At 37.6% G+C, this 59,232-nt stretch overlaps 5 protein-coding genes across 6 annotated transcripts; 3 read left to right on the top strand and 2 right to left on the bottom strand.

Moving 5' to 3' along the window:
- The first annotated feature begins 5,803 nt into the window (after positions 1-5,803).
- On the top strand, positions 5,804-14,812 carry TAF7 (TBP-associated factor 7). Its single transcript, XM_089168644.1, has 6 exons — positions 5,804-6,141; positions 12,044-12,195; positions 12,728-12,861; positions 12,941-13,060; positions 13,146-13,224; positions 13,853-14,812. The coding sequence occupies exons 2-6, from the start codon at positions 12,081-12,083 to the stop codon at positions 14,032-14,034; spliced, it is 630 nt and encodes a 209-aa protein (XP_089024770.1). The 5' UTR covers positions 5,804-6,141; positions 12,044-12,080; the 3' UTR covers positions 14,035-14,812.
- Positions 14,813-14,930: 118 nt separating this feature from the next.
- Positions 14,931-19,285, bottom strand: LOC149006108 (uncharacterized). Of its 2 annotated transcripts, XM_089167835.1 has the most exons (3): positions 19,061-19,285; positions 16,338-16,487; positions 14,931-15,957 (listed from the first exon to the last, which is right to left on the bottom strand). In XM_089167835.1, the coding sequence occupies exon 3, from the start codon at positions 15,904-15,906 to the stop codon at positions 15,151-15,153; it is 756 nt and encodes a 251-aa protein (XP_089023961.1). In that variant the 5' UTR covers positions 15,907-15,957; positions 16,338-16,487; positions 19,061-19,285; the 3' UTR covers positions 14,931-15,150. The 2 variants fall into 2 exon arrangements, with proteins under 2 accessions (XP_089023961.1, XP_089023960.1); XM_089167834.1 differs by lacking the exon at positions 16,338-16,487.
- Positions 19,286-19,337: 52 nt separating this feature from the next.
- On the top strand, positions 19,338-30,860 carry LOC149006107 (NADH dehydrogenase [ubiquinone] 1 alpha subcomplex subunit 13-B). Its single transcript, XM_089167836.1, has 3 exons — positions 19,338-19,662; positions 30,243-30,314; positions 30,498-30,860. The coding sequence occupies exons 1-3, from the start codon at positions 19,448-19,450 to the stop codon at positions 30,640-30,642; spliced, it is 432 nt and encodes a 143-aa protein (XP_089023962.1). The 5' UTR covers positions 19,338-19,447; the 3' UTR covers positions 30,643-30,860.
- A 2,409-nt stretch (positions 30,861-33,269) lies between these two features.
- On the top strand, positions 33,270-48,060 carry LOC149006106 (nucleotide/nucleic acid binding protein). The gene is made up of 16 exons (XM_089169538.1): positions 33,270-33,660; positions 34,112-34,579; positions 34,676-34,783; positions 34,879-34,993; positions 35,147-35,856; positions 35,985-36,116; positions 36,524-36,613; positions 36,749-36,872; positions 38,876-39,199; positions 40,598-40,662; positions 42,771-42,945; positions 45,126-45,230; positions 45,314-45,415; positions 45,505-45,678; positions 47,481-47,612; positions 47,699-48,060. Coding segments are annotated over exons 2-16 (2,532 nt in total). The 5' UTR covers positions 33,270-33,660; positions 34,112-34,577; the 3' UTR covers positions 47,873-48,060.
- Positions 48,061-49,885: 1,825 nt separating this feature from the next.
- Positions 49,886-55,831, bottom strand: LOC149006105 (vacuolar-sorting receptor 6-like). The gene is made up of 12 exons (XM_089169539.1): positions 55,190-55,831; positions 53,914-54,606; positions 53,709-53,797; positions 53,464-53,533; positions 52,706-52,789; positions 52,532-52,608; positions 52,138-52,219; positions 50,902-50,984; positions 50,672-50,735; positions 50,453-50,581; positions 50,102-50,205; positions 49,886-49,997 (listed from the first exon to the last, which is right to left on the bottom strand). Exons 1-12 carry the CDS (start codon positions 55,515-55,517, stop codon positions 49,890-49,892), a joined length of 1,911 nt encoding a protein of 636 aa, XP_089025665.1. The 5' UTR covers positions 55,518-55,831; the 3' UTR covers positions 49,886-49,889.
- Between the last annotated feature and the right edge of the window lie 3,401 nt (positions 55,832-59,232).

Genomic DNA, 59,232 nt, shown 5'->3' with positions numbered 1-59,232 from the left:
AAAACCCAAAAACACGGAAAATACGAAATATCCCACATGAAAGTTGGATTCCTAATTAAGAATGGGAATCTCCTTTCAAACAATAACGCGTAAACAGAGAGATAGAACTGTGAATTTCAAGAACGGTGGAAGATTAATAAAGGAATTAAAATGGGAAGAAGCAAGAACTCAGGTTAAACACGTTCCAAATCTCATATGATCTCGGCTTCTTCTACTACCTGAAAACATAAATGAATAGATCAATCAGAGAAAAGGAAGGGAGGAAGAAGAAGGCGGGATCGAAAAGCCCTAAATTGAGTGTATTTCAGTCAGGTGAACACGAGGGAGTTGTTTTTGTAAATTTCAAATATATATATATATATATATATATATGGGTATCATCGTCAATGTCCATGGGTTCGGGTCAAACATCATGTCTTCAACCAAAAGGGTCCACAAGTCTCATTTCCCCCACTTCGGGTTTTCGGACCTACAAACATAACAGGTCCCGGGCCGGGTCAAGGTTAGGATAAAGCCAAACATTACAGATCTACCCTAAGGGAAAGGTCTGACATGGTTTCCTAAGGTTTTCAAAGATAATAATATTGAAATTAAAGTCCAACTTTTAAGGTCTAACATTGAACAAGTCTTTCTTTATCCCCAAAATAAATAAGGTGTCCGGGCTAGATTTGGGCTGAATGTTACATTCTCCCCCCCTTAAAATAATTTCGTCCTCGAAATTGGGAGAGTACTAGAGGCTTCTAAAAAGATGGAGGTGTATCACTTTTACCTTGACCTTTCTTCTCCCAAAATCAATGGAAAACAAATAACGATAAGTCTTTTGTAAGAAAACAAAGACTAAATCACATGCTTTGAAATCAAATCTAGAGTATGATAATGGCTTCATGAAGACTTCACAAGGATCATGGCAAAGACCAATATGAAGATCATAAAACCATAAGAATGAAAGGAGATTGTAGAAGAAATGGTTGCAAGAATGCAGCATCTTCTTCTAAGTCTCAATCACAAAGGATAAAACATAGTAAGAGTAGATTAATACAACACATGAGAGATTATTAACCTTTGATCGAGGAACAAGAGATGAAAAGCTTAAAGTCTTGAAACAATTAGAGGGAATAACAAATCATGAAGATCACACTTGATTTTTCTTCGAAATCATCATGTGGAGAGTTCACAAGGTTATAGGGTGTATGGAGATCCTCTTTAGAACAGCAGGGCTAGAAGGATCAGTCATGGGAATGACTTAAGATCACCCGCTCATCAAAGGGAAGAAATAGAAGGGGAAAAAATATCAGCTTCGAGTTAAACTTCCACCAAATGAAACTAGGTAACTCATACAACAGAGAATAAATCGAATAATGCATATGGTATGGATTTGGCACAGTAGCAAGGTTAGGATTAGGCGGGATTTCACATTCTCCCCCTTTAAAATAATTTCGTCCTCAAAATTGAAAGCATACCTGGACTTCCAATAAGATGAGGAAACTTCTTTAGGGGTGTGATTGTTCCACCAAATCTTTACCAAGGGAAAGGAAAGTACAACGAGAAATAGGTCTAATAGGTAAAGAAGCATGGACTCTTGGCTGACTTCTTAAATAGTTAAGAGGAATTCAAACACTACTCACAGGTATTTCATACGGACTAGGCAAATTCATATAGCAAGAATAAATCAAAATAATGCATATGGCCTTTATGCAATGAATCAGTAAGGATTAAATCAAGCAACACATATGATATGTACATAATGCATAAGTGAAGAATAAATCGGGACAATGCCCGTGGTATTCATAAAATGCACAGGCAACTATAAATCGAAACAACGCATATAGTATTTATGCAAATGCAAAAATTAGAGAATAGGTCAATAACAAGAGTTGGGGTTAAGAGTAACGTACTGGTGATGAGATCCTGATCTGGTTCCGATTCACTTTCAACAATGCTAATTACTTCATTGGCAGGAGGGGCTTGAACTAGTTTTGCAGCCAAGGCAACTTGACAACTTAGCTTGTGAGGGCAGCGGTGGGCGAAGTGTCCTTTTTTACGGCAGTAGAAACAAGTGAGTTCCCTCTGTCCTACAGGTTGTACCGGCTCTATAGGTCTTTGATGCACTGGCCTCGGGTCTGCAGCAGTTTGATTGAGGTTTGCATCCCCAACACCTTGTCCCACAGTTCGGGGCTGATAAGTCGAAGTGGGATACGGTGCAGGCCTAGTGAACTTTTTATCGGTCCTTTTAGCGTGGCTGGAACTTCCATTTGGGTAGGGACTTCGGTGGTCTAACTTCACTTCTCCAACATTAACAAGGTCAGGGTCTGCCTGGGTAGCAGCACGGGTCTTGCGGTGCATGGCCATTAACCCAGTCAAAATTTGGTTGAACTGCACATTCTGCTGTTGCAACATATCCCCCATGAGATTAATGATTTCTTGGTAGTTGACCATTGGAGGAGCACCGGATAAGTTGCTAGTTGCTTGACCCTTCGGAGGGTTCTGGACTTCAACATTTCCAGAGGACACTTCAGCTTTAGGAACAACTCTCTTCCCATCCCGACTTGAGAAAGCACCGCAGTTCCTTCTTCTGGTCATTCTAACAACCAAATGAAAATTAAAAATCTATAGGAAAAAATGTCCAAATTCAAAGATCACACTTTCAAAATCACAAACATACTTGCCTTCAACTGTACAAGTCATCAAAAAAAAAAAACCAAACAAAGTAATAAAAATCAATTTTTCTCAAAACTGGCCAAAGCAGCAAATTTTCACTTTCTTAGTCGATGCACTTTGGTCGATGCCATCGACCAAAAAAAAATCTGCTCGAAAATCAAATTTAAAGGGCCCACTTCTCTTTTCATTTTCATTTCTCACATTACCATTTCGAATTTAGCTCTGGGGAAAATGACTTCCTAGGGTTTCGAAGGGTTTTCCAATCTTGATTCAAGGCTCCAACAACACTTGCAACCCTCTCTTGATCATCAACACAAGTAGGTTCTCTTTCTTTTTCTCTTTTCTTGAAAACTTCATTTATCATTGATGTGTTCTTCATTAAAACAGAATAATACTTGTTGCTATAGGTTAGGATCATGCATGTAGGTGATTAGAAACATGTTTCCATCAATTTTAAAGCAAGACTGAGCTTCAAACATAAGATTACACTCATTTTGGTTATCAAATCACTATTCATTTCATAAAAACCCAACTTTACAAAAACTTGTCTCATCTTCAAACAAAAATAAATTTTAGCATGAAATAAATTTCTACAATACTGATTCACCATAGGGGAGGTGTTTCCACTCTCCATTCGGTTAAATTCCAAATTTTCAAAAAATCACAAATGCAAGCCAAAAGAGGGGTTTTCTCTCTCTTACTTGCTGAATTTTCACCTTGAGGATGTCAAAAAGATGAATTTTCACCAAACAAAGTATTCCCGCATGTTTGTACAAGTCTTATGCACATGTTAGAATAATCAAATCAAAATTTTACCAAAAATGAAATTTTCTGAAAATTTACAAAAATGCCCTTCATCTAATAATCACACACTAGGACTAATTCAAATGAATTTCTTTATTTGTTTCAACAGATTCACCATGCCTAGAGGAGGGCGACAGGTGGATAGAGGTCGAGAACATGTTCCCCGATCGGAGGTTACGGACGAGGAGCATTTTACTACTCCTACGGCCGAGTTTCTATATGAGTACTATTTTCATGACATACCGATCAAGCATGGATGGTTGGTTGATGTGGATGATTTAGAGGTGTTTCGTATTCGAGAGAGATTGGAGGCTATGGATTGGCTTCACTTATACACCACGGCACAACCAGTCTACCAAGGTCTTGTCAGATACTTCTATAGTAACCTGACTTACCGTATAGAGGATGATCCGCGGGATGGTTCCAGGATTGTCATGGACTCTATGGTTGGGGGCAAGGAAATCAGTTTCACTACTAGGACACGCTCGCATCTTAGATGTCCCGATTGTACGAGATTCTCGTTGGTGGATTCCGGCCGGTACAAACATCACATAGGCTCTTCTTCCATACGAGGCACACGAGGTATGCATGACTCTATGGGATGACATTGACTGCTATATGCCCCGGTGTGGTACCGCGATGCGTCCTTCAGCTCGGGTTATCGCTCGCATTGTCAAGCGAAAAATCCTTCCGAAGGCAGGGCACCATAGCAAGGTGTCGGCGATGGAGGCATTGGTTATCTATAGCATGTACACTGAAGTACAGATCGATTTAGCATACATCATGCAGAATGTTATGATTGATCGGATTGAGTTTCCTGGGGATAGGAACTTGGCTTTCGGTCTACTCTTGACTCGTATTTTTGAGTACTTCGATGTGGACTTGGAGCATACACCCACATAGGTGACAAAATCGGCTCATGGTCGGTTAGGAAGATGGGGCTCCATGATGCCGTCAGATTAGAGGATGAGGATGACATCGATGATGCATCAGGAGATGATGACTCAGAGGATGATAGTACTGATGATGATGATGGTGGTGATGGTGACGACGATGATGAGCACGGAGAGGATGATGATCAGGGTCATGATGAGGTTCCGAGACATGAGGAGGTTCCCACTCCACGATTCACTGAGGTCGGAGGTCCATCTCACACGACTTCTGAGGCTCCAGATGTGGCTTCTCATCAGTCATCGATTTACTCTATACTTGAGAGGATCGAGGCTCGACAAGAGAGGATGGAATTACACATGTGCACCCTCGGTGAGAGGTTTGCACGACTGGAAGAGGAGTTCAGATCTAGGAGGGATTAGACAGATCGTCAGAGTCGATCACCTAGATAGATAGTACTAGGAGTTTCCTTTTATGCTTTCTTGGATGTATTTTTTTTTTCAGACTTGTAAAACTCTCTTATGTGATTAATGAAATTAAGTTGGTTTCACTTATGTTATTGTACATTATGCATTTCTTTTATTGCATTAGAAATTGTTAATGTTTAATTATGACTTATGACTCATGACGACTACTCGCACCCATTACTCCCAACTACAACACCCGACCAGACTCATACGACAACACAAAACGACAATACGACTTAGACTCATAACAACACATAATGACAACACGGCTCACCACAAAGACTTACTCACAAGGGCGACTCTTGGCGACAAATTTTCAACTCAATACTCAACACACATACTCAATAACTCAAAGTTGACAACTTAACTCTAACCATGACTACAACCCAAGTACAAGTCATAAACTTTTAATTATTGTGTATTATTCGACCATGATGTATTATTCTTCATTTATTCAAGTTCCTAGTCCAAGTTTTCCTATTATTCCATTCTAAGAAAGTCTGAGTCACTTCTAGATCTATGATTCAATGATGCTTTATTACTGTGTTCCATGATTATGATTGTTTGAAAACTTGGGCTCTGATACCATAAATATATTGGATTGGAGACTTAAACTTAAATATATTAACGCAAATAAATATATTGGATTGGAGACTTTTTATATGGGGATGGGATATACACTAATGCCGCCACATAGGTGCGAACCCAAGACCTCCCCATGGAAAGTTGAGCCCTTAACCACTTTACTAACCGACAATTGGTAAAAAAATTATATTTACACTTACATCCACGCACTTTTATTAACAACTGTTAGATTTTTATTTGTACACGTGGCTTGATCTCAGCCGCTGGGATTTTTATTTGCGGCAGCAGCTGCCGACGGCCATGATTTGGCCACGTCACCAACATTTAAATGAAAGTTTGAGATTTAAATGTTGGTTTTCGTTTTTGCATTTTAAGTTCTTAAACTTTATTAATTTACAACCTCAAGTCCTTCATCTACCCGATGCCCAAAATCCTCTCTCTTTCATTATCTTCTCACACCGACGCTGCTATTTGGGAGCATGATTCCGAGAAATAGGGCACGGTGACAATAACCCGTCGTCGTTTGCCGTTGAAGCTGTATTTGCAAGAAATTCATTCGGTTTTTTTTTGAGTTTCGTGGTATTTCGAATCCTCTCGTCTGTTAAATCTCGATTCGGTTTGTGGCCATCTTCATTTATCCTATCTGGAGTTCGACCCGTCAGAATCGACGATTCTCCCACCTACTCGAAGGTCAGCAGTCCTCGGCGTTCATCGTCTTCAAGAATCGTTGGATTTGGTAAGTTTCGATTGCATCTCTACATTTTCTTTCTTCATTTTCCTGTTTAGGTTTAGGTTCAACGCTGATTGTTGTTTCAGACCTTTTTAGTCTTTTGATTATTGTCCATATTGAAATTTGGTTGAAATTTAATTTCGATTGTTGTTCGTTATAGGGGTTGATCGAAATTTTAACTAAGTTTTAATCTTTACTGTTGGCTAGAAAAACTGAAACAATTGGCAGATAGGGTTGGAATATATATGTATAATGAATATATCAAGAGGTACCAAGCCTTTTTATTGGTGCATTTGGGAAATGAATTCCATCCAATCCATTTTGAATTGATATAGTTGATGGGATACTGCATGATGCACTCAGAAGAGTCAACTGAGGAATCCAATTCCTTTTGCATGTTGTGTGGTTCCATGTTGGTATGATGGATCAAGCATGACTTTTAAAGTTAACTATTCTTCACTCTTCAGTTTCAATTATGACGTTTGTTTGTTAGTTGACATACTTATTTATTTAATTCCAGCCTAACAATAATATGCACAACAATCTAATCCTGGCTCCTCCTCGCTACTTTCCTTCTCTTGTTTATTTTGTTGTGTGCTGGTCTGCAGAAAATGCACGGTTGTTTCTACCATGTCTATCGGCCTTGATTTGCAAAGCATTGAAGTTAAAAAAACTGGCTGTAGTGGTGGGATTTTCTCTTGGCCTAATTATACCTTGTATTTATTTTGTAGACTCCGTTGTATATAGAGATCTGAGTTTGGGAGTATGGTATATCAAAAACTCTGAGGATATAACAACTTGTTGATGAAAAGTTGGTGCCATAGGGTAAATGGGGCTTCATATGCTATCAGGGCTTCTTGTATTGACTTTTTAAAAGAAATTTTAGTTTTTTCAGTAATGTCTTTCTTTGGAAATTCATGACTCCATAAGTATGAAATTATTATAAATCTTTTGTACTAAATAGTTGAGGGAGTGGTTTTAATCAGACGTCAAAGGAGTGATGAATGGATATGTTAATCTTTAGGCACCAGTTTGTTAGAAATCTTGATAATAATATTACTACATTGAGTAGAATGTTAACTTGTGCATGGATTCCTTGCAAAAGTAAAGAAAGATAGCTTCAGGTGCTCGGGTTGTTAAAAATTGTGAATTGTGTTCTATGAATAAAATTTTGTCCAGATGACCTGCACCCTTCCATAATGCAAAGAGACAGAATGAGCTTTTATCATCAAAAGTTATTGATTTTATTATGCTGGAAAGTGACAGGACTGCAATAACTGGATTATGTTTGATGGAGATATCTCTTTACATTGTATGAAGAGAACTGATTGAGAAGAATTTGGATACAGGATGTGAAATCAGCTGGGGGTTGACGATTTAGTAGGTTTAAATTGCCTGTTATAGGTGGTAACAATAAGGGTGTAAAAAGTGCATGAGGTTCTTGCAGCTGTGGAGTCTGGGGAGCGTCATAAACTCATAATATGCACAACCTTACCGCTGCTTTCACGGAGGGCTATTTTCAAGACTGAAACTGTGACCACTTGTAGGAGCAATAAGTCTTCTTGGTCAAACTTTTTTTGTTACAGTTTAATAATAAGTGCTGCTGGCATATATGTTGCCTGGAGAATACTCAAAAGATGCAGCAAGTAGATATAAATTTCCATCCATATTTTTCAATTTGAAATATGTTTTGTCTTGGTATGGAAAGTAGTTAATGAATGGGTTGCTGGTTGCAAATGGAGGTCTAACTTATTAGTAAAAACATTATTGGACCACACAATTTCTCTGTTGTCTAAAAACCTAAGATCAACTATAGTGTATGATGTTCTTGTTGTTTCAGGTTTAGTTTGTCTATGTCAAGGTCTTTATTGAATCCCATATTCATAGTGCATTTGGAGAAGAGATACAAAATTCTGTTTGTTAGGTTGGGTATTAGATGGATGTCAATGTGTACACCCATGAGATAGTCCACAGCTCAGATTTAAATACACTGGGCTCTACCACTTGCTGTCTTTTGATATATACAAACTAGGCTTGTTCAAAGATGAACTAATACTGCTGGAATTGGCCCTTTGTATACCCTCAATTTCAGGGTCCTGACATGTTGGCATGCATACATCTCGCATGAGGATGTATATAATTATAACACACATTTTCCCCTTAATTATTGTAAACCCTAACCTAAGTACAAATTGAGATGAATTTCTGATTTGAAATAGCTCGAAAACCCTAAAACACGGGAAATACGAAATATCCCACATGAAAGTTGGATTCCTAATTAAGAATGGGAATCTTCTTTCAAACAATAACGTGTAAACAGAGAGATAGAACTGTGAATTTCGAGAAAGACGGTGGAAGATTAATAAAGGAATTAAAATGGGAAGAAGCAAGAACTCAGGTTAAACATGTTCCAAATCTCATATGATCTTGGCTTCTTCTACTACCTGAAAACATGAATGAATATATCAATTAGAGAAAAGGAAGGGAGGAAGAAGAAAGCGGGATCTAAAAGCCCTAAATCGAGTGTATTTCAGTCGGGTGAACACGAGGGAGTTGTTTTTGTTAATTTCAAAAAATTAGTTGAGATTTTGTAAAAATAAAAAAAAATTATATTTACACTTACATCCTCGCACTTTTATTAACAACCGTTAGATTTTTATTTGTACACGTGGCTTGATCTTGGCCGCTGGCTGCTGGCAGCAGCGGCAGCCGCAAATAAAAATCCATTGAAAAGGAGGGTGGGGAAGAAAGGTTTTATAGTTTTGTGTCTCGCGACGAGTTGCAGAAGAGGGAAGAAAGGGTTTCTCGTTTCACATTTGTTGTTCACTACTCTTCTACTGTTTTCGCATTACTTGGGCTCATATCAATCCCAAGGTTAAGGCCAACTCTGATCCTCTTTCCTCTGCTTCTCGCTGTTCCTTCCCATTTCGGTGTGGTTGTATATTTGTTTGCTTGTCTGGTGCTTGTTTCTGTTATTGCTTTTCCTCCCGTTTTCTTTTATGTTTAATCCTGCTAAATTTTTTGTAATTCCAAGAGTAACGGATCTCAGGGTGCAAACTTTTCCTATATCGTCCTGACTTTTTTATTGGGTTCTTCTCTGGTCTTTTCAATTGAATCAATGCATCAAAAAAGGTTAAGCCTGCACGATTTCTTTGAAAAGATGAACTGAAATTACATGCTGACTAAACTTCCACTCTTGTGAGCTGGTGTGTACGATTCAATTTAAACGAATATGATTGTCAGTTTAGGGAAATTATTATGTCAAACTTGTTTGTTGCTGGGTTTCATATTGTCTATGTTCAATGATGAGAAGCTTATTAGTGAATACACGTTTCGATGAGTGTTCGTTTCTTCCACTATCAACTACTGAAGAGAGAGAAAATTTTGTAATTTCCATTTTCCAGGCAAGTTCTGAAGACAAGAATGTTTCGTTCTGCAAAATTTAGAGGAAGATGGCCGACAATAATCCATTTTCTTGAAGTCAGATTTTCGTTTGTTTCTCTCCAATCTACATGCCAAATCTACATGAGTTCCTGATGTACATAAATTTCAAATTTCTATTAAGGGAGGAAGGAACCAGGCCATAGGTAGTACATGGTTCCCCCTTTTGGAACCTTATGATGCAACTGACTGTTGCACTGGGTTTTTACCGGTCACTTGAGCCAAAACTGTGGGGATTACTTAACCTATCCATAAGTGTAAGGCTAAAAGCTCTTCCCATGATTTATGATTAAAAAATGTTATTTTTCTTTAGCATCTGATAGTAGTCAATGCATTCTCTCATTTGTTCTGTTTTTTTCTAGCTTGCCATGGTGTGAAACTGATTGTGTTCTCTCTCTCTCATTCCATTAACTGGTATTTGAGTCACCTGTCTAAGTTACATATTCAGCTGCTGATACATTTTCCTAAAATTACAATATTTTGAATCCCATGGACTGTGGTACATCTTTCATATTATTATTTGTTTCAGCAGATCATTAGTTTGTGGTTTGGTCATTTAATTATTTTAGTCATAGTTCTGAAGTGTGCTCTGTATTAATTATTTATTAAATTCTTTTCAGTAAAATCCTTTACCAAATTCAGAACCGTAGTTTTGTGCACCCTAGGCTACCGTTTTATCTTAGTTTATTTGAATCTTACTATTTTGGTTTAGTAGTTCAATTAATTTGTCTCTATAGGTTGTTATATTCTACTGTTTATTTTAGTTTAGACCTCACCATAGTAGTCTATGTTTATGTTTATTTGCAGAGTATATCCATCCGGATGCTTGATCTTATCTGTTCTAGTGTAAAACTTTTTCTCATATACCTGAGTTACTTGTCTATCTCATCATTAGTGTTAAACTTGTGTGCATTATACTATACTACTTACCTTTCATATTGATGCCCTATTCATTGATGTTATTCTGATTCACTAAATCCTCACTATTTGTTTAGTCTATGCTGTATGCTTCCATATTTGTGCCCTGCATTTTTGATGATTCAAATTTTCTCTATCTAGTTGAAATTATCGTCTTTTAAAGCATTAAGAGTCCCATCCTTACATTTTTGTTTATTCTTTTTCTTCTAAGTATATCTATTCTTTTATTCTGGTGGTGCATCAGGTCTGCAGCCAGCATTGTGTTTCATCCAGCCACTCACTTTTTTGTGGATCCTTTTTATTATCGTGGGTTTCTTTCTTATATCATGCCGTTTAATACTCCTCTTGTCATATGGCTTATATTAGATTTGCATCTGGAACATCAGATCTTTTACCAGTAAAAGTGTGGACCTGGTGGGAGTTATGTGCAGCAGGAGGATAAAGTTGCATGTATTTAAGAAACAAAATTGGAAAGCTATATATCCAAGGTGTTTGATTAATTCAAAGTTTGGTACTTGGGAGACAAAAGTTGAGAGGTGGATGGGCATAGTTGTGGATGAAGACCTTAAGAATTAAGTAATGAATGTTAGTAAAGTTGGAGGTAGGATCTACTCTATCAAGCTGGTGATAGACAGTGAAGTTGTCAGTACAGTTGGTTCCTATGCACCCTAGACATGATTGGATGAGGAGCATTGAAGTATAATTCTAGTAACACATAGATGGATAATGCGAGGGTTTGGTAGAAGAGAACTTATTGTTGGAGGTGACCTTAACAGACTTGTGGCAGTGATCATAGAGGTTATGAAGAGGTTCTCAAAGGATAAAGATTTGGGGAGATGAATGAAGAGGAGACTTTTAGCTTTTGATATGTGCATTACAAATAGTTTTTTAGAAAGAGAGCAAAGCACTTAGTTACTTACAAGAGTGGACAGCATGCAAACCAAATTGATTTTTTCCTTTGTACATAATTTTTGATTGGGAATCCAGCACCTTGACCCCACAAAGTTCTTGCACAAGTTAATCACACATTCACACCGTTATACATATCTTTAGTTGTATTCGCATATTCACTTGAAACACCTCCCTTGTCTAGTACTTGCTAGATTAACTCTCTGGTGGCTATCTCATCAACTTTTCTAGCTCAATAAAGACCATATGGAGATCCTTGTTGCAATCACTAAAACAAAAATGACCATGTTTTCCTTTTATGTCAAACTATTCAGTCATTGGTTCTATCTAGAACTCACACTTAATCTGCTCTCCAACATTTGAAATTATCTACATCTCAATCCTCTCCCTCTCCTGTTGAATTGAGCCAGCTACATCTGATCTAGGCCTTTTTAGTTACTGAATAAATCTAGCTTGGTTTCTCATACTTTCAGTGCTTATTTATTTCTTTTAAACCAAGTGTCTTTTTTCCTTTCCCCACCACCCCCAAAACAGCGTATTTGAAAATTTAGATTGCGTTTATTCTTAAGCCAGGGTTTGTCTCTTCATTTCTTTTTGTGATAGTAATGGTTTATTTACTTAACTTTTTAAATTCTTCCAGGTTGTCTGTTTGCTTGGTGCATTAGATTCGTCTGGAAATGGAAGAGCAATTTATACTCCGGGTTCCACCATCTGTTGCTGAGCGAATAGACCGCCTTTTGAACGAAAATGCATCGTCCTCTGAGGATAATTCATTGGATTTGTCCTTCTCTGGTGAGATCCTTGCCCCTCTGACTTGCAATTAACTTTCTTTACTTTAATGGGTGGATTTAAACCTTTTTGTTAGTTCAAATTTCAAAAATAACCAAAAGGAGAACTGTAGTTCTAATGTAGTATTGTGTGAGGTTGCTAAATGCTGGTTAAATAAGCTTCTTTGTGACACAATTTCTCCAATTCAAGGGGTGTGAGTATAGGAGATTTTGTAAGGGCATAATTCCTTGTTAATGCCATGAGTCTAGGTAAAAAGTTGGCTCACTTTCTGTCATCAAATGTGGCTAGTGTATGTATTCAGTTTTTTATGGTCTTTTTGTAATCAAACATGTCTGTTTTTATCATAAATACACAACAAGAGGAAGTTCACAATGGACATTGCTGCTAATTGTGTCCACTAATTTGTTACATATTGCTGATATAATTTTCCTAAGCATGTTGGAGTTAAATAATGTCTCCTAAAGAAGATGAAGGCTTAAATGTTCTGGTTGGTGAGTCTAACATAAAGAGCATTTTGAACTATTGTAATTTGCAGAGGATGGAAGGAGTGGAACTTTTGTCATAGGCAATGACCATTTCCCTGCCTCTCTCTTGGATCTTCCTACTGTTGTGGAATCATATAAAACTTATGATGATAGTGTCCTAATCAAAACAGCAGACATTGGTCAGGTTGGTATATTTTGCCCAGAGTTGTGGGGCATATGTCCCAATTCTAGTGCTTAAGTGTTGGCTACCCGATTTGCAACAGATAATTATGGTAAGAGAAGATGGTGATACTGCGCTAGATGATGTGGAGTACAGGCATGGCCTCACTCCTCCAATGAGAGATGCTCGACGGCGGCGCTTTCGTAGGGAACCAGATCTAAATGTATACTATGTCTCCAAATTTGCACTTGTTTGTCTCTGTTAAGCAGTATATGTGCCAGATAATAACTTCAGTTTGCTTACTGCAGCCAGAGCTGGTTCAACGGGTTGAGAAGGATCTGGTGAACATCATGGCTGGTGGAACAGCAGAAAATGTAGATATCCTTTGTTGTCATTCTCTAATTTCATTTTGTTTATTGATATCATCTGGTCACACCTATTACATCATGTCCCTGATTTCCATATATCATCTGCCCACACCTATCACGTCATGTCCACAATTTCTATAAACTGTTTGAGGTAGAATGGAGGGGCCCCCCGGGGGGGGGCGGGGGGGCCCCCGGCGGGGGCGCCCCCCCACACGGGGGGCGCGCGGGGAAAAATTTGGGTTTTTCAAGGCCCCCGGGGGCCCCCCCGCGGGGGGGGGGGGGGACCCGGGGGGGGGGGCCCGGGGCCCCCCGCGGGGGGGGGGGCGCCGCCCCCAGAAGGGGGGGGAATTGCTTTTGAATTCTATATTAAAGTAAATGGATGCATGATATATTCTGGACTTTCTGATCCGCGGGAGGCTATGTCAAGGGTACATGATGTGAGTAGTTACCATGCCATCTTATAAATCCCTGTTCATTATATTTTCTTTTCCCATCGCTTTCCATATTTTGGATCCAGTAGCTTTGGGTGCTGGTCCTCCAATGCTATGATTGTGTCGTGCAATTCACATGCCTGTCATTGAGCAACCTGGCGCTCACATATTCATGTTGTTGCAAATATGTTTGTGCGACTGATCCTTGACTTTTAGTAGTTAGTTTACATACTGGAGCGGTAGAGCATGAAGATGCTGTTGACAATGCCAGGAATACAGCCAAGAAAATTGCACCTGCTCCTGCTCCAAAGCCAGATGTCCCTGGGACTGGAAACAATGCTGCTGGGGAGCCGGAGAGAAGTGAATCTGATGATTCTGACGAATCTGATGAAAACTGAGCAGAAGCTTTGCATTATGTGTATTTACATCAGCAATTACTGGTCATCTGTTTTCTGGGACAAGCCAAGACTAGGAGATTGGCTTTGACAGCTAGGCTCGGTTTATATAAGAATGATACACTTACATGTAGTACAAAATGTCAGCAAATTCAAGATATTGTGTAGAAATTTTCCTATTCTAACTGTTTTGAGGCAATAGTTTTGGTGTCAAATTACTCTGGGTAAATTGAAGGCCTGTATGTGTAACTTCACTGTATTTTTGGATCTGTTCCTAATGACTGCTTGAACTGCTTGACGCCATATCATGCATTCTGATTCGTTGATCTCTGTGGGGTTTGAATGTTCAAGGGAGCAGTGAAAATTCCCCTTCTAAATTGCTTAGATCACATTTTGAAGGGTTAAAGCCTCGGACTATTCGAAATACCATCAGCATTGTGGAGCTTCTACTTTATGAAAGTGTACTTTTACTTCGCCATTGAGTGCTCAGATTCTGTTGAGATACCACTGTAGGACGGACCCCTTTCTGCTGATGTTTTCGAAGCTGTTCTTATCTATTTACCACAAGCTTGTAGTTTTGCTGATCTTTCCATCTAGTGGTCAAGTTTGGCCGTATGGTCCTAGCATTCTTCAAGCCTGAATGAACGACGCTTATCTTTCAGGGCCAGTTTTTAGCCATCTCTGTTAATGCTTCTAACATTTTAGCATCGGACTACAGGACTCGCATTTGTTATCTGAAATTCATTTCCAGACGAGGGAAAACAAACAGCCATTTACTCTTCGCTCTTCGTTCTAAGTAGGGCAGTATTCCTGGTTCTTGGTTGAGTTTTATTTGGCCGCCAGGGAAAAAGAAAGAGAGAGAGAGAGAAGAGAGAATGGATGCAAATTAAAGAACCACATCAACTTTCCTTCAGAAATAAGCTACGCTAATCGTTGAAAAAAGATGCAAACAATGTTAATTCAGGGAAGTAAATTGAACTACTGTCACACAATTCCAGGCATGAAGCACAAGTAAATCAGATTGAAACTAACGTATCCATTTCCAGAGGAGAAAGCAAAACAAAGAAAAATCATCCAGATCCTGAAACCAAATGAGAAGAAAAATAGTATTGTTTAGCATCATCTGAGTTTCTCCTTCCCGATGTTCTTCTTAGCTGCTTCATTGATCTTCTCAATATATCCTTCAATTGGAGGTGTTAATGTTGCCATAAACCGATTTGCAGGAAACGGTGTCAGATCAGGAACTAGTGCAGCTTCTCTGAGATTTTCTGGAAGAGCTTCAATTGCCTCTTTCTTCAGTCTTAGCAGTGTTGATTCTGCCGCCTGTTGGGCTCGGTGCCGCCTCATTAGAACCCGACTATACTCCTTTGCAAGGCGCCGACCGTCTTCAACAGTCAATTCATACTTAGGGATCTTCTCTGCATCAACCAGACCTAATGAAATCAGATCTAACCCTGGAGTCCCCATAATAACTGGAGATTCCTCCTCGCTTTTTCCCTTCTTAGCCTTCTTCAAAGCATCAATCTCTCGTTGCCGATCTCTGCTTATGAGACCCAGTTTCTCACGCTCAGCTTCTCGCTCCCTCTGTTTTGGTGTCAGATAACGGATGGGTGTTGGAGCATCCAGGCATGAATCAACCATCTTGTTAAGGTGTTCAGCAGCTTCACGCATTCTGCCACCTCCAGATCCTCCAGATCCAGAAGATGCACCTTTTTTCTTGGGGATGACAGATCGTTTCAGTGGTGCAGCCGTCTTGAGCTTTCCTTTACCTTTGGCTGTTCCACTGACAGAACATCGTTGTAGAAACTGATGATCAAGTGATTCTAAGGATGAAGTCAGAAGTTTCAACCTTGAGATATTCATGTTTCTAATCATCCTTCAGCAACAAGTGCAATTAGGATTTAATACAGAACCTGAGATTGGTACCTGTTCAAGGGAAGAAAGGTTTATAAGAATTGTTCCAAAAGTTGTATTTTGATATCTCAAGATTGTTAAAAAATAAAAGAAATTACTAAAAAAATAGAAACTCCCCCAAAAAAAAAATCGTAACACAATAGATCTCCCTCTGCCATCATCAAAAATTGTACGCCTGAGGGGGGTAGTTCTATAGAAACCTGAACACTCAAATCCTTGGGTAGGGGAATGTCAATGTGTAATGACTAACACCTCACAATTAAGAGGTAACAGGTTTTGAACTCTTTGGTGGTCTGCGCATTGAAAAGAAAAGGATGTTGACTCTCAATCTTACTAGGACAAGAAATAGGATTCCTACCATGACACAATTAGGATAAGAAAAAAGGGCGAACCTGGTGCCAAAGGCTTCCGTACAAGCAGAGTACAGGAGAGCAATTTCCCTACACAATCTTACCCAAACAATTTTTGTTGGGAGACTGTTTCAATGCCTTGACCTCAGGGCTACAACTGTAGTTGACCAACTGTTGTGCCAACGCCCGTCCCTTACATGCACAGGATAGTAATGTTAAATAAACAAAAATAGAATAAAGAAGTTGACAGAAGCCTATGAATTTATCCAAACCATAATAAGGTCTTTAAAGAGAAATTTGAATAGTTTGAAAACAATCAGTCCATTTATGCTGAACCACAAGTCAAGTGCTCATTATGTCCCACTCTAACATGCAGTAACCGAAGGAGGGATTTTTCTCTCAGTTAACATGATCCCAGCTCAGACTTCTAGCATTGGGTTTGTAAACAAACTATAGCAATGAGGAAACTCTAAACTAGATCCAAGCGGAAGAGACAACTTCCTGAATCACTGTGACCTAGCAGAGAACTGCTATAGACAACTCAAAAGGCTCCAAAACTTCAAATACTGCTGCTTAAAAGTGAGGAATAGAATAGCTAATTAGTCATCTCTCTATGGAAAGGAGTCATCTACGTTAGGGCAGAGAAATCCATATCTGAAACACTATCACTCCATAGAGCTGGAAAAACCAGAATTTTTTTTTTTTTTTTGGGTTGGGGGGTGTTATGATTTCACTAGAAAATTCTATTATGGGTATAAACTTATAACTCATAATGCAATATAAATTCCTACCACCTAGATAATATTAAAACTGTCACAAAGGAATATCATTCCAATGCATAGCCTTGGACAAGGTACCCTTTGTTTTCCATATAAAAAATTATCCTTTGTTTGGCCAAGCCATTGATCATGTAATGAACACTCACTCAGAGGATTTCTTTCAAAAGCAGTCCACATTTGAGAAGCAAGGTACCAAATGGTCTTATGTGAGGAATAATGCACCAACGATCCTCCACCAGACTGTACATCACTATACAACCTTTTCTGATCTCCTCCAGGACGACAAAACTAAACAGTTCTGATTAACAAACCCACCTCAAGTTTTGGCGGCAGCATTGCCATTGTTGAGCTCCCTCCCAGCGGTCTCAAAAGCCCTATAGTAATGTCATGTCATCTCATTACACCTCAGTACTTGATGGGGCCTAGGTTTCATAAAGACATCCATAAAATTCAGCTTAACCATAACTTTTGGAGGCTGCCACAGCTTTTGCAACCTTTCCAACATTTCCATTATGAGAAGGAAGATAAACTAATGTCTTAATAGTGGATAAGGTGGACTGTTCTTAAGAATTATCTGGTGCTACTTGGCAACCTTGTTTTTTACTTTTGCAAATTATCAACAGACTAGCCTTGCCTCCTAACCTACTAAGGAAGGAGAGTATAGACTAACTGCTCTATATGATGGATTTCCCATCCTTATGCCATGCATGATACTGGAGCTATGGTTCTCTGTACTCTCTTGCAAAAGGAAAGAACCATAGTGGTAATTTCTCTGACTGATAAATTGGGTAACTCAGGCGATGACATTAATATTGAAAGTTTCCCAATAAGATAATCATTGCACCATCAATTAGGTGATCTAATTCAAACCATCCAATATCAAGTCCATGAACAACTTTTCTATTATCTAGAAACCCGAGTCTATTACATGGCCCTTTAGCATTATTTCATATAAACACATTTGATATATGGCCTAACACTCTCTCCTTAGAGAAAACAATCCAGAAGCATTTTGAGAAATCAATGCAGTCCACTCAGTAACATCTCAGGTGGAGTTTTGTAAACATATACAAGATATCCTTCATTAGACTAGATTAAAAGTAACCCACACATCAAATAAAAGGCTGGCATCTTCATTTCAGAACAATAAGCATAAAACATACAACAAAGAGCTCAACAAATGTAATAAATTCTTTGATCCAGAATGCAGAATCAACATGTGAATCTCTTTCCATACTTTGATGACTTTAAACAAGCTTCAACACCCTTTTATTGTTTTTATTTTTTGGTGGGGGGGGGGGGGTTGCATTGAGGTGGGGAAGTTTCCAAGGATGTTAATGGAGAGGGGGGAATGGGTCCCCTTCAGCTTCACCCAAGAAATGACTGAACTCAGCTTCCAGAAACCATAGTATTTCAGAAGACATTGTTTATATAGGCATCTCATCAAGAAGCTTTCTAGTAATATTGAAGATGGTGTTTTCATACAAAGGAATATACTCTATTCAACAAGGTCAACAAATCCATTTATAAGACTAAAATACATCTCTTCAACTACTAAGAAACGAGAGAACATAGATGAATGTTCCCATTGGCATTTCATCATACAACTTTTTAGCAATCTCTAATGTTGGAACAAAGACACATGCTGTTATGAGTATGATCTTGGTGGGAGGGTAATTTGCGAGGATTAGTTGGGATAACAATGTCAGGTAATCCAATTCAGTTAAGAAATCCTTCTGAATTGCAACATTTCAAAGAAAAAGAGAATAAGAGAGAGAAGAGCTTCGGAAGAAGGATATCATCAAGCTGAAAAATCGTTGTACTATTGCGAAGAATAAATTCTATGTACGAAGGCCCAACCCAATCTTACAATAAAATCAGAACAGCAGATAAAAGCTTCCCCAAACTACATACTCAACAAAGTTTTCGACAGGAAGAAAAACAAAAGCAATAAGACCTCAATCAAATATTCAACGGGAAATCTACCTCTTGTAACGAAGCAAAGACTGAAAATCCAGTCCTGGAACACCCGTGCTGGGTACAATCCGATAGTTTCAATTGAAAGAGGAGCTCACAGGAGGAGGGAAAACCTGTCTCTGTGTGTGTTGAGAATGGAGAGTAGTCTCGACTAACGTAACGCTGATTTGAAGGGTATTTTTGTCAATGACAGGGATCGTCTGAATTCTAATTACTAAAACACCCTCCACCAGGACCACCACCATTCTCCCCACTGCCTCGGATCATTTTCAATATCTTCTCCCCTAAAACAAAAGTCGCTGCAAATGCGGTCGGTCGATTAGATCAGAGCGAGAGAGAGAGAAGAGTTATACGATTAAAGCAAAAGTCGCTGCAATCGATCGTTGAAACGAGAAGATGACGGAGGCAATGGTGAGGAATAAGCCAGGAATGGCTAGCGTGAAGGATATGCCACTCCTCCAGGACGGACCTCCGCCTGGCGGTTTTGCACCAGTTCGCTACGCTCGCCGCATTCCTAATACGGGACCAAGCGCTGTTGCCATCTTCATGACCGCCTTCGGTGCTTTCTGCTGGGGCATGTATGAGGTTGGGAAAGGCAACAAGATCAGGAGGTCTACTGTTTAACCTACCTTTCTCTCTCTCTCTCCATCTCTCCTTTTCCTTCTTGTATATGTATATGTACTGTTGTTATACATCCTGAATTTGATTTGGATGGTAGGCTCTTAAACACATTATATGATTAGTCTTTTAGATTCCGGATAATATGCAACCTAGATGTTAGTCCTTCGCTGGAGTCTGATTAGATGGAATGTTATATCAGTTTAAGTTAGTATTTCTTTGGTTCTATATGCTTCTTCTGTGTCTTTTTAGTAGGATTTATTGTGTTTGTCATTCAGGGTACGTTTTTGTTGGTTTGGTAGATTTGTTGGCTTGACTAGACCAATTACACTACCAACTACTGTTTCTGTAGTAATGAATTCTCGTTGTGATTTTCTTTCCCAAAAAAGAAATTTCTCGTTGTGCTTAATGTGTTGTTTTGAATTCGGTTGAGTTGATTAAATCACATGAGCCTTAGCAGTTAGGCAACTTACTACTGCTATCTCGTGCCTTTAATTTGATATTATTACACGTCCCTGATCGACCTGGTTCCATTCTTTGTATTGAACTGGGCAGATGTTGAAGAACCTTCTTTGTGTTTATGTGTTCCATTTCTAGGTCTCTAATGTTGTTAGTCTGTCTGGGCAGCTGGGACGTGGAAAGGGTTTGAACTGCCTAGTTGTTGCCGGCAGAGTGGTCCATCCGAGCATCTTTAGCCATTATGTTGAGCTTTTGTTGAAATATTTGGGCCTTGGGATAATTACAACTCTAATAGAAATTTTTAATTACAGTAAGTTCCTATTTTTGTCATTGCTGAGAATATTAGTTAACTCAGCAAAATCTAGTAGTTTCTATTTCTTTGTAACTTGGGAACAAGTATTAGCACTCTATAGATATATAATATGCTGTTCTCACCCAAATTGATTGATGAAGTTTGCTTTGTGTTATTCTGTAGTCTTTTCCTTGAGTGATAAGAACGGTGAGGACCTTGCTGTTGAGAGATAAATACCTAGGGTTGAGGAACATAGCTGAGAGAGCTGAGCCTCCTTTATCCCTTTATTTTCTATTTTTTCTATTTCTTCTCTTGTTCGAACTCAACCTGATTTCAAGACCAGCATCAGCTGCTGCTGCTGCTGCTACTTTGAGAGTTATCCACTTGTTTAGGCCTACAATTCAAACTAGTCCACATTCATGACTATGAGTTATCTTGAGTTACTAATTTCTATCTTAATTTTATTTCTTTGTTTGTGGGTTATTTGAGGTTAAGTTACCCTTGATCCTAGCCTGACGTAAAACTGGTTTCTAGATGTTCCAAACACTGTTGAAAGAGTTCCCAGCTTCAATTCATGGACTTCCTATTTACTGCCCTAGGCTGCTTTTAGTTGGTTAAAAAGTGTGTGTGTGTCAACGTAAAGAGTGTATGGAAGTGAAATTAAATTAAAAAAAAATTAACTTCATATAATTTTTGTTCATGAGAAACTTAATAGAAGAATCATCCACAATGATCATCCCTGTTTCACTCGCTATTTTCCTTCTAAGAACAGGGACTCTATCTGAATCTTATACAACAACTTGGATCTTCATACTGCAGAAGCATGGTCACTACCACTGGATGCAGTTTAAACTTTTATTTTTAGACCAATTTTGATGGTGCATGGTTATTTTAGAACCTTGTTCTGACTAGATAAGGTCAGTTTTGAGTGATGTAGACCAGATTCACGGCCGAAATAGGGCCTAGGGTTGTTTGCCCAAACCCTATGGCCCCTAGTACCAGCAGCGGTGTTTTGGTAATTTTGCAATTTTTCAATGAGTCCAAACTCCAAATTAGGGTCTAGTTGGGTCCTCTTTTTTTTTGGGACTGTGGACCTACTTTTGTTTTTGAATTTGAGACCCTGTTTGTCAAATTATTAAAGAGTCCTGATTAGGGTAGGATTCCTAAGTTGTGATGGACTCCTCTAGAGTTGTCCTACTTCTTGCAAGGATCATGTTTCTACTAGTAGAATTCAAATTGGATTCCTCTAGAATGGGATTTGAAGGTTCCCTGTGTGAGTTAAAGTCTGAATTGTCTTGCTAGTTAGAGGCCAAGTAAGATTTCCTTCAAAAGGCTATAAATAAGCCTCCTGAGATTGTAATCAGCAAGTTTGAATGATTAATAAAATTTGTTGGGTGTTGAAAGCATCCAGAGAAGTTGTGGGTTCCTTATAGGGGGCTTGTGCGGCAGCTTCAAGTAGAAGATTTGGCAGAATTCCAGGTTTTCCAGCATCCAACCTTCCATTCCAAGTGAGTACTAAAGCCCCAATCCCAAGCCCAATCCCAGCCCCCTTCCCTCTTCTTCTCTCCTTCCCGCACCCCTCCCCATACCCTTCAGCAGCCATGGGACCCCTCCCCCATCCCTGAACCTTAATCTCCTACCTTAATCTCCTACCTTCCCCTAACCCTAGACTACAATCCTAACCCTTCCCTCTTACATTTCCTTTTTCTTTTCTTCTTTTACTGCCTACAGCACTTCTGGAATTTCCAGAAAATTAAAGTCAGAAGTGCAGCAGCCTTCTAGTATTAATTGAACTCTATTCCTTGGCCTAAACCCCTTCTCTTTAGGAACTCCCTTCACAATCCCCTACCTTTGACCCAAAACTCCAGCCCTATCTTCTCCCTTTAAACCCTAGAATTTCCTATGACTTACCTTCTTCATTAGGAACCCTAACCTTTATCTCATAAAATTCTAAATTCCCCAAACCCTAACTTGAAAACTCAGTTCTGAAACTAATCTAATAAAACAGCAAGGACCCCTTATGGAATCTTGCTTTCAGAAACTGATCTCAGAGTTTGAACAATGGGTGGGTGAACAGAAGACCCCTTATGTCTTCATTAGAGAACCACCTGTAGAGGCAACATGAATTTGTTAGCTTTTGATTGAAGCAGTTGAATTTGTGCTTCCACATTGTAACTTAAACAATGGATTCCTTACTGCAAATTTTGTATCATTAGACTGGTACAATCAATGAATTTATAGGGTTAAGGATGGGTGTTTATTGTGTGTTGAAGACCATCCTATTATATGAAAATTGAGGGTGTATCTCTTTTAAGGGTAGAACAATGCTGAGCATGATCACCACCATTGGATGTAGTGATACTTTGATCATTATGTGGGCCTTTTTTGGTAGTATATGACTATGGGCTTTCATTCAAGTGTTTTTACTTGTAACAGGTTCAATTATAAGGGCCAAATTATAGGTCTGTAGGGGTTCATGAAATTGATATTTTAGTTTGATCATTAATTTTAACAGTGGGGCCCATGAACCATTATTGTTTTGGTAGATACCAGCTACTGTGGCCATAAGGCATTCTAGTGGTTTTTTTCTTTTTGTTTAACCATTTTATGTGGCACAAATAACATATTAAGATAATTTATACTTTGTGCTAAATATACATATGAAAGAATCACAAATGCAAGTTATTCATCAGAAAACAAATCAACCAACATCATTTATCCTACTATCTTAGCACTATAGAAATTTGATTCCATCTCTAAGAAGTGTCTGATTCAAGCAATTTTATTTTTCCTTGAGACTTAATAGAGCCCCCCCCCCCAACCAAAAAAAAAAAAGAAAAAGAAAAGAGAAATCCAAGATTGCTTGGATCTGATTGATGTTGAAGGAGCTATGTTCCGGTCAACCTTATGTGTTATGTGTGAATGTTGTCGAAATCGCTCTGAGTGAAAATGTTTTTTAGATATCAATTTGAGTATTGTGCGGAACTTTTTTTAGCAATGCTTTGTTGTCGAAATCTCTATGAGTGAAAATGTTTTTTAGATATCAATTTGAGTATTGTGCGGAACTTTTTTTAGCAATGCTTTAACATATCAAGATTTATGGAAGTTTTTGGTTTGAGAAAAACCCCAAGCATTAGAAACTTGAAAGTTTCACCCACCTCTGAAATCCAATTGTTGTTCTTGAATTGGGCAGCTAACTTTATTCTTATAGGAATTGATTTGTTAACTATTTTTGTTGAATAGGGGGTATGTCTATTTATGAATCATACTTGAGATACTTAATTGATATTCATGCACACGAAAATCCGTGCACACACTCATGCAGCAGTCACCCAGGCCCCAATAGAACTGCCTGAATGCCAAGACGACACACTAAAGTACTTTCGCTTTGAAGAGTGAGTTGCTTGATTTCTCTTCCCAATGATCTGCTCTTTCTTCTCTTTTTGTTTTCTTCCATTCATTGCCCATTACAGCAAAATACATTCTCTGAGCTGCAATGTCTCATGATCTCCCCCTCCCCCCTCCCCAAAAAAAAAAAAAAGAACCAAAATTTCCGTACTTCCTATTTTTCTCACTCTATTGATATCAATAATTTACTACTGACATGAATCCCGGATTAAACATGACAATTGGACTTCATACTTACAATTTGGACTTTTTTATGAGAAAATTGGTTGATCTGACCAATTGATTGAAACCTAGAATGGCCTATTTTTTTGGAGGGTATAAAAATAAGTCCCAAACAGGTTTTTTTTGTGCAATCCCACTATTACACCAACCAAACACATCATTGATTTTTTCTTCTTGTGCTAATGTTGTATTTTCTGGTTTATTGTATGACTATTTCCTCTTGTGCTGGTGTTCTGCACTTGTTTTATTGAGCCTGTCTATGGCTTGCATTACTTCTGTTGAGATTTGTGCAAGTTATGGATCTGCTGCCTTGGTGCGCAAGTTATGGAACAACAGCCTTAGTGCACAATTTTATACTTTATAGAGTTTCTATTTTGGAGAGCAAGCATGATGCAAGTCTTGGAGAATCAAAGTTTCCTTTTCTAGAGAGCAAGATTACTTGTCTCTCAAGTTGTAACTTGGAAGTTTGAAGGCTATTAAGTAAACAAGCTTGCGGTTCTAGGAAATTAATCCAGAATCTCAAGGTGTTGTTCTTACCTGCTGGTTCTTCTCCTTCTTTTATTCTTCTTCTTTCTAAATCTCCTTTCAATCTCTAGGCTGATTACAGGTGCTTCTAACATGGTATCAGAGTAGGTTTAATTAGCCTAGGGACTGCTTCTTCTTTCTCAATATTCTCATTTTTTTTGTCGTTTCTACCTGGTGTGCAATCACCCCTTGCTGCATTAATGATATATTAGATCCTTCTTCACAACTCATGAAGTGGTCTACATATCTGCTATTACTACCACTGCAAAATCCAGAAATTAGTGAAGTTTTTTAGGACACAGGAGGACCTGTTAACCTGCTACAGCTCTTCGCCAGCTTGAACATCTATTTTGCTTCTCTGGACTGCATCCATTGTTTGGACGAAATTTGTTTCATGTGATTTCTTCAACTGCTCTTCAATTGGTTTTATGTTCTGAAAAATATTGCCGATGTCATATTTGATTCTACTGCAAGATATACCATTGGTTCCCCTGTTTTATTGATTTACTCTAAAAAATTCTGTTGATGCTATATTAAATTCTGCTGTAAGTTATACCACTGCTGCCCATGTTTTGTTGAATTTTTCTGCTTTGAAAAATTCTGTTGATGCCATATTGCTTTCCTATTGCTTCTATCACTGGTTTTGAGTACTAAAATTGTTTGGAAATTTTTTTTTGGGGGGAATAACACGGCTACTCTATTACCAGAATCAACCTCAATTGTGTTATTTTTCTGGTAGATGGAATATTATATGGATCATTAGTTCTGGAGCCTATTTACCCAGAATCAACATCAATCTTTGTTCATTTGGTAAATAAGGGAGGTTGCTTTGTGATTACTATTACTTGGATCTTCTTGTGAACTAGAGAGTGCTACTAGAACGTGGATTACTTGCTGTTCTATGTCATTAGGTAAATAGGACCTTGTCTTACTGCTGCTACAACATTTGTGTTGCTGGTTCAGTAATTTTCTGTGAGTTAATTTGCTATTTTTTGGATGTCTGGGACATACTACTGGTTGCCAGCTCTTCTTCTAGTGCATTTCCTACCTTAACATTGGTTGGTGCTTCCCGTAGTGCTACATGGTTTACTACTGTTATGAATGCTACTTTTGCTACTATCCCATTTGGGTTGATGCTGGTGATTCAGAATGTTCTACTATAATGGCTAGAAGTTCTTGTACTTGGTATAACACATTTCCTCAGTACCAACTTTGAGATGCTGGCAGTTGGTTGTCATCATATTTATCCACATGTAATACCACATGTGAGGAGGAGATTGGAGACTTATTCAGTATCTACTCAGAATTTGTTGAAGAATATTATTGGTGAAGATCTTTGTCCTCCTAAGATGGTATTCTATAGCAATGCCTAACTATCTACTTCGTCTGTAGTGACCTATACCCACTTACTTGGCCTGTAGTAACATATACTATCTTTACCTACTTAGTCCATAGTAACCCATACTACCTTATCTACTTGGTCCCGCAATAGCCTATACTTGCCTTTTTACCTACCTTAACCTACCTGCTTGGTCAAATAGTAACCCATACTACCTTCCGCACTTGGTCTGCAATAACCTATACTGCCTTTTACGTACCTATTTGGTCCACAGTAACCAATACTACCTTTTACCCACCCATACCTTTGCCTACTACTTTTTCTTCTTGCAAGAGGTTATTTGTGGACATTGGAGCTACAATTTTATTTGTTAGTGTGGAGATTCCTCCCTGCTACTAGCATTATTTGGATAGTACCTTTGATGCTACTATACTTATGGATTTTGTTTGTCTTCAATGTCGCCAATTGTTCTCATTATTGAATGGTTCGTTTGACATAAATAATTTAAGCCTTTTTTTTTTTTTTTTCAGAAGTTGATGTTGATTATCTTTTGGGTGAAGTTCTCTCAGTGTTTGTTGGTGTCTGCTATTGCTACTTGTGTTCAAGATACTAGAGCTTTACTATATGTTCCTATTATTCTCCAAGCTAGAGTCTTTGATTTGTATGCTCCAGCTTGAGAGAGTGTTGAGATTTGTGCAAGTTATAGATTTGCTACCTTAGTGCACAAGCTTCTACTTATCAAAGTTTCCTTTTCTACTTAGTTTCTATTTAATAATTTAGGATATTACTTTCTATTTTTATATAGTTTGACTAGCAAGCAGTAGTTAGGGAGATTTGTTTCCTTTCCTTCATGTTACTTGGGTATCAACTAAGTTTATTTTAGGATAGTAATGTTTGAAGATCTTGTAAGCAGATTTAGGGATATTTGAAGCTCTCTCTAATCTGGGAACTTTTCAATAATAAATCCACTACTAAGGGGGAGAGCTACATCAGGCACAACTCTCCATTCCTCCTTCTCCGCTGCATCTTCACTTTTCCTTTTGCTCTCTATTATTTCTAGTTGGTTTAATTTAAATTCTGCTACACGGTATCAAAGCACCATAAGGTTGCTAGTAGAAACTTGTGCACTAAGGTTGCTGCTCCATAACTTGTGCACCAAGCTAGCAGATCCATAACTCGCACAAATCTCAACAATTTCCCTTCTCCTTTTCTCCCGTTTGATTATTGGACTTATTTATTCATCCAAAAAAGCCAAAAAAAAAAAAAAAAAAAACAGCATTGGTTTTCAAATTGTCTAGGAATTGTGAGTTTTGTTGCTTGGTCCAAAGTTTTAAGCTCTGTTCTAGTCTTTTAACAGAGGACAACTCCTCCATTGTAGTCCTTGATTTTGCATATAAAATAGAGAGCATGATAGTGTTCAGAGTTGTGAGTTCTTGGTTTGTCTGTAAAAATCCCCAGAATCATTGTCTGGTTGATTGGAGGTGTACTGTTCTCCTATTATGGCATAGACTATGGTCAGATGATGGAGAATCTGATGAAAACAAAGAAAGGGGAGAGAGAGAGAGAGAGAGAGAGAGTACGCTCACTTTTCAAATCACAACCACCCAATTCCATAATTCCAGATTATGGGTGTTAAGGTGCCAACAATTAAATTATCAAAAATAATGACTTGAAGTCTTGAATGGATAAAGAACCTCTTCCATTCTTAGTTTCATTACAAGGAGTCCTAAGCTAACATAAAACTTAATCTTATCTCGTCTAAACTAAGTATCACTTGCAGGATAGGCTTTATCTAACAAGATAGTGGGGCATACTATTGGTATGCTGATGATATGTGTCTCATTTGGATCTACGATTGAGGGTTTATAATGGTACCCATTGCGTAAACACACTTAAAACAAAAGTCCATTATCATATACTATCATATGAATTCTTCTCATCAGCTCTTTCAATCTCATTAGGGTTGTTCCTATTGTTTGTTAACAGTTCTGGCATACCTGTTTTGGGTCCTTTTTTTAATTAATTTCTGCGTCTGCTTATAGATCTCTATTCATTCTGGTCTGGTATTTGATATTCAACGATTCAGCCTTCTGCTATAGTTTGTCATTGTCTAGTCAGTACAGTTAAACCTATCTCTTTCACCCTCTCTTTTGGGTTTGCCTAGCCCTGTTGCTTCATTGGGAACTCTGATTTCTAGATATTTATCAGACTGTCTGGAGCTTTTTGGAGGTCTACTCACTCCAGGTCTATAGGTTATGTGATCAGTTTCCTCTGAATTATAAGTTTGCTCCCAAAATATGCCCACTTTTCCCTAAGATCAATTTCTATTCTGGTTGTCAATTTTGACAATCAGTTTCTTTGTTCAGTGGTCTGAAATTGGACAACAACAACAACAGCAAGCCTTGTCCCATCTAAATGGGATCGGCTATATGAATCTTTGCCTTCCAAGTAGCACTATTTGAGGCCATACTAGATACAAGGCCTAAGCTATGCATATCTTGTCTCACCACTTCTCTTAAGGTTATCTTAGGTCTACCCCTAGTTCTTCTGATTCCTTCACTCTGTATTAAATTACTTCTTTGTACATTGGTAATTTAAGGGACTCCGTTGAATATGGCCATGCCACCTCATTTGACTTTCTCGTAGCTTATCATTTATCAGAGCTACTCCCATACCAGCTGTACCTTGCTAATTTGGCCACTCAACCATCTTAGCATCCACATTTTTGCTACACTAAATTTATCTATATGATGTTTCTTAATAATCCAACCCTTTGCACCATAAATGTAGTTAGTCGTACAACGGTCCTATAGAATTTTTCTTTGAGCTTTAAAGGGATGCGTTGATCAGACAAAACCCTGAATGCACCTCTCCATTTTAATTGCTTGGGAAATGTATTTCTCTATGTCACCATTTTATTTACTTTTAGTTCTTTGTCCGACATTCTAATATTGTAGTTCTATTTTTATTAAACTATTGCTGTCTTTAATTTTCAGTCAGTCTTCTACTTTCTGTTACCAGCAAGTCCACCTCTTGTCTTCACTAAATTAGGGTTTCCTTTTCCCTCTTTTGTATCATCAATGTAAGACTAGAACTAGAATTGGTTTAATTCCAGGTTGCATTGAATAGTTAACCGAAAAAGATTACGAAAGTGAAAAATGGGATCTGAAAAGTAACCTTTACTTTTATCTTGAAAACTGATGGTAGCATTCTCTTGGCTGATTCAGTTGATGTAGAATCTTCAAGAAATTGATCTGACAATCTATTGACAAGAAATTGCTGAAATCAGATGTTAGGGACAATAAATGATGGAACGGGACTGGGAAGGGAATGGGGGAAAACTGGGATTGACTATCTCAGCCTGGGCATGTCACCCGTCCTATCCATACTACAAAGACTCACTGAGGTGGGGAAATTGCAGAAATTTCTTGTTTTATTGACTGTCTGGGCTGAGATTGCAATGTACTCCTGTAACATGTGAGTGTGGATGGTGAAGATATATTTGCAGGAAGAATGGTGAGGAAAGTGGGATCTGGATGTAGTGGAATTCATGGTAAACACAGTTTAATCATTTTAACTTTCCTATTTGCTGCCATCACTGTCATCTATTCTCAGGGATGCAAAATGCTTGATCTGTAATGGTATATCAGTTTGAAGACGCTCCCTATTCAGGGGACCCAGAATGTAATTTACCCTCTTTGAAAGGAGGTTCTTTTGCATTCTTGTATGTTTTATTGTTCACCAGCATACTCTGTATTAGTGCTCAACTGTGGTCTAACTCTATACACAGTATTAAATAATTTCCAACCTTAAGTTGCTACTTGTTGAATTAGTGTCTTCTTTCTGTCCGTTTGAGGATTGGGCAGGAGCTCAGCCTGGGTGGTTTGGATTCATTTTATTGATCTTGTTATGGTACTTAAGAACATGTTCTAGGAGGTTGCCTTGCATTACTTGTTGCTTCATTAGCTGTTTTGCAATTTTTATGGCAAAAAATACTTAGTCCGGGAATGGCTGATGCCTCTCTCTCTGTGTTCTCCTTATGAATAGATTCGTCTGTCCCCTTGTTTTGCGAGGGGAGACAGAGAGACACATTGGACTTCCAGTGAAGATCACACTCCCAGACGAAACTCGCTTCCATTCTATACATATATTCCTGAGGGTTATTACCAGAAATGCAGATATGGGTTATGGTTTCCTTGTGAACTAGTTAGTGTTTGTATTTGCATTAGAAAGAAGCTAAAATGAAGCTGTCTGTATTCAATAATTTAATCATTTGATGGTTCTTTAATATCTGAATATGCTTATGTTTTTGCTTTCTGTCCCCACAGGGTAATCAAGGAAGAGAAATATGCTGCTCGTCGAGCAATACTCCCCATGCTTCAAGCAGAAGAGGATGAAAGGTATAAATCCCTTTTTAGGTACCTTTGCGAGATTCTTAATTCTCACTTCGTATGTAGGAGAAAGTTTGTAGATGTAGGATTTGGATCCAAGAGTATTTCACTTCCTCAAGTCTCCCTTCCTATAAAATCTCATATTCATTCTATAACCTGTACAAAATCTGTTGCTTCTTGTCTCCATTTCAGATTTGTCAAGGAGTGGAAAAAATATCTAGAGGAGGAAGCCCGGATAATGAAGGATGTGCCTGGTTGGAAAGTTGGTCAAAACGTCTACAATTCCGGGAGATGGATGCCACCTGCAACTGGTGAGCTCCGACCTGATGTATGGTGAAAAGTGGGCATGTCTAATCTTTGCCTGTTTCATCATAGAAAACTTGGTGTATGTTGGGGATAAGTCACTAAACTGTTGACAATTTAATGTTGCTCTTTTACAGCAAATTGCTTGCATTTTATGCTTGCTCCTCTCTCTTGTTTTGGGATCTAAAATCTCCTGAGATTATAAATAAATATTTGGACTCTTTCAGTTTTCGAGTTTCATAGTTATTCTTATATGGATCTGTTTGGCCGATAGAAATCTTTGTGCTTAAATAATGTGGTAACAGTCCAACATTATTGGTGAAAGTCATCAGTCCAATATAGGAGGAAAAAAGATCAGACTAAAGAAGAGAACTCACAAAGGTAAAGCATGATATGTGAACAGAAGAAGCAAAATTAGTAGCTAATCGTACGAGTAAATCCCTTATACGTCGCGCTGAAACTAAAGTAGAGACGTGATTGTCTATGTAATGGGAAATGATTATTTTGACTCCGAAAATTTTCGAACTCGCATATGCAAATCAGCAGTGGGGTTGATGCAAATATGCAATCAGCTTGTTCATGCATACATATATTTTTTAGTAAATTGCACTTGCACCACAAAATAGAGGCTTTAAAGCACTGACACCCCACTTTATGTTTGAAAAACACAGAAACTCTGAAGTTGAATTTTTATTAAATATATTTGTCCAATTTATCATTGAAAATCTTTCAAACACTCCTTATTATAGGGAATAAACAGTAAGTTAATTATTTTTAGTAATAAATTTGATAAATATATCCAATGAAAATCTAATTTTGGGGTTATTTATGTTTTTTAAACATAAAGTAGGGAATCAATGCTTTAAGGCCTCTATTTTGAGGATGCCAGTGCAATTTGCTCTATATTTATTGGTAGGATGCTGATTTATATCAATATTGGTTGGTTATTGATTGATGCGATTTAATGAACACGGTTTTGATGCGATTTTTATTTTGCAACAATATTGGACTTAACCCAACTCAATGGGGTTCAACAATATTAGACTTAACCCAACTCAATGGGGTTGGTTACAGGTAGAGAAAAGAAAGTACAAAGAATGGAATGGAAAGAAATAATTATAATGGATTGCGTGGGTTTTTTCCCCTTTTTTTTTATTTATTTTTTTTTAATTTAATTTTTTAATCACTCAATTTGAGGGCGTAATAGAGGTGAGCTTTTAAGTTAAGCATGTCTTTCTTCATCACTTCTTTTATGGTTGTCTAAGGTTAGCAGATGATATTCCTCACAGGAGTGTCCAGTGAACGAAAATTTTGATATAAGATCAGGCTAACATGGTTATATGTATTAATATTGTCAATGACTATACCATGAGCAAAAAAAAATGTCACTAAGTATAACTTTAGACAAACATGAACCATTGAAAATACAACGATTGGTGTGATACAAATAATTTATTTTTGCCCCAAATTTTACATCCACGTTCCAACCATGCTTCATTGTGAGTTTTACTTTTTTTCATTATGACTGTGATCTGCCTAATTGACAATTAATATCACACATGAAATATTTGAATTTGCAGCTGTAGGGATAGGGTTAGGTTAGAGCTTGCTAGGATGTTTAGGGTCAAGATTTGGATTAAAAAAAAATAAAACAAAACAAAAACGTCAGCCTAATTGAGCCTTGTTACAATTGTAGTTTTGGCATGTTTGTTACAATTAGGGTCCTAATAAAAACATGGCTTTGACACTAAATTACCCATTGTGGCTCTACTTATCATTGTCGTTGACTCTATAGGGTCAATTAGGTCAAGTTAGACACTAAATTTTGACTGTAACCTTAATCCTAAGTGCAAAACAATTGAACAATGCATAGTTCCATATGAAAGCCCTACTTTTACCAAAATAATCTATAGGAAGGTAGAGATGGATTGAAAGAGGCCGAGCCACCTTTAGTCAAATACTTAACTTTGACCCAATCATTTTTTTTAACCCTGAGTAGGGGCCATTTTTAGTTAGCCACACTTACCCCCAGGGTTAGAATGCTCAAACCTTGTTTAGGCTTAAGGAAGACTAAGGTGGGTTTGGGGTTAGACAAAGTTGCATTCGTTATGAATTTTTGATTAAGGGGAGTTTAGGTCCTTTAGGAGAGGGAGGCATGCATAATTTTCTAAAATCGACATATATAAGCTGTTGGGCCTTGAAGATAACTAATACAGGGCGCATTATCAGAAGGGTCAAGGCTGGAGAATAACGAATTCGAAGAAGCTCCAAAGAGATCATCGCAAGGAAAGACGACTTCGAAGTCTAGGGTTTCGTTTGATCGATTGACTTCTGTGTGTATTTTGTGAATTTGACAAATTTTAGGGGTTTCGTTTGAGTTGAAAAACCATCAGATATATCTCAACCGTTGGTTATTTTTGAGGACATAGAGTTTAGTGCTTGCGCGGTGCATATCCGCGCAATCGCGAATAAAAATCCGCCAAAGGCTTCACCGAGTTGGATTTTTATTTGCAGCAGCAGCTGCTGCTGCCAGCAACTAGTGGCTGTGATCGTGCCACATGTGCAAATGTGAATCCAACGGTTGTGAATAAAAGCGAAGATATAAGTGTAAATATAGATTTTTGATTTTACAAAATCCCAACTAATTGTTTGAAATTTACAAAAAAACTCTCGGCTGTTCACCCGATTGAGATAACGATTTAGGGCTTTTCAATTCTCCCTCTTTCTTCTTCCTCTCTTCCTTTCTTCTGGTCCACTTGCTGTTTACGAGAAACACATTGAAAAAAATGAAGATTCTAAATGAATAATAAAGGACGTTTTTTATTAATTTCGCTTTGAAGATGATTTCCCTGGCTCTAGCTTTGAGAGCATCTGTGAGTGGCAAATCTTTCAGCTGAAACAGAGACAAGAAGAAACGCACGAAAGGAAATTTGAGTGATCGAGCGCACATTTGGGTCAGTTCAAGAATAGCAGTTTCAGTTTCAGATTTGAGCTCGTTGAATATCAAAGATTTCGTGACAAGGATAACCTAGAAAATCAGGTTTCAAATAAGGTACTTTTTCTTTTTCTATTTCTCTGTGATTTCACTGGATTTGGCTTATATCTTTGCAAAAAATGTTACTTGACGTCCATAAACTCCCAATTAGATCTTTCTAAAGCTACAGGGAATCAACTGGTGGAGAGAAATGAAAATCTGTTCCATGAAAATGGTTGTTCAGATGGAAGCTTGGAATGCAAACAAGCACAAACCCATGATTTTATATCTTACATTTATCCATTCTTGTTTTTCGATGTCATTCTGAGAAATTGAGTAAAAGAGGAAAGGTTGAGAGAGAAATATAATCAAGCAGAGCTTGAGTGAACGTAACTGATCTTTTCATTTCAGACCTTTCAGTCCGGTGAACAGCAGGAATTTGTTTTTGTAAATTTCATAAAATTAGTTGTGATTTTGTAAAATTAAAAAATTTATATTTACACTTACATCCCCGCATTTTTATTTCCAGCCGTTGGATTCATGTTTGCGCATGTGGCGCAATCGCAGCCGCTAGCTGCTGGCAGCAGCGGCTGCTGCAAATAAAAATCCCACCGAGTTGGCTTGAGGAGAAAGCGTAGGCGATGAGTAAGCACAAGAAGAAGAGCTCCATCTGGCAACATGATTAGATAACACAATCCACCGTTAGGGTTGTTCAGAAGGAAGCAGCAGGGCTGATTGCCGGTGGCTTTGGTTGCAGAAGATTTTCTTTCTTTTGGGGGTAAAAGCAAAAGCTGCAGAAGATTTGAATCCTAGCAAAACCACGAGTATACGGGCTCTCTATAGGGCTTTAGAGCAACATTAAGTGCTATTCAAATATTTTTACCTCTTGTGCCGCCTTTTGAACTCTGCTCGGTTGAGGTGTCTGTATCTACTTACAACGTACCATCATCTCAAAATTTGATCTTCCGCAGTTCCGCCATTGAACCTGAGGGAGTATGTGAGTGTCCTAGCATCCTTAACTGTTAAGAATCTCTTTTCATTGGGATTCGTTTGACTGTTTCTCTTTATTTAATCTGATGGATTTATTTTTTAGGTCACGTATTTGTGTCAAGAATTTACCCAAATATGTTGCAGAGGATCGTCTCAGAGAGTTCTTTTCTGAGAAGGGAGAAGTAACCGATGCCAAACTTATGCGAACCAAGTAAAACATCTAAACTCCGGTTATGGTACTTTTTGGTTGGTTTCTATTTGGTCTTTAAGTTAATTTTCTTCACCCTGTTTTGTGGGTACTCTCAGAGATGGTAAGAGCAGGCAGTTCGCTTTCATCGGGTTCCGAACTGAAGGAGAAGCTGAAGCAGCTCTCAAGTTCTTTAATAACTCATTCCTGGATAACAGCAGACTTACATGTGAGGTGTGTGAATTTATTAATTTAGTATCTATTCCTTAACTGGTTTAAGCGTTAAATTGGATAAAAAAGAATTTTCGTAGCCTCTTCGACACTGCATGACTTTAGTAGGAATGGTCACTTAATTGAGCTGAAAGTACCTGCCATTTGTTACTTCAGCTTGCTCGTAAAGTTGGGGATCCAAATATGCCTCGACCATGGAGTCAGCATTCTGCAATGAAGCGAGAGAAAGTGGCCGAAGAGAACAAAAAAAACGTTGGTTCCAAAATCTCAAGCCATGTGGATGCCAAGGCGATTGTTCATAATTCTAAAAGTAGTAGCAAAATTGATGACCCACAACTTCAGGAGTTTCTTCAGGTTATGCAGCCTCGAATTAAGTCAAAGTTGTGGGCAAATGATTCTGTGGGAGCTCCCCATCTTGAACCAGGTGGTAAAGATGGTACGACACAGGAACGGCTCATTGAGGCAGAAGGACAACAATCTGGTTCTGATCAAGTTGAATATGAAGAAACTGATAAAACGGAAAATGGGTCATTGAATGCTCATGCAACAAAGAAGTCCGGTGATGCACTCAATGATGATGTTGTCTCAGACATGGATTATTTCAGGAGCAGAGTTAAGAGACAGTGGTCAGATTCAGAAGGTGATGATGATTCACCTGTTGAAAAAAATGATCAGGAGAGTGAGTTAGATATGAAGGAGCAGTATGATGCCAATGAAAATGAACTTCAAAAAGATAAGATTAAAGAGGGGGCTTCTTCTGAAAAATTTGACAGTGAAGGAGACCTGTCTTCTGGTCTGAAAGATGCAAGAGAAGAAGTTCTAGAGACTGGCCGTCTCTTTGTTCGCAATCTTCCATATAGTGCAACGTATGTTCTATTTCAAGCAAGTCTTCTCTTGATATACTAGAATAAAACTTTAAGTATAGTCTAGTTGGGGAGTCAAGAACTTCAATTGGCTGTTCTGATTTGTCTGTTATGTTTGTGTTGGAATTCAGTGAGGATGATCTGGCAGAGTTCTTCAGCGAATTTGGCAATATCTCGCAGGTCCATCTAGTAGTTGATAAGGACACCAAGCGGTCAAAAGGATTTGCGTACATTCTATATACACTTCCAGAATCTGCTCTTAGGTAGCTATTCCTCATAAATATATGTAATGCATTCATCATGCTTTATAGAATGGCTTTTGGTGCAGTTAAGAAAGCTTTGATATAAAATTGTGGTTATCTAACTAGTATTTGGATTTCATCTTTCCTTTTTCGCTTCCCCCTTAATTGTCGAGGTTTCTGTGACTCCCGTCAACCTTAAGTCTTGTGAATCATTTGATGTGGGTAAATGGGCCAAGATGCAAATGTAAATGCAGCTTTTCTTTTTCCCCTACCCTCTATGGTCTGAACTCTAGATCACTCCTGTTTCTTGTTTCCCAATGATGGTGATTTTTTCATGCATATCTTGGATATGTATCACCTATCAACATGAAAGCACTTTCACTGATGTCATTCTATAATCATCGTTGATTTAATTTCCTTTTTTTCAGGGCAATGGAAGAATTAGACAATTCTTTCTTCCAAGGCAGATTGCTGCACATTATACCGGCAAAACAACAAAATCCTTCTGAGAAGCAAGAGTCAGTAGTGATAAGCTCTAACGACTGATTTTTCCCCTTCAAGTTTTGCTTGTTCATGGATTTTAAAATCATTATTGAAATCCTTTATGTTTTACTTAATCGAGACCAGTATCTTTTGGGTATGCTGTTTTTCAGGTTTACTGGTGCTGCTACTCAAGCTTCAAAATCTTTTAAGCAACAGCGGGAAGAACAGAGGAAAGCATCTGAAGCTAGTGGAGATACCCAAGCATGGAATAGCTTGTTCATGCGCCCTGATACGGTTTGCCCCAGTTAATTTTTTTTTAATTATATGTTTTTGTTTATTATCACTGAGATTGTCGTGGCTAAGGAGGCTAAACTGTTGATAAAATGATAAAATGTCTATATGCACTTGGACTACATATTAATTCCATTGCGTCTCCCTTCCTGTCTTCTTTTTTCTTTGGTAAAATGTAATTCAGTTGATGTATGTATTGGCTATTAGGCTGTAACATTATGGTGATTAACTCAGAAACTGGTGATTGTATTCAGTGAGTGGCAGATTTTCCCTTGCAAGTTTGCTGGAAATGAAGAAATTTTTTAATGAGGTTTCATAAGGAGTTCAGTAAGAATAGTAGACATTCCCCTACAATAGAAATTTCATTACTAGTCTGTCTGATTTTTGTCAAAATGTAATGTGCTGGTTTTGGAATGAGAACTGTTATAACAAAGGCAGATACAAAAGGTGTTTGTTCTAGCTTTGTATTTTAGTCCTGAAAAAACACAACATTACACTGACAGCTGCAATGGGATGTTAGCATTAGGCTATTTTTCAGGAGGGAGTCGAGTGACTTGTTAGGCCTTTTGAAGAGCAAAGAATCAAGTCACTTGAAGCTCTTCTGATTTGTTTGGGAGTTAAATGAGCTGGAAAATTTTCTGCAGGCTATCTACAGCATTTCTTTGGTTGTGTCATCATGTAATCAAAGATTGTGGAATAATGATGCTAAAGGTTCCTGATTGAACTATATTTTTAGAGGCCTGATAATATGTATAGGACTCTCATGTTTAGTTGTCAAGCTCTCGTTTCTCGAAAGTGTTGTTGTGTGAACAACAATTGTTAGGTGATGCTAAAGGTTCTTGGTTGAAGTGCATTTTCCTAAGCCTGATCATAAGAATAGAAGTCTCATGTGGAGTTGTCAAGTTCCACCCACAGATTGGGTATTTGTTGGAGGATATTTCATCTGTGCAGTTCTTACTTTTGAGTTGCTGCAAAACAGAGGATCCAAATTAGACAGCAAGATTAAGTTGGCAATTGCGGAACCTTTATTTCTACATTCTAATCTGACTCTGAGTTTTGGGATATTTTGAGGGGATAATTACTTCTGAATGGCTTCTAATTCCCAATAGAAGATTGATTTATACCACAGATCAAAAACTCAGGTTTGATCTCGTTTTGCCCTGATTTAAATAACTGAAATTGTGCAAAAGCTGTACATTTTTTACGTGGCCTGTAAATTTTGGTTGGCCATTTGAGATGGGAAACAATCGAAATGACTGAAAATTTGCTCATTTTTGTCATTTCGGTGGAACACTGAGAATTTCGCTGAGATATTGTTGATTCCTTAATTCTCCTATTATTTTGTTTTGGTATTGATGCAATCACTGAAACTTAATGTTTTTGAACTATATGTAATCTGTAATACTTCTTGGATACAGCCAGATCTATATAGTTACAATTTTATAGGGTTGATTCCCTATGGCATCTCATGAAGTTCTTCCTTGAGTTTCTTTAGAAGAAAAAAAATGACCATATATTTGAACTTTTGAAATAAATCTGGAGGCTGGCTCAAGCTGATGGGGAGGGCACTGGGTTGTGCCCATCAAATAATTCAGGGATTAGCCTTTTTGAATGGGTATCCAGTAGTTTGAAATCATTCATACCTATTCATCAGAGAGATAAGTCTTTTCTTTTTCAATATTGATTTACGAGATGGTTGGGTGTGTGTGGTTATCACCTTGTTAAGTTGCAATCTGGTTGTCTTTTTGTACATCCTTACATATTTAATGTATCTTGACATTATTGGTGTAATTTGTTGTGCATACTCTTGATTATTTGAATTTGGACTCTTGAATGAGTTCTCAAAGTTATCTCCGTAGAAATTTATGTTGATTCGGTCTTGGTTATCTGATTTGTCACTTCTTAATCTGCTTTTATAACCTTACAAGGGCATATGCTTAAGCTCAAATTTCTTAATTGGCCTACTGTTAGAACCTATTCTAATTTGTCCTTATTTGTTTGAATAGGTTGTTGAAAACATTGCCAGGACACTTGGTGTCAATAAAAGTGATCTGCTTGACCGTGAAGCAGATGATCTTGCTGTACGTATTGCTTTGGGAGAAACCCAAGTGATTGCAGAGACCAAGAATGCTTTGAATAGTGCAGGAATAAACGTTTCTGCATTGGAAGCATTAGCTGTTGGCAAAACTGTCAGCACTAAAAGAAGCAACCATGTTCTATTAGTGAAGAATTTGCCATATGGTTCTTCTGAAGGAGATCTTGCCAAGATGTTTGGGAAGTTTGGGAGTTTAGATAAAATAATTCTTCCCCCGACAAAAACATTGGCTGTGGTATGTGCGTCTCAGTTTCTTTATTTTGTGGAAGTGATGTTTCTTGTTCTTGTGCTTATGATGAAAAAAAATGTTCTGAATATCATTGTGAACTTTGTTGTGATACGATCATTATAATTCTTTTCTTTTCTTTTTAATTTTGAGGTCTTGTTTCTTGTAGCATGGTTCAAGATCTCTCTATCTTGAGGCCCATCTTGCCAACTTAAAAAGGTGTTGGCTCAAGATCTTGCCGAGTTGGTGGAATTTTTTCCCCCAACTTGAAGCTTCAACTCGAGGGGTATCAGGGTTCATTTGAAACTGTAACTTGCCATCCAGCGCATAGTTATCATGGCACTGTGGTGAGCAACGGCGTCTGAGGGGAGGGGAGAAAATCAAGGTGACACCAAGACACTTAGGTGCCACTGAAGCACCTGCTTCCTGGTCGCTTGGATCTGAAAAAAAGGAGGGGGGGGGGGAGTTGCTGGGGGTTCAAGCACAGGAGATTAAAAACTGTGGAGAGGAGGAAGAACATAATTTATTTCAACGTCATGAGAAAGATTGTGAATTCGTTTTTCTCTTTGAGAGGGTGTTTAAACTCAAAAGATTTTTTCCCGCTACAAGCAAAAAAGGCCAAATTAACACTTCGAAATTCATCAAGATAGAAAAAACTAGTAATTAAAATATTTTTGTGTGATTTCTAGCTTGCCAGTTATTCCTTTTGTGCTGTTGCTGGAAAGTGACTTGTATGAAATCATATGAGGAAGGAGAAACCTGGAGTTTTTAGTTCATAAGATGGATTCTTTTTCTTTTTTGATTTCATGAATCCAATCGTTTTGTTGTCTTCCTTTCCTCTCTCCCTCAATTTTCCCCAGAATCTCCTTTGTCTTCCTCCCTTGATTTCAATTTGTGTGTGTTCCTAAAATCTCTGTTGTCTTCCTTCCTAATTCCAGTTTGGTCTGGTTTCATAAGGTAGAAGATGGTGCTGGGATTAGGACTGATGTAGCATTTTATTAAGGGCAAAAATGTAACTTCCTAAAGGGTTAAATGTGTAACACTGATGCTATGAGGGTAATATATTCAGTAAAGAATCATATTTTTAAATTTAAAGGTTAGTTAACCTTAAGGTACTAACGGACTAGGTTTTAGTGACACAGTAAAGAGAAGTTAGGGAATATATGAATCATTGTCAAAAGAACAGTTATGTTCTCTTCACTGTCAGATAACCCAGCGGATATGTCAAAGAATTTTCTTAATGGAAATGAATTTGATTTCTGAACAGATGTAATTGAGCTTCCTAAAATTATGCTATTTTATCTGAATCTGGTTGCAAATTGCTAGTTATTTTTCACCCTCTTTTTCAATTTCTACACAGCATTGTTTCTTATATTAATTGATGATATCCTGTGAATGGTTTCCCAGATTGCTTTCCTTGAAGCAGCTGAAGCACGTGCAGCTTTCAAAGGCTTGGCATATAAACGTTACAGGTAAGATCCTTAGATTTTCATTCCTGGATTTTTTTTTGGGTGGGGGGGGGGGTTTGTTTGTCATTGCATTGGCGAAATAACATATACTATTGATAGATAAGGAATAGTGTAGTGCAAAAACAACAAAAACAGATGGGAAATCCCCTAAATCAGGAACATATACGAGACTGCAATAAGGCTAAACTGATACAAACATAGAAAAGGAATAACAATGATGTAACCCAACTCTAGGGTTAAGGATCCTTTAAAAAAATGCCCTAGAATTTAGGGTTAGCCAGGAATCTTCTTTATTGAACCAGTAAATAACTAACAAAATCAGAAGGGGAATGTTTAAGTTTCTATGGGTAGGTTTTGGGATGTCAAAGGCTTAACAAAAATCTAATGGGATGACCCAATGTAACAAGGAATACTACAGGAAGAGCTATGCAAGTGTTCGTGAGATATTAGGCTTTTAACAATCTCCCATGGGATGATTATGGGAGATTAAAAATTACCCAAGGGTTGAAACTTGAAAGATAATAGTTGGGATCAATCTTAGGAGGAACAAGGTTTAACAAAAGTTAGCTTGAAGAGGTTAGGGGAGGTTTCAGGGATGATGGAAAAGTGATGGATCAAAGTTGGGAGGTTTCTTGGATTTATTGGACTGGATCTTGGGCAATCTTTTGAATATTTCTGTCTTCTTTTCTTTCTTTTCTCTCTTTTCTCTTCTTTCTTTTTCTTTTATTTTCTTCTTTTTTCTTTCTTTTCTGTTTTCAGACTTGCCGCAAGTCAGAGAAAGGGAAAGAGAAGGGACCATGAGAGAAAGAAGGGAGAGAGGGGTGCCGCAGGGGTTTCCTTGGCCTGCGCAAGGGAGAGAAAGGGTGGGAGAGGGCTGTGGGTGAAAGAGAAGGAAGGGGAAGGGGATGGGGGCTGATGTACTTACTTGTGAAGGTGCTGGAGTTTTTATATTATCTCCTACAGTTGCATATTATACCAGCCAATTCTAACTCTTTCAAATCCCATTCTCTAAAATTGAAATAAGAATATATGTTATTGCCAAAATAAAGTAAATTCTCAAATGCCATTATTCTATCGGACCAAGAACTCAAATTGGACCTGGTCTAAAAACTTGGTTCGGTTTGGGTACTGCAGCTGTAAGAGGCAGTAGCTCCTTACAAATTAAAGACGTACTCCAAACTCAAAAAGAGAAATGGCCTAAACCAACCGTGAAGTAGTAGGGATGCATAAATTGCTAAGGAAATTGAAATAATAAAGATAACTGGCCCAAACACAGAGTAGCCAAACTACTTTGAGTATATTCCATATTCCCTTCTTTTACCCTTATATAAGTGACATTTTACCCTTATATAAGTGACATCAAAGAGAACCCATTGGACCAAAGGCCAACATGTGTATTATCCTACCTTTGCCACTCTTGCTCTGGCAGCATCAGATGAGCTTGATGTTGATTAATTAATTATAACCATGTGAATCTTTTGTACACAACGTAGGTGGGGATGGCAACAAGGGCAGTTCTGTTACAGGATTGAGCTAAGTGACTAACCCACCTGTCCATGATCCCACCTGTCCATGATCCTATGTCTGACCATATACTTGATTCATACTATAAGAGGGGCAGGGCTGGGGCAGTACTGAGGACGGAGGAAACAAAGAAGGAAAAAGAAAAGGGAGGGGGGGATTGAAGAGATAATGCAAGGTACATTACTTAATTCCAGGCTGTGAATAATTGAAACCCTTAAGTAATCTGGAAATAAGTCATTATTTGTAATTGATTGAAAAGAAAAATAAAGTCCTTGATTGGAACCCATGCTGTTGAAGTAAAAACCTGGCACAGGGCACCAAAAGAGATGCAAACACATCCCAGTCCCTACCTGATGATGCAATGCCTGTTTTTCTTGCCTTTGTATGCCACTGCTATTTCAGGTGTTTAGTTTAAAGTGCTTTGCTCTCAGTGCGTACATAGAAAGCATTAGCTGTTTTACACTTCAAGATTGAATTACTCTCCCTCCCCCCCCTCCCTTCAATGAAAAAAATAGTCATCTCTTTTTATGGATGCTTGGTCTATTTTATTCGGAAGATGGTTTTATCTTCATTTTTTCTTCTCTTAGAGATGCTCCATTATATTTGGAATGGGCCCCCAACGACATTCTTAGTTTGAGCACATCATCAGAAACCAAGTCACGTAATAATGCCATTGTTGGTGAACATGATGTCAAGAGAGTGTTGCTAGAGCAGCGTGTGGAAGGATTATCAGAAGTGGATATTGATCCTGACAGAGTAGAGGTTTGACAATTTTTCTTTTTCTAAATTTCTGTGGCTATCTTCTTGTCTTTATATATTGTGAGTGAAATGTAAAATTGATTATGTCCTGCTGAAGCGGAGGAATCCCCAAGCTGGCCAACCGAACCCTTGCAAAATAGCCCCACATTTTTTTTTTTATAAAAAGATTCTGAATATTATCTGAGACCTGGGCTAGCCCCTATCATTTTATTTTGTAAGCTAAATAAAAAACACCAAGGGGGGACACAACCTGCTGTGACCGAACCAAAAACTCTCTGTGGCTCACTCCATGCTACCACACATTCAACCACATATCTACAATCTGAATACTGGATATCTGCTTTATCTTCTTGAGCAATTCTTTTAAGGATTTTGTGGGATGAAGCTGCTTTACATTTTGCTACAGATAAGGTAGCTGGTTTTATTGCTTTCTTTATAGATTTCTTTTTATTTTAATGATATGGACTGTTGAATGAGTATCACAGTAGCGTCTTTGCATTGTTTTCATTTTCAATATCTCTCTTCTTATGATAAAATGAAGCAAATCGCTGGAAGTGGTTGCCTTCCAGGATCCGAAGTTCCTCTTATCTATGGTGATCCCTTTTGTTTTCCTCTCACACCTTTGTTCTGTTTCTGTCTGGTTTAACTGAAAAACATTTGATTTTAAACTACCCTTCGTAGTAAAAACGATGTTTTCCCCTTCTCTAGCATTCTTGGCAAATTAATCTCATCAACATACGCTACACACGATGGGTTCTTGTCCTCCATTTGCCTTTTCAACTTGACTCATAACTATGGCAAAGCGATGCAAGGAACATGGTTGTCAAATCGTCTGCCTAGGCACGCCTATCTGGTACTCAAATTATATGGTAGTTTCAGGGGAAATAGCACTTTTAGTGATTATCCTCAGGTTGAAGGGGTTCAACTAAGGGCCAGTAATATGATGTCTCAAGAACTAATTCGAATAGTTCTTGTTTGATTTGGGTTCAATATTAAAAAGTGAGGGTGAAAGGATAAAAGATTGCTTTTTAGATGGGATGATTACGAAGTGTTATCACTTGGAATGAGGGTCTATATAAAGTTGCTGGTTGAGATGGAGTATCTCAACTAGGGTTTCCGGTGATCTGTTTTGGTCATGATTTGGAGGCTGTGAATTAAATATAATATAATAAAAGATTGTTTCAATGAAATAAATTGGATGAGAAGTAGGTTTCCTGAAAAAGTTGGGGTTTTAGGTTGTAGTAGTAACTTGGATTGAGTAAGGCGATAGGTGTATGGAGTATGTGGTCCCAACTTGGACAATTCTTCTAATGGTTAGTTTGCGCAGAACTAGGTTACGAAATAGGGTTACTTGGTAAATTCAAAAACTCAAGAAAGGGGGTAAATCCATTGATCTTGGATGGTAGTTTGATGTGTACTCCTGATAGGATGAAGGGGTAATGATATGTAAAGGTTTGGGGATGGATTTGGGAGGATTCCAATGGTGCGGTCTCTTCTTGGGAATTAGGGTTTCCAAAGACAGGAATTTAGAGGATTAGAAGAAGAATTGGGGATCTGGATGATTCAACTTTCAATTTTCTGAAGAATAGCAGGTTGAATGGCTGAGAATAAGATCATGCAAGAAATTCCAACTATTTGGGTATTACACATTGAGAATAATAAAAAAAAAATTAATGTCTATTTTCCCTCACATATGGTTGAGTTTAATCCTGGAGTGATCGTTCTTTCTTAATTCAATGGTAGCAAATATGAATGACGTTTAGATCAGGTTCAAGGTCTAATGTGTTTATTATATAACTTCTCTTTTATTCTGTTTTAGATTGACTTGGGGGGGGGGGGGTGGAGGTTTGGTGTTTGGTGTTTGGGGGCTGTGTGGGGAGCACAAATCAAATGTTGGAGTGCAGTAAAATCCATATATGATATTTTTAGACATTGCTCTCAGATTACTCATCTGTTAGATCAGAGATGGTATTCCCAGTTTACTGGTGATTTTACCCTCATGTTTGTCTCAAATCTTTATTTGTCAAGAATATATATTTCTGTGAAGCTTATTTTAATTCCATGAGTGCTACTTTTGCTGATCACTGAAATGAAAAAGAAAAGCGCCATTAAAACGATTTTGTGCATTTGACTGCAGATGATTTTTCCATCAATCTGTTAACATACCTCTGTTTTGGTTGCAGTCTCGATCTCTATTTGTCAAGAATCTGAATTTCAAAACACCTGAGGAGAGTCTGAGAAAACATTTTAGTGATAATTTGAAGGAAGGAAAGATTCAGAGTATCCGGGTATTTTTTTGGCACTGGATATGTTCATCGTTATTGTTTGTGATCTTATTTTTCTCTCATGTTTCAGTTTTGTTATTGTGCAGATAAAGATGCACCAGAAAAATGGCAAGACTCTCTCAATGGGCTTTGGATTTATTGAGTTTGACTCTGTAGAAACTGCGACAAATGCGTGCAGGGATTTACAGGTTATAACTTGTGTAGTAACTCATCAAGATATCATGTGACTTCTTGTAATTTTAGTTAGTTAATAAAACACTTGTCTTGTTTACCTCAGGGAACCGTTTTGGATGGACATGCTCTGATTTTGCAACTTTGTCATGCCAAGAAGGATGGGCAAGTGACAAAAAAAGTTGATAAGGATAGGAGTTCAACAAAGTTAATTGTGAGAAATGTTGCTTTTGAGGCTACAGAGAAAGAACTAAGGCAACTATTTAGTCCATTTGGTCAGGTACTCATCAGTCCTAACCTGTTGAATCATTTAATGAATGATTTACATAGATGCTCTATGATGTTCCCTTTCAACCCTGAAACCTGAAGAAAAAGAACCCCCTCCCCTTCCCCCTTCCCCCTTCCCCCTTCCTTTTTGTTGGCCTTCTGGGAAGAGGTAAGCAGGTGGAAGGAAAGTAAATAACTTGAAGGTTTTAGTTGAAGTTATTCATTGATAACCCACTTATCATGTCTTACAATAGAACTCTTCAAAGATCTTGAGAAAGGAACACAGGACTGCAGGTTAGGGGGGAATAATTCTGTGCAAAGTTGCGGTTGGGGATGATTGCAGCTTCCAGATATCTTGTTCCATGGACAAAAATACTTTTAGGAACCCCAAGTTAGATACTTTTTTCCAGAAATGGAACAAAAACTTGGTTGCAATCCTCCAACAATTCCATTTAATTCAGTATTGGGATAATGTATTACGAATTACTCTGCAAAGATCAAGAGTCACACAATAAAACATCCAGGGTAGCACTAGGAAATGTGAAAGTTATGGGTAATTCAGTATCGAACAATCTTGTCCTTGAGGTATGAACTTTGAGGACTTTTAGAACCTTATATCTTAAAAGAATTATTTGCAACTTCCCTACCAGTTCCATTTTGTTCTATTTTACTGCCTTGGTGATGTGACTAGTGTCCTTGGGATTTGAAGCTCACAAAAGAAGTTGAGCTTTGTCTTCATTGTAACCTCCTATGTGGCAAATATGGTATCTCCATGTGATAGTACTACTCGGCTGACAATCTGGCTACCATTTGGGCTTGCCACTAAACTGGTCAAGTTTCAGCCCTAAACAAATAGGAAAGGTCCTAAAACTGAATATCTAGTGATTGGAAGTTACTAGAATAGTAGAATGTGATTACGTTTCATTATGAGTATCGTTTTTGTAATTTATGAAATTATATATTCACTTGGAAGCAAATTGTTTTGAGTGAACTTACTAATCAGATGGGTGTGAGGTCATCTCATGGAATTAATCCACAGGCACCTGTCTTCCGTATCTTCCACATTGGAAGATGTGTTGCATTGTTCAATGAAAGACCAAAAGTTCATTTGACCCTTGTGTGGTTCAGCGGCATTATCATCATAGCCCTCAGTGTGCGTGATAGTTTTCCTTTTCTAGTGATTCAGTGGCATTATCATTGTGTGCTGCACAATGTTGATTTTCCTGGAATTTGTGACATCTATTTACTTTAACCAAGCAGGAAGTTTCTTGCACTTTCAAAATGCATTCTGAGGATTGAGATCATTTGGCATTTTATTTTCTGCCTGAATGTACACAAGACAATTCCGGATTCCATATTCCAATATTCCTTTTCCTTGCAGTCTTGTATTTCAACTGTCATCTAATTGAGGGTCTTTCTGTAGCCATTATGTCTGTTGTGATGAAATTATGACCTTTAAAGTCTCCTATGTGAGAAAACAGGCTTTTCAAGCCAAATCTTTACAATAACTGATTTTCTATTGATTGAGGTAATCTTTTAGATGCCTTTAATACCACTCCCACCCCAAAAAAGAAAAAGAAATAAAGCAGAAAAGGGGATAGAATTTGGAATGGATCTTTATTCATTGACCTGACATTCACCAAGTTTCTTCAAAGGTCCCTTTTGTTTAATATGTGCTTGTCCTTGAGTCGGGATGATTTTTAAATGCCTCTGTGGCATGGATTAACTGTATTACTGTGAAGAACCATGAGATGAACCCACTGTAAATAATCTTAATTTGGCCTTTGTTTCATCTCATTTATTGTGATCTGGTAGATTAAAAGTTTAAGGCTGCCGATGAAGTTGGGAAGCCATAGAGGCTTTGCATTTGTAGAGTATGTTACTAAGCAGGAGGCACAGAATGCACTTCAAGCTCTTGCAAGCACACATTTGTATGGTCGCCATCTGGTAAGCCTGTTAAAATTTTTAGAATATGTACATGCATATACTTGGTTACCGCAGATGTTGTTACAGCTCCCCATTATTATTTTTAGGTCTTGGAACGAGCAAAAGAAGGTGAGACTCTGGAAGAACTACGGGCTAGAACGGCTGCACAGTTCACTGATGAGCAAAATGGGTTTCAGAATCCAACAAAGCTGTCCAAGAAAAGGAAACAGTTGGCTATCGTCGAAGAAGGCAATATTAAATTTCAAAGGATTGCAGATTAGTGTTTCAGACAATTTTGTAGCATAGAGGTCTGAAGGCTAAAATGGGTTATCTCATCACTACAGAAATTGCTGTGTGTGAGTAATCAGATGAGAGCATGTACACCTTGTTTTCCTGTATGGGAGTTATTGAACATTCTTGTAAGTTATTTAGATGAAGCAGCATATAGTACAAATCTGGGATTGGTATACGTTCTAAGGCTCTCTTTTTTGGGTAAAATGCGTTCTAAGAGATCTCACCAACTACATCCTAAATTTTGTAAGTTCAAAAACTTCCAAATTACTGATCTTAACTATATTTTTTTGGATATTAGAGAGACTTTTATATATAAGGCACAAGGGAATGGGAATGTGCTGTTAGTCTTGCCAACCGAGTGACTCTGAGTTGGCTACTGATATAATTTTCATTTCATATATTTCGAAAAAGTGACGTGGTGCAAGTGCAACTTCATCTATATCCACAAATCTTTTGGATGACTCTAGCCACCCTTGTTTTTTTCAAAATAAAATTTGCATTTAAGCCTATACTTGATTGACTGAAATGTTCGTAATGTTGAGATAAATTTACGAGGCAGCAACCACTATACGAGAAACACATCTGCATTCCAATTTCCAACTACCAAGTTGAATTCAATTCACCTCCTAGGAGTGTAATAAACATGAATAGAATCTGGAGAGAGTCACTGCAGATTCCTTTTTAGAGGTTTCGATATATGGAAATTACAATCTATTATTCAAACTTCTATCCTTGAGAGCCGTGAAGATTATCACCAGGATTCAATCCCTACTTAGGAGTTAGGATTGCCCCCTACCTTCCCTTTCCAAATATTATTTAGTGCGACAGGGTTGTGGTGAAGGTCATACTAATTGCATAGAGAGAGTCATTGATACTTTAATGGTGTCTTATAAGTTGAAATTCTGCGATAACAGTGTAAATCTTTCCAAATGAGAGTTGTCGTCTGATGCAAGCATGTTCTTCTTTGGTGACTCAAGCGAGTTAGAATCCTCTATTAATTAAGGTAAAAGTTTGTACATTCCTTACACTTCTCAATTACACATTAGAATATGAACGTTTACGGATGAGCCCCTACTCTTAATGTGATTAAAAAAGTACAAGAGGAGCACACGGGTAGATCCGGACTCACTCAGGCTCAACTCTTTTCTGACTTTTGGTCAAACTTGATATGTTCCAAGGTTGGTATTTTTGCTTATCATCGGTCAGTCTCAGAGAAAGTCCGTATGGTTTACTAGTCTTCAACATTACTTTTAACATAGAACTAGATCTCAAGTGACCTCATAGTCCAAGGACCTGTAGATTGTTTTCAAGGTTTTCAAGCAAACCCATTTAACCATAGTTGACGTTTAGGCTCTTATCAATTGATTCAAGATGAAACACCAGTCTTAGCTTTTTTTTTAATAGGTCAGAGAAGCCCAGTCTAAACTTGAAAACACCAAAGATATGAATAATCAACGGTGAGAAACACTGTTTCTCCTCCACATCAGTGTCTCAATCAATCCACTTTCAGCCTTGGACGCAAACCAACCTGTAGCCTCATCATTTTCCTTGCAAAATTTCTTGCTATGTAAAAAGAAAACCTAAAATTCCTTATTCCTGGCATTAACATTGGATTTATTTGTTTCATCTACACAAAAAAGAAGGAAAAAAAAAAATTCTTACATGGAGAGTGGAAATCTTTTTCCTGTGTGCAGGGTAATGAACAATACCCTGTATGGATTTGGTGAAGGAAGAACGGCCATGCCGCCTTCAGCTAACAATGGCAGACTGATCAAAATGTTTGGCTGCTACTTCATCCATTCTCCCACAGATTCCTATACCTGCAAGTCTGCAATGAAGTTGCCTCAACTCTTCTTTCTACAAACATCCCCACAACAAGCAAACATTTCACATGAGGGAATGACAACTGGAATAGAAATTGAATTAAAAGATACAGTCATGACATGAAGCGGTTTCCAGCCAAAAGAAAACATCATACAGAGCAATGGGAAAGGCCTTACCTCACTATACTGATGAACCTTGACCTTGCCGTAGGGGTTCACCTACATTCTGTTGGTTGTCAATTGGCATGTACTGTGACATGATAGCCATGATCTCCGAATCCATGTAAGACTGCATTTAAAAGAGACGAAAATGAGGGCCAAGATTCAAATATCAGGAGTCATGAATGTTACAATAACATGAGCTCATCTCCTATTAATTCGTTTCTGACATACCCGGAGCCTGTATTTGTAGAACATGTAACCAGCTAAACCAGCCCCAGCAACAGCAGCTAGGACAAAAAGAGAAACGAACCATCCAAATTTTGATGTGTTTTTAGCTGTCACATAAAGGAAAAGGCATCATGAGACATTTTACATGCAGCTCACTGCTCCCACGCCCAACAGCACTTACAGTGAGGGTAAACCACAAAACTCAAATTAGGCACATAAAAGAAACTAAAGAAGAACATAAGTAACAGTCAGATTTTCTTGGAACCATGACATCTAACAAAATTTATTAGTTATTATAACATGTAACTATATGCTAGCAGCTATGGCTTTCCCAGTTGACTGCTTTCTCCTTACCGATACATGTGTCCTGTTCCTTTATGTAAAGGAGGTTCCCTTTGCACTTGCAGTCATATCCACCCCATGTGTCTGTACAAGTGCAACCATCGCACTGACAAGCAAGGCGTTCCTTGCATTCATCAATGTCTATACACATGGAAAGGGAAGCATAATGAATTCAATATGATAGGGAAGCAATGGAATTATCCTGAAAGACATAGGAAATAAGGAAAACACCTTCACATGTATGACCATCCCCGCGAAAGCCTGATGGGCAGTGGCACCCTGTTAACTCAGAATCCTATTTTAGGAAAACCAGAGATTCATGTAAGATAGGGAATGAAAGACATCAGATAACTTGGGACTATAATTAAGCTTGAACAGAACTTGATTGATGTTTAATCAACCAAAATATGCAAGGGCCATTAAGAAAGAAGAGTAAAAGATAAGGGAAAATGATACAGAACTGAACAAGCTGAAACGGTGTTCCCATTTTTACTCTCTGACCAGCAACCACCATTATTGATAGCACACCTTCCAGGTCCTACAGCTGTCAATGGGAGAAGGAAAAAAGTTAGCTCCCATGTTTAGTTCCCTTGTTTGTGTTTACATAGCAATGTGTAATAGAAATGAAAGTGGGTTGTAAGTTTGGGAAAACCTAAATTATAGCAGCATTTATCTAAGTGATGGAAATAATAGGGCAATATTAAATTTTCAAATCGTTGTCAAACTCATGAACCATTAGTAGGCCCATACAAATTCAGATCCTGCTTTTTTATAACTGATAGAAAACACACTAAATTAAGTAAGAGTTGCAAACACAGCATTTAGACATGAAAGAAGAAGAAAGATTTACAAAATAAAAGAAGATAATACCAGCTGAAAACAATGATTCCACCACATGAGGTTGATCATTTATGGAGGAAACTCCATAAAGCCTTACGTGATCATTGCATATAATCCAACAAAAAGGAATTTCAATAGGAAAGCAACAATATTGGGTACTACAGGATATACAATGTTGGGTACTACAAGGAGTATAATGTTGGGCAACCAAGAAATGTAGAGAGAGTGAAGTTGAGACCTGGACAAAAAATCTGATAGGTGGCAAGTCTCAGAAAATGCCAAAAAAATCATGAATAAGCATGCTTAACATGATATGAATCACCCAAGAGAAAGAAAAAAAATGATGACAGAGTGACAATGGTATGATTATGCAAAGAAAAACTTTTAGATTTATAAAATAAGATTCTCTGCAGACTGCAGCCTCTACAGGATGAAGAAAGATGGAGAGGATACCACCAGTAGTTATGGAATCAACAGATGCCTCAACGGAATTTAGCTAGCTATTACATTAAAGTTTGACATAATTTGTGCAACTGAATCAACCATGACTTAAGACTTCTACATATGATACAATGACAAGTGATGATGACTCAAATTTGGTTTAAACTTTGATTCTGACCCATACAAGTGCATACTATGTTATCCATGTACAGGATAGTATCTGAAGGTCATTCTAATGCTGCCATGGGAGATCAACAACAAATTCGAGGCCACCATTAATATGTTATGTCCAGTGCATAAGAGACCGTCACATGATGTGTCAATATACTGGTTAAAGTTTGACTTGAAATAACAGATACATATATGCTGCCTAGGTTAGACTACCATAACAGGACCAGCACAAGGAAAAGCAGTACCTTGACAAGATGTATAACCATCACCATGATATTGAACACCATTAGCCACAGGGCACTCACAAACTCTGCCCCTGAATGTATCCTAATCAATGAAAAATTATCCAAAATCAAAAGCTCATAACTTATACAGGTATAAACTTAGGCTACAAACAGTAATGGAAAAGGGATGCCTTTTAATAAGTGGAAATCAATTAAATTATAGGTAGAGTTTAATCTAGAAAAATGTTCATGCAAATGGAGTTAGGTGTGTTGGAAAGCAGAGCACAAACTCACAATATGTGAAATCACCAAAATCAAAGTAGAACCAAATACCAGCAAATTTATATCAATGGACACTCGATAATCTGTGAGAACCAAACAAACCAAAATGCATGTGACAGTGTAACTTGAATACCTTGCAAGCACTAATATTAGATTTTAGATCCTGCCAACAACCACCATTTCTTTCAAGACATTGATTAGTCTCAATATCTGTTAAAACATAGAAAGCCAATAACTGTCAACCTGTAAATCCAAAGATAAACTTCAGAGATAAGTATCAACTAGAAAAAGGAATAGAAATGTTGACCTCCACTCAAACAAACTGCAGGCTCAGTGGTCTCTTTAAATCCCGCACATATTGCCTTAAGCACAGCAGTTCTCTCCAGTTGTCCTACAAACCAAGCAAAATAATCCAGATAAGTAGTCCAAATAAGAAAAGCTTGTACCCCCTAGTATGAGAATTAATATTAGCACAAGATGATGATAGATACTAGTCTACTTGGAAAGTTGAGCAAATTGATGAAAACTCACTGAAATATAGAAAGCAGAAGCAAATCAATAAAAATAACAAATATATGTTAGCAAATATGCTGTCTGATTTTTCTGAGACATGAAGCAACAAGGAGATGAGGGCTTTTCTGGTAAATGTCATTATCAGTTATTACAGACTATGAGTTTCACATCACACACATGGCCAGAAAGAATTTTCATCTTAGTATAACTCTCACCCTCTCCCAGTCAAAAGAAGACTAAATCAAAATCCACTTCATGAAACTTGAACTGTATTATGAAAATTGTGTAACAACCAAAATAAATCAGTGATAAATTCATAGACCCGCCCTACATAATTTTGCATTACTAATTATAATAAACTTGTTACATAATTTTGCATTTCTCATTACAATATACTTGTTCATTGGTACAGAACATTTCATAATGCAAGAATAGTCTTCCATAGTATTGCTGAATATGATCCTCGTGCATGCATTTTCAATGGGACGAAACTAAGAGGATAACATCATACAGTATTATAACTAAGCAGAACATAAAAGGTGCATAACAGACCTCGATACTGAACATTGTTGACGACTAGGGTTGGCAAGATGGTAACATCACCACGAGTTCCTCGACCAACCTAAGATAATGTAAAAAGAATAAAAGGCAACGAGACTTGTCATTTCAAATGAAAACTAGAAATTCATGAGTATGCTGTGTTGTAAAACATGACCTAAGATGGAAGTTTACGAGAACTGTTCATTTTTTACAAGGGAAACAAAGGAAAGTAGAACAATTGAAGAAAACAAAAATACCTGGAGGTCTTGCTCTGTCCTCAAAACTTGATTTTCCACATCAGCGTTGGGGTCACCCATGCATTTTTGAATCTTTTCGATTGGCAAATCTGATGCGTAGGTTTAAATTCATCAGCATGATAGAAACTAGAATAGAAAAGGGGAGGGGGGTCTGAAAATGAAATAAAACTATTTGTGCATCAATATAACTGAAATTAGCACCCACCAAGTGATCTCATGACATCCTCAGCACATTCTTTGCTGTACCTCTTCTCCTTCATTGAACACCTGATATGAAAATCTGCCACAAAATCCCACCAAACCCAAGACCGGTTGCTCTCATTGGCAACTCTGTGTACACAAAGCTGTCTCAAGTTCTCAAATACTACATCTTTCCCATCATACCCAGAAGCAAGATTCTGCTCTGGATCAGGTGCACAGTACCTCCCATGGTTTATGCACTGAGAAGTGCATTGTTTGGTAAGAATGAAGGCTTCTGGACAGTACCAAGTTATGTAGTGGGGTGTGAATTGGGTATAACCACCCCTCTCAAGAATCTGAGCATGACCCTTGAAATTCTTAACAAAGTCCATCTGCTTATCACACCGAGCACCACACTCATCATTGCTGTTGGTCCAGAATTCGTATTCAACTCTTTCATCAGGGTGGGGCATGGACTCTGTCCAATCTAATTTTATGACAACCTCTTCACCATTCTGCAAAGCTTTCTTCAAACTCTCGCCAAAGGACCGACTTATCAAAGCTGACGGGATTTTGATTTTTTCAATGTAACCTTTGGAATCAGTATTCTCTTCCGGAGAATCCATCGTTATCAAAGGCTCCTCTATGTTATCAGCCACTAAAACAGCAGCCGCTCCGGCTTCTTGACCATGCCATACCTTCAAAGCAAAGAAGCATTCTGCAGGGCAAAGAAGGAAAGAGATAAACAAGAGTTCAGATTAGGAAGTTATCAAATTGCAAACACCAACAAATTATTAGGAGCTTATCCATATTGGAAATTTTTTTATTTTTTATTTTCTTTCAAGGAGACTGATCTCTGAAAATTTCCTCGTTATAGAACAGTATTCATCATTCAATAAATATTCCCCTATCAAAGAATAGAATTTCTGTAAACTAGGGATAAAACATACAGAAAAGGAAAGAACATACAGGGGAAGTATATACAAAAGAAATCTAATACAGAACTACTGTATCGGCGTATCAACTATAATAATCAGTGACGAAGAGTTCCTGTTACATTTCTTAATTAAACAAACTAAACTACCATGGAAGAACATGAACTTCGCGGGAGGATAACAGGGAATCCTACAAAACTCATAACTGAAGCTACTTAAAAGAAAAAGGAACCACTAGTTTCAAAGGCAACCCAACCCAAATAACAACCGACAACTTTGTCATCATGAATGAATACAGCCCAGTTGATCATTCGAACCCTGATTACCAGAAAGTGAAAATTGAATTGAATCCAACTAATTAATTACCTCCACGATCTAGGAGAATAATACTAGGAAGATAAGAGCGAGACTTAAAAGTGTCGTTGCCTTCAAAGGAAGAACAGCCGATGGAACCCGTTTTAGGATGAAAAACAGATCCCATCAAGCTACCACCATAGTTAGGAACACCGAAATTTCCAATCGAACCATCATGGTTAGAACGGAGCTTCTCTGGTGCGATAACACTGATGCTGTTCTTCTCGACTACGAATCGAGCATTAACATGGTTGTTAGAGCTAGAAAGCAAAACTGAAAGAAATAAAAAAGCTACGAATTCCGTGAAAATCGACATTGGAATATAACTTTTGGGTATCATTTTAGGTGTATTCGTTCTTATAGAGTTAAAAGCCTGAGAGAAATGGGTGACGACAAGAAGTGCAGAAGCTGAAGAGAAACAGGGGACTAGTGTGGCAGAAGGGATGGTGTTCCTAGCTAACGGATTCGGGATGCAGAGAGAGAGAGCTATAGAATGAATTCAAGGAAGAGAAGAGAAGAGAAGAAAATAGAGAGAGAGAGAGAGTGGGAGAGAGAAAGAGGGAGAGGAGACTTTTCTTCTCGTCTACCACTCTCTGTGCCGTAAAATAAACGACATGGGAAGGTTGACGGAGTAAGCGGAACTGCCAGGGAACGAGGCACAGATAGATGGATGGGATACATAACACAAGAGACTTTTCTTTGGTCTCATTAAAATGTCCTTATCTTTCTCTGGATTGACCGATGAATCCCTTTGCTTCTTCCTTGAGTTCCTTCCTAAATTTCTGACGAGGATCCGATTTTCCGTAGTTTCGGTTAGAAGAATGAGATATGTTTTGTATTTTGTTTACCCGAAATAGAATGATGGTGGGACCCACAACAATCACCCTTGTCCGTCTGATTGGCATCGGAGCATTCAACAAGAACCTGATGGTGGTGAAAGTATGATTGGAGGAAACCGAGAGAGAGATGACGAATCATGAAAGTATGATTGGTTATTACAACTTTACAAGTTACGACTTACGACACAAAAACAGTAGTTATTCACTTATTTGGAGATCTATTTGTATTTGTATTTCGATTTCGATTTCTATTTCTCGTTGCAAATAAAAATCCCGTTTCCTGTCCCTGTCACGAGACTCACGACACTGGAGAATTTTAATGGCTGCCCCAACCGCTGATCCGGAACATTCTGGTCTTTTCTTAATATATATATATATATAAAAGGTAGGTTGAGTCGGTCCCACTATATCAGGATTTCGAACCATTTTTGCTTCGGTAAAAAAATTTTGAAACTTTAGAGGAAAACAAATTTTAACAGCTGATTTTATGTATTAGAGATGGTGCTTTTATATAAGATAAGGTGGGGTTAGGGTCTTTGGTCCGGTATTGATTTTTTATCAATTGAGTCAGTCTTCTGAGTTTAACTTTGGGAAGCTAATTGTATCTACATTTTTATTTTTATTTTTATTTTATTATTTTTATTTTTAAGGTTCATACATATATAATTAGATGCATGGGAAATAATATTGCACTTTTGTCACTACATGTTTCTCTATGTCATTGTCCTAGCCATGATATTTAGGGAAGGAAATTTTGATCTCTAGGTACATATTATCCTTTGGCTTAATATGGTAAGAATCATTTTGTCTCCTAGTTTTAGTGTATGGCATTGAAATGGGTATCGTTTATGCCAAAATTGCTGTCATATTTGACATAATATCAATAATATGAATTTATCCTTGATATTCCTAAGAAAAATGAATTTCTAAATTTGACCATCCCTTGTTTGTACCGTGCAATCGATGCAACATCAAGATCACATTGGTTTTTCGATGAAGTGTAAAACCAAATCAAGTAATGTCATATCAATATCTAGAATATATTAACCATGTTTCTAGGTCAGTCACATTGTCATAGCATATATTAACATTAGTTGAGAAGAAATTTTATTTAATTTATTCTTAGGATAAGAGGAGGGAAAAAAAGCTTTTGTTTAGAGGTTTCATGTGCTTGGTAAAAATACGAGAAGGATGTCATGGTGGTACCTGTGGTGCCTAGTGCTGAATGGACATTATATATATTCCATCAAATCTCAACCGCAGAAAAGAATGGTTCAATTCAAATCAATGAAAAACCAGTTTATTTCACTTAAGTTGGTATAATCTGCACATTCTCTTTTGTATAACTGTGGTTTAATATAATTCACATAATATTCACCTAATATTAAGCACCAAACATCAAATATACCAGCCTTACAATATCCTTTCATCAGATTGTTTCTATTTTTCAAATGAGCTTTGTAAATTTCAAAAAAGAATTTTAATTGCCATTCAAAATGGACCCACCCCTAGAATTGAATTATTCAACACACACTCACATTTATCTCTGGAAGTGTAATTTTAACAACACCTTGGAATATGTTGAGAAAATTAAGAAATGAGCCGGCCATCTGGTTGACTTTAGGTATTGAGGTAGAAAATTCCAAAAAGTAAGGCCCACTTGTAAGATTGCTCTAATTAGTTATGGTAATTAACCTTATTAATTTGAATAGGAAGCTAGCTAATCGTGGGAAAAAATCTTAACACATTAATATATTGTCCCAATTCCCAACTTAAAGTCAGGTTTGTTATTAATATATATATATATATATTATATATATATATATATATATATATATATGGAGCTCGATCCATGAGTTGGTTAGTTGATCAAAAACATTGTGAACAACTTAAATCTGGGGTTGTTTGAGAAAGGTCAAGAAGGTATATTAGATCGTAATTGGACAAGTAAGAGAGAGAGGAAAAAAAAAAAACAAGGAAAGCCAATAAACCCATTTTACCTACAACCCATATATCTTTTTCAAGACACATTATAAAGGTCACATATATGGGGTCGTGCACTCGTGCTTCAGTGCGCAACACCTAAGCCATCTATAATCTAGATCGATTTTTTGTGGCCGTTTTTGATCATTTTTTTTTCTTTTTTTTTGAATTATACCAGTAAAACCTATAAAAAATAAGAAAAACAAAACAGGTTATCGAGATCGATCTCGACCACCACTTTAGATCTGGTCAGTAGACAGCTCAGTGCAGGTTGTGCATTAATTGTGCAACATTGAAGCCAAACACCATATATAGGAGACTCCTACACATCGGCTGAGACAAGAAACTTTCTTTCTTCACTAGTTAAGATATACACATATTTATTTTCATTATGATGTTATAAGGTCAATTATGTCATTTCATCTACAACCTATCTCTTTCAAGGCACTCCACGCATATACAGTGGGTGGAGAGGTTCTAATCAGAGAAGCCAAACCTACCTTATAAGGGAAGGCATGGAAGAAATCTTGTTAGCCATTAATGTGATTGATCATGGATGGATGTGGTCACCATTTTCCATTTATTAAAGAAATTAGTTCATATATGATATACACGTTGATAAGCAACAGTTTTCCTTTGTAAACATGACAATGGCCAATTCGGGTTGTTCAAAATTTTAATATTATTATTATTATTATTATTATTATTTTTCCTTTCCAATTTTTTAGGTAAAAAGTTTCTATATATACGATTCGAGTCACCAACCAGAGTGATCATGCATCTATATATATGTTGGTTGTAAACCAACAACTCAATTATCAGGTAAAGCAACCGTGGTGCTTTTGGTGGAGATGTGATATTGACTTTTCGTTATATGAAATTTTCATCACCAAAATGGTTATTGGTTTGAGCTTAATTTCTAACCAATTAAGTCATGGTTGGTGACATTGAGAGCTTGTCATGTATTTATCTAACGGGTGGTTGATATTTAGAGATTTAAAATATTATAAGATAATGTATGGATTAATTTTTTTAATTTTTTTAATCAAAGGTTCATTTGGAATAGTTTATGTATACTTCAACTACGTCCTCAGGAGAGCTTTATATAATTATTATAGGTGGAACTTCCCTCATAGCCTCAAGTAATTTAAAACTCTGACATTTTACTTCAAAGCGTTAAACCGCTCTTGGAGTTAGGACCAAAATACTTTTGGTTATTAAAGAAAAAATCTT

The sequence above is a fragment of the Hakea prostrata genome, chromosome 9, assembly GCF_041222555.1.
Source record: "Hakea prostrata isolate BN-2017 chromosome 9, UWA_Hpros_2, whole genome shotgun sequence".
NCBI lineage: Eukaryota > Viridiplantae > Streptophyta > Magnoliopsida > Proteales > Proteaceae > Hakea > Hakea prostrata.
This window is presented reverse-complemented; position numbering and strand designations above follow the sequence as displayed.

Excerpts from the sequence above, each read along its gene's own strand:
- LOC149006106 (XM_089169538.1), top strand. Across the intron at positions 36,873-38,875 it reads TGTTCATGCGCCCTGATACG|GTTGTTGAAAACATTGCCAG; the intron begins GTTTGCCCCAGT and ends TTGTTTGAATAG. Across the intron at positions 47,613-47,698 it reads ATTTGTATGGTCGCCATCTG|GTCTTGGAACGAGCAAAAGA; the intron begins GTAAGCCTGTTA and ends TATTATTTTTAG.
- LOC149006108 (XM_089167835.1), bottom strand. The coding sequence starts at position 15,906 with ATGATTAGAAACATGAATATCTCAAGGTTGAAACTTCTGACTTCATCC.
- LOC149006107 (XM_089167836.1), top strand. The coding sequence starts at position 19,448 with ATGACGGAGGCAATGGTGAGGAATAAGCCAGGAATGGCTAGCGTGAAG. Across the intron at positions 19,663-30,242 it reads AAAGGCAACAAGATCAGGAG|GGTAATCAAGGAAGAGAAAT; the intron begins GTCTACTGTTTA and ends CTGTCCCCACAG. Across the intron at positions 30,315-30,497 it reads CAAGCAGAAGAGGATGAAAG|ATTTGTCAAGGAGTGGAAAA; the intron begins GTATAAATCCCT and ends TCTCCATTTCAG.
- TAF7 (XM_089168644.1), top strand. The coding sequence starts at position 12,081 with ATGGAAGAGCAATTTATACTCCGGGTTCCACCATCTGTTGCTGAGCGA. Across the intron at positions 12,862-12,940 it reads AAACAGCAGACATTGGTCAG|ATAATTATGGTAAGAGAAGA; the intron begins GTTGGTATATTT and ends GATTTGCAACAG. Across the intron at positions 13,225-13,852 it reads AGAAAATGTAGATATCCTTT|TAGTTAGTTTACATACTGGA; the intron begins GTTGTCATTCTC and ends CTTGACTTTTAG.
- LOC149006105 (XM_089169539.1), bottom strand. The coding sequence starts at position 55,517 with ATGATACCCAAAAGTTATATTCCAATGTCGATTTTCACGGAATTCGTA. Across the intron at positions 52,220-52,531 it reads CTAATATTAGTGCTTGCAAG|GATACATTCAGGGGCAGAGT; the intron begins GTATTCAAGTTA and ends TTCATTGATTAG. Across the intron at positions 49,998-50,101 it reads TCTACAAATACAGGCTCCGG|TCTTACATGGATTCGGAGAT; the intron begins GTATGTCAGAAA and ends TTTTAAATGCAG.